Raw genomic sequence first — 72,089 nt, forward strand, 5'->3', positions numbered from 1 at the left:
AGTAGTAAAAGTGAGCGAAAACGGTATTGCAATGCTTGGAAACAAGGCCTAGGGTTCATACTTTCACTAGTGCAAGTTCTCTCAACAATGATAACATAATTGGATCATATAACAATCCCTCAACGTGCAATAAAGTATCACTCCAAAGTTTCTATCGAAGAACATAGGACGAAAACATGCATTAACCCCTATGCATAGATTACCCCAATAATGTCACCACGGGAATCCGCAAGTTGAGTGCCAAAACATACATCAAGTGAATCAATAGAACACCCCATTGTCACCACGGGTATCCCACGCAAGACATACATCAAGTGTTCTCAAATCTAATACTCAATCCAACATAACGGAACCTCAAAGATCAAGACTCAATTCATCACAAGAAGGTAGAGTGGGAGAAACACCATATGATCCAATTATAGTAATAAAGCTTGTCGTACATCAAGATCGTGCCAAATCAAGAACACGAGAGAGAGAGAGAGAGAGAGATCAAACACATAGCTATTGGTACATACCCTCAGCCCCGAGGGTGAACTACTCCCTCCTCGTCATGGAGAGCGCCGGGATGATGAAGATGGCCACCAGTGATGGTTTCCCCCTTCGGCAGGGTGTCGGAACGGGCTCCTGATTGGTTTTTCGTGGCTACACAGGCTTGCGGCGGCGGAACTCCTGATCTAGGTTTATTTCTGGGGGTTTCTATATTTATAGGAATTTTTGGCGTCGGGAACAAGTCAGGGGGTCCACGAGGCGACGACAAGGCAGGGGGCGCGCCCTAGGGGGCGCCCTCCACCCTTGTAGATGCCTCGTGGCTCCTCTAGTCCATCTCTGATACTCCGTGGGCTTATTTTGGTTCCTAAAAAATCATCATAAAGTTTCAGCTCGTTTGGACTCTGTTTGGTATTCCTTTTCTGTAGAACTCAAAAACAAGGAAAAAACAGAAACTCGCATTGGGCTCTAGGTTAATAGGTTAGTCCCAATAATAATATAAAATAGCATATAAATGCATATAAAACATCCAAGATGGATGATATAATAGCATGGAACAATCAAAAATTGTAGATACGTTGGAGACGTATCAAGCATCCCCAAGCTTAATTCCTGCTCATCCCCGAGTGGGTAAATGATAAAAACAGAATTTTTTATGTGGAATGCTACCTAACATATTTATCTTCTCTATTGTGGCAAGAATATTTAGATGCATAAGATTCAAAACAAAAGTTTAATATTGACATAAAAACAATAATACTTCAAGCATACTAATAAAGCAATCATGTCTTCTCAAAATAACATGGCCAAAGAAAGTTATCCCTACAAAATCATATAGTTTCCCTATGCTCCATCTTCATCACACAAAGTATTCAAATCATGCACAACCCTGATAACAAGCCAAGCAATTGTTTCATACTTTTGATGTTCTCAAACCTTTTCAACTTTCACGCAATACATGAGCATGAGCCATGGACATAGCACTATAGATGGAATAGAATATGGTGGTTGTGGAGAAGACAAAAAGAAGGAGATAGTCTCACATCAACTACGCATATCAACGGGCTATGCAGATGCCCATCAATAGATATCAATGTGAGAGAGTAGGGATTGCCATGCAACAGATGCACTAGAGCTATAAGTGTATGAAAGCTCAAAAAGAAACTAAGTGGGTGTGCATCCAACTTGCTTGCTCATGAAGACCCCTGGAAATTTGAGTAAGCCCATCATTGTAATATGCAAGACAAGTTCTATAACGAAAATTTCCCACTAGTATATGAAAGTGACAAAATAGGAGACTCTCTATCATGAAGATCATGGTGCTACTTTGAAGCACAAGTGTGTTAAAAGGATACTAGCATTGCCCCTTCTCTCTTTTTCTCTCATTTTTTTCTTTTTATTTTGGGCTCTTTGGGCTCTTTTTTCTCTTTTTTTCGTCTGGAGTCTCATCCCAACTTGTGGGGGAATCATAGTCTCCATCATCCTTTCCTCACATGGGACAATGCTCTAATAATGATGATCATCACACTTTTATTTACTTTACAACTCGATACTTAGAACAAAATATGACTCTATATGAATGCCTCCGGTGGGGTACCAGGATGTGCAATGATCAAGAGTGACATGTATAGAAATTATGAAAGGTGGCTTTGCCACAAATACGATGTCAAGTACATGATCATGCAAAGCAATATGACAATGATGAAGTGTGTCATAACAAACAGAACGATGGAAGTTGCATGGCAATATGTCTCAGAATGGCTATGGAAATACCATAATAGGTAGGTATGGTGATTATTTTGAGGAAGGTATATGGTGGGTGTAAGGTACCGGTGAAAGTTGCATGGTACTAGAGAGGCTAGCAATGGTTGAAGGGTGAGAGTGCGTATAATCCATGGACTCAACATTAGTCATAAAGAACTCACATACTTATTGCAAAAGTCTATTAGCTATCGAAACAAAGTACTACGCGCATGCTCCTAGGGGGATAGATTGGTAGGAAAAGACCATCGCTCGTCCCCGACCGCCACTCATAAGGAAGACAATCAATAAATAAATCATGCTCCGACTTCATCACATAATGGTTCACCATATGTGCATGCTACGAGAATCACAAACTTTAACACAAGTATTTCTACAACCCATAATTACTCACTAGCATGACTCTAATATCACCATCCTCATATCTCAAAACAATCATAAGGAATCAAACTTCTCATAGTATTCAATGCACTTAATATGAAAGTTTTTATTATATACCTCTTGGATGCCCATCATATTATGACTAAATTCATAACCTAAGCAAATTACCATGCTGTTTAAGACTCTCAAAATAATTTAAGTGAAGCATGAGAGTTCATTAATTTCTTCAAAATAAAACCACCGATGTGCTCTAAAAAGATATAAGTGAAGCACTAGAGCAAATGACAAACTACTCCAAAAGATATAAGTGAAGATCAATGAGTAGTGAAGCACTAGAGCAAATGACAAACTCTCTAACATTAAGAATTTCAGATCTTAATATTTTATTCAAACAGTAAGCAAAATAACATGAAATGACACTGCAAGGATAGCACATATCATGTGAAGAAGCAAAAACTTAGGCTCAACCAAAACTGACCGATAGTTCTTGAAGAAGAAAGGTGGGATGCCAACCGGGGCATCCCCATGCTTAGATGCTTGAGACTTCTTGGAATATTAACTAGGGATGCCTTGTGCATCCCCAAGCTTGAGCTTTTGTGTCTCCTTAATTCCTTTCATATCGCGGTTTCGCTAAATCTTAAAAACTTCACCCACACAAAACTCAACAAGAACTCGTGACATAAGTTAGTATAAATCCATGCTAAACCTTATCATTCTCTACTGTAGAAAAATCACTAAAATTGTAATTTGACATTGCATTATTAATGCCTCTGCATATTTAATACTCCCATTCTCAAATAGAATCATTAAACAAGCAAACATATGCAAACAATGCAATCATAACAGCAATCTGTCTAGACAGGACAGTCTGTAAAGAATGCAAGAGGAATCATACTTATTTAAGTCCATTCTGAAAAAATCACCACACTATAGATAATTTGTTTTTACTCATTGTGTAAAAATTTCAAGATTTTACCATGTCCTGACTATTCACCAATATTCAAAACATAACAGCAAACTTTCTGTTTTCAAACAACAACATATAGACTTGCAAAATAAGCATGGTAAATGCTACACTTGACCTTTTTATTGAACTAAAAGATGAAAAACATTACTCTAAATAACATCAAGCAAATCCTAATAAAAGAAAATGATGCTCCAAGCAAAACACATATCATGTGGTGAATAAAAATATAGCCTCAAGTAAATTTACCGATGAACGAAGATGAAAGAGGGGATGCCATCCTGGGCATCCCCAAGCTTAGTTGCTTGGGTATTCCTTGAATATTACCTTGGGTGCCTTGGGCATCCCCAAGGTTAGGCCATTTCACTCCTTATTCCGTAGTACATCAAAACTTCACCCAAAACTTGAAAACTTCACAACACAAAACTTAACAGAAAACTCGTAAGCTTCGTTAATAAAGCAAATCACCACTTAGGTACTATTGTGGACTCATTCTAATTTTATAGTTGTGTTATATCTACTGTATTCAAACTTCTCCATGGTTCATACCCTCCGATACTACCCACAGATTCATCAAAATAAGCAAACAACACAATGAAAATAGAATCTGTCAAAAACAGAACAATATGTAGTAATCTGGAAACTTCGTATAGTTCTGTAACTCCAAAAATTCCAAAAATTAGGACAACCTGGGAAATTTGTATATTAATCTTCTGTAAAAAGAATCAGTATTTTATCACGCTTCTGTTAAAAATGAGAATTGTTTTCCTGAGTGCATAAGTTTTTGTTTTTCAGCAAGATCAAATCAACTATCACCATAGATCATCCCAAAGGTCTTACTTGGCACATTATTGAAACAAAAGCTATAAACATGATTACTACGGTAGCGTAATCATGTGAACACACAAAAATAGTAGGGATAAATGTTGGGTTGTCTCCCAACGAGTGCTTTTCTTTAATGCATTTTTAGCTAGAGAAAAATCCACATTTCAACCTTGAACTAACCACACGGTTTGATTTACAACCTTGGACTCCGTAACCGGCCGAAATACACCCTCAACATACCATGAGGTTCAAAAATCAACCCTAGTCTTGGTTTTGACCAAGTCAAGCAGTTTTGCCCATAGTCAAAGCTGACTACGCATGCCTACTCAGCTTCCATGCCACGGCAGGCAGGCATATCGACCTATCCCTCTCTGTCTCAATTGAGTTCCCAACCCGAGCCCCCCCCCCCCCCGATCACACTCCCGCCGCCGCCACCTGGGTCAACCCCGATCCGCCGCTGTCTGGGATGCCTCCACCCCGACAACGACATGCCTCCTAGGATGCCTCCACCCCTACCTCTCCCCTCCCCCTCTCTCTCTCTGGTGAGGTAGATCGCACTCCCAACTTCTCCCCATCCACGACCACCATCGTTCTTCGTTCAGCGCGACCAACGGCCATTCTAAGCCATGCCAAGTTGCCATGTCGCCTCGCCTCATCATTTGGACTTTTCTCATGTAAGTAATCGGCCCGAAGCGGCCGGAATCGTCGCCCCGATCAACGTCCTCGGCGGATCCGATGAAGGTTGACGCCGACTCGATCTCCACCCCCGGTGAAGCTCTAGTGCCCCTTCTGGCCTAGTCGCCCCTGTGGCTTCCTCATGTAGCTCATGGCGCCTCTCTGCCAAGTTGCTCTACCTCGAGCACCCTCCTCGCGTCCCCATGCTCCGATGGCCGCCGCCATGCCCCGTGCCCTCGCCTCCAAGCTCGCATGCTTCCCCGACCATGCCTACATGCTCAAGTTGAACCAGCTGTCATACAACGCTGTTGCCCTCACTCCTCCTCTTCCTCTAGCCTGGTTTCATAGTTGTCGGCCTACTGATACTCGTCATTGGCGCCGCTTCGGTGACCGTAGGGTCCCGTGCCCCTCACCTGCGTGCGGCCTTCCCCTCTAGCTCGCGCACGCACACCTCCTCTGGTCCACTCCCACGAGCTGTCGTGCTTCCGCCACCATGCATCCGAGCCCCCGCCACCATGCATCCACTCCCGCTGGCGTTCAAACCTGCTGGTGGGAGGTAGTTCGTTAGGGCTAATCACCCATTAGGCCTAACCCCCCTACTAATCAGCCGCTGACCATTAGCCCATTTTGTTATTTAAGCACAGTCAAATGTTTTAGAAAATACCTTGACTATGACATGTGGCCCCTTCCGCTAACAAGTCAAATAATTTGACTAGTCTAATGCTGACATGGCATTGCCCAATCAGAAGTCAAAACCAGTCAACATGGAAAAAACCACTTGACTTGGTCAATACCGGGGCTAGGGTTGATTTTTAAACCTCATGGTTAGTTGAGGGTGTATTTTTGACTGGTTTCGGTGTTGAGGGTTGTAAATCAAACCGTGTGGTTAGTTTGAGGTTGAAATGTGGACTTTTCTCTTTTAGCTAGGCATGATGATTTCAATGATGCTCACATAAAAGATAAGAATTGAAACATGGTGGGAGCATCATGAAGCATATGACTAGCACATTTAAGTCTAACCCACTTCCTATGCATAGGGATTTTGTGAGCAAACAATTTATGGGAGCAAGAATCAACTAGCATAGGAAGGTAAAGCAAGCAAAACTTCAAGATTTTCAACACATAGAGAGGAAATTTGATATTATTGCAATATGTAAAAGCATATATTCCTCCCTCATGATAATTTTCAGTAGCATCATGAATGAATTCAACAATATAGTTATCACACAAAGAATTCTTTTCATGATCCACAAGCATAGAAATTTTACTACTCTGAAAATTCTTCTCATTCATAATAGTGGGAGCAAGTTCAACAAAATAACTATCATGTGAGGCAGAATCCAATTGAAAATTAAAATCATGATGACAAGCTTCATGGTTATCATTATTCTTTATAGCATACATGTCATCACAATAATCATCATAGATAGAAACTTTGTTCTCATAATCATTTGGAACCTCTTCCAAAATAGTGGATTCATCACAAAATAAAGTCATGACCTCTCCAAATCCACTTTCATAAATATTATAAGATTCAACACCCTCCAAAATAGTGGGATCATTACCTAGAGTTGACACTCTTCCAAACCCACTTTCATCAACATAATCATCATAAATATGACGCATGCTACCATCATAATAAATTGGCTCATCAAAACTTGGGGGACAAAAAATATCATCTTCATCAAACATAGCATCCCCAAGCTTATGGATTTGCATATCATTAGCATCATGGATATTAAAAGAATTCATACTAACAACATTGCAATCATGCTCATCATTCAAATATTTAGTGCCAAACATTTTATTGACTTCTTCTTCTAACACTTGAGCACAATTTTCCTTTCCATCATTTTCACGAAAGACATTAAAAAAGATGAAGTATATGAGGCAACCTCAATTCCATTTTTTGTAGTTTTCTTTTATAGACTAAACTAGTGATAAAATAAGAAACTAAAAGATTCAATTGCAAGATCTAAAGATATACCTTCAAGCACTCACCTCCTCGGCAATGGCGCCAGAAAAGAGCTTGATGTCTACTATGCAATCTTCTTCTTGTAGACTCGTGTTGGGCCTCCAAGCTCAGAGTTTTATAGGACAGTAGCAAATTTTCCCTCAAGTGGACAATCTAAGGTTTATCAATCCGTGGGAGGTGTAGGTTGAAGATGGTCTCTCTCAAACAACCCTGCAACCAAATAACAAAGAGTCTCTTATGTCCCCAACACACCCAATACAATGGTAAATTGTATAGGTGCACTAGTTCGGCGAAGAGATGGTGATACATGTGCAATATGGATGGTAGATAAAGGTTTTTGTAATATGAAAATATAAAAACAGCAAGGTAACTAGTAGTAAAAGTGAGCGAAAACGGGATTGCAATGCTTGGAAACAAGGCCTAGGGTTCATACTTTCACTAGTGCAAGTTCTCTCAACAATGATAACATAATTGGATCATATAACAATCCCTCAACGTGCAACAAAGAATCACTCCAAAGTTTCTATTGGAGGACGTAGGACGAAAACGTGCATCAACCCCTATGCATAGATTACCCCAATGTCACCACCGGAATCCGCAAGTTGAGTGCCAAAACATACATCAAGTGAATCAATAGAACACACCATTGTCACCATGGGTATCCCACGCAAGACATACATCAAGTGTTCTCAAATCCAATACCCAATCCAACATAACGGAACCTCAAAGAGCAAGACTCAATTCATCACAAGAAGATAGAGGGGGAGAAACACCATATGATCTAACTATAGTAATAAAGCTCGCGGTACATCAAGATCGTGCCAAATCAAGAACACGAGAGAGAGAGAGAGAGAGATCAAACACGTAGCTACTGGTACATACCCTCAGCCCCGAGGGTGAACTACTCCCTCCTCATCATGGAGAGGGCCGGGATGATGAAGATGGCTATCGGTGATGGTTTCCCTCTCCGGCGGGGTGCCGGAAGGGGCTCCCGATTGGTTTTTCGTGGCTATAGAGGCTTGCGGCGGTGGAACTCCCGATCTAGGTTTATTTCTAGGGGTTTCTATATTTATAGGAATTTTTGGCGTCGGGAACAAGTCAGGGGGTCCATGAGGCGACGACAAGGCAGGGGCGTGCCCTAGGGGGGCCTCCACCCTTGTGGATGCCTCGTGGCTCCTCTGGTCCATCTCCGATACTCCGTGGGCTTCTTTTGGTCCATAAAAAGTCGTCGTAAAGTTTCAGCTCGTTTGGACTCCATTTGGTATTCTTTTTCTGTAAAACTCAAAAACAAGGAAAAAAAATAGAAACTAGCACTGGGCTCTAGGTTAATAGGTTAGTCCCAAAAATAATATAAAATAACATATAAATGCATATAAAACATCCAATATGGATAATATAATAGCATGGAACAATCAAAAATTAAAGATACGTTGGAGACGTATCATTTCCTAGCCAAATCATCGATCTTAAGCAATTTTTCTTCTACCATAGCATTGAAAATCTTTTGATAGGGAAATATTTAATATTATTCTCAAGATCAGTAGGTATTTTATTATAATTTCCATAAAAATTGTTGTAGGAATTACCATAATTATTAGAGGAATTACTAGGAAACGACCTAGGGTTGAAATTACCTCTATATGCGTTATTACCAAAATTATTCCTACCAACAAAATTCACATCCATAAATTCACATCCAAAATTATTGCTACCGACCTAGGATCAATAGGAGCACTCTTACTAGTAATCAATTTCATAAGTTCATCCATCTTTCCACTCAAAGTATTAATTTCTTCAATCACATGCACTTTTTTACTAGTAAAAGATCTTTCGGTATGTCATTGAGAGTAATTTGCCATAATATTATCTAGGAGTTTAGTAGCTTCTCCTAATGTGATTTCCATAAAAGTACCTCCCGCGGCGGATTCTAAAAGATTTCTAGATGCAAAATTCAATCTAGCATAAAAATTTTGTATGATCATCCATAAACTTAAACCATGAGTAGGGCAATTTCTTATCATCAATTTCATCCTGTACCACGATTGTGCAACATGTTCATGATCAAGTTGCTTAAAATTCATTATATCTTTCCTGAGGGAGATGATCTTAGCGGGAGGAAAATACATGGAAATAAAAGCATCTTTACACTTATTCTATGAATCAGTACTATTTTTAGGCAAAGATGAAAACCAAGTTTTAGCACGATCTCGTACTGAGAACGAAAATAGCTTCAAATTTAACAATATAATTATCCACATATTTTTTTCTTTTTCATATCACATAGCTCAACGGAAGTATTTAGATGGGATGCGACATCTTCATTAGGACTACCAGAAAATTGTTCTTTCATAACAAGATTGAACAAAGCGGCATTAATTTCATAAGGTTCCGCACTAGTGGCGGGAGCAATCGGAGTACTAATAAAATCATTATTATTAGTGTTGGAAAAGTCACACAACTTGGTACTTTCTTGAGACATCATGACAAAGCAAGCAATTTAGCACACAAGCAAACAAAAAGCAAACGAAAAGACGAAGGGAAAGAAGGCGAATAGAAAGGCAAATATTTTTGTGATTTTCTGAAAACATTTTAGAAGTGGGGGAGGAAAAGAGAGGCAGATGGCAAATAATGTAGGTGCAAGAGATGAAAGTTTATGATAGGTACTTGGTAGGCTTGATGTAGAACCTCCCCAACAATGGCGCCATAAATTCTTCCTGCTACTTCTTGAGCTTGCGTTGATTTTTCCCTTGAAGAGGAAAGGATGATGCAGCAAAGTAGAGATAAGTATTTCCCTCAGTTAAGAACCAAGGTATCAATCCAGTAGGAGGCACAAGCAAGCCCCCAATATATGCACCTGCACAAACTAACAAACACTTGCACACAACGCGAAAAGGGGTTGTCAATCCCTTCATGGTCACTTGCAAGAGTGATATCTAATAGAGATAGATTTAAAAGATAAGTAAAAAAGCAAAATAAAGTGAACACAAATAAATTGCAGCAAGGTATTTTTTGGTTTTTAGTTTTATAGATCTGAAAATATATGAAGGAAAATAGACCCGGGGCCATAGGTTTCACTAGAGGCTTCTCTCTTGAAGAAAACATACAGTGGGTAAACAAATTACTATTGAGCAATTGATAGAAAACTACAAAGTTATGACGATATCTAAGGCAATGATCATGAATATAGGCATCACATCCATGAAAAGTAGACCGAAACGATTCTGCATCTACTACTATTACTCCGCACACCAACCGACTCTTGTCTGCATCTAGAGTATTAAGTTCATAAGAACAAAGTAACACCTTAATCAAGAAGACATGATGTAGAGGGATAAACTCAAGCAAGATGATATAAACCCCATCTTTTTATCCTTAATGGCAACAATACAATACGTGCCTCGCTACCCCTATTGTCACTGGGTGAGGACACCGCAAGATTGAACCCATCACAAAGCACCTCTCCCATTGCAAGGAAAACCAATCTAGTAGGCCAAACCAAATCAATAGATCGGAGAGAAATACTAAGGTATCTCAATCATGCATAAAAGAGTTCAGAGAAGACTCAAATAATACTCATAGATAATCTGATCATAAATCCATAATTCTTCTGATCTCAACAAACGCACCGCAAAAGAAGGTTACATCGAATAGATCTCCAAGAACATCGAGGAGAACATTATATTGAAGATCAAAGAGAGAGAATAAGCCATCTAGCTATGGATCCTTAGGTCCATGGTAAACTACTCACGCATCATCTGAAGGGTGGGAAGGTTGGTGTAGAGGCCCTCCGTGATCGAATCCCCCTCCGACGGAGTGCCGGGAAAGGACCCAAGATGGGATCTCAAGAGAACAGAAGCTTGCGGTGGCAAAAAAGTATTTTTGGTGTGCCCTCTGACGTAGGGGGAATATTTGAGAATTTATAGTGGTGGAGTTAGGGTTGTAAGGTCTCCCAGGGGCCCACAAGCCTAGGGGCGCGCCCCTGGGCTTGTGGCCTCTGCGTAGGTCTTCTGGCCTCCTCCCGAAGCTTCCTAGGTTTCTTCTGGTCCAAGAAAAATCATCGTAAAGTTTTATTCCGTTTGGACTCCGTTTGATATTGATTTTCTATTTAAGCCAAAAACAAGGAAAAACAGAAACTGGCGCTGGGCACTAGGTTAACAAGTTAGTATAAAACATCCAAAACAGATAATATAATAGCATGGAATAATAAAAAAATATAGATACATTGGAGACGTATCATGATTCCCTTAGTGGTGTCATGTGAACGTCGACTACATGGCACTTCACCATCTTTGGGTCTAAGGGAATGCATTGTGGAGTAGTTATTAGATGATGGATTGCTAGAGTGACAGAAGCTTAAACCCTAGTTTATGCGCTACTTCATAAGGGACCGATTTGGATCCATATGTTTAATGCTATGGTTAATTTTATCTTAATAATTTTCTCGTAGTTGTGGATGCTTGCAAGGGGGTTAATCATAAGTGGGAGGCTTGTTCAAGTAAGAATAGCACCCAAGCACCGGTCCACCCACATATCAAATTATCAAAGTAACGAACGCGAATCAAACCAACATGATGAAAGTGACTAGATGAAATTCCCGTGTGCCCTCAAGAACGCTTTGCTTATTATAAGAAATTGTTTTGGCATGTCCTTTGCCACAAAAGGATTGGGCTACCTTGCTGCACTTTATTTATCGTTACCATTATCGTTACTTGTCCGTTACAAATTATCTTGTTATCAAACTACTTGCTACCGACAATTTCAATGCTTGCATAAATTATCTTTCTGAAAACCACTTCTCATTTCCTTCTGCTCCTCGTTGGGTTTGACACTCTTACTTATCGAAAGGACTATGATTGATCCCCTATACTTGTGGGTCATCACCATCCAACCGACATATTTAAAATGGATCTCTATACGAACCGTACCTGACACGGTGCTCGCGCGGCTGGTGGGCCGGCCCATGGAGTTTTGGCCCTGGTGCTAGGAAGACTACTGGCGAGAGGAAAGAGGATCCTGATATACAACGACCTAGGAGGTCAGATACATGAGCCTGCCGGAGGTCTCGCGACCCTCGCTGCGACCTTTGCCCCGCTCGGGGCTACTAACGGGGTGATGGACCTGAGGTGCCTAACGTAAAGGAGCCCGGTCTCGTCCTTGACTAGGGCCCACCAGGCCTAAAGGGAACCACAGAACCCTAGGAAGGAAAAGGAGGTGAACGTGTTCCCCAAGAAAGAGGGTGGTGGCCGGATTAATCTGATCTCCCATTTGTAAACCTTAGGCCTCTCCTATCTATATAAAGAGATGTCTAGGACCTTATTAGCGATCCAATCTGGAACTCAACTCTCGGTAGACATCTCAAACACCATTGTAATCCTCTGCACGAGGTATCCCCTCACCATGAATACCAAGACAAAGCGGGACGCAGGGTATTACTCTTTGGAGGCCCGAACTTGGGTAAATTGTGTGTGCATACTCCGTTCCCGTACCTCCGATTTCGTCATGAACCCTACCGAGGGATCGGACGGGAATTCACTCCGTCACAGGGGTTGTTTTCTATATTTGAAATCTGCCTCCCTTCACCATATTTTTAATTCACGAAGATCCTTAACTTTGGAAAAAAACTGAAAAATATAGGGCGGCTTTGGGGGCAAGTTTGCGACCAAAGGAGGGCTCAAGAAGGTTCCTAGATTGCCCACACACCTGGCCTAGGTGCCCCTTCTAAGTAGGGCACCTACAGGGGGCACGGAGAGCCCCTAGGCGCTCCTTGGTGCAAAACCTATCATCATATTTTTCTGGATTTTTTCCTAGGGTTACATACCAATTTTCTCTGTAATTCAAAAACACCGTAAAAAAGGAAATCACACTACACACTTAATTAATAGGCTAGTGCAAATGTGCAATGATAAAAAAAATGTGCCCAAAGAATGTATAAATGATACTATAATGGTGTGGAATATACAAAATCATAGCTATGTTAAAGACATACCAATTACCCCATCACCAATCCTTCCTCAACTATGAACTCTTTAAGATGATCATACCAAGCACATGGAGCTTGCTTGAGACGGTACAATGCCTTGTGTATTTTATAGACGTGGCCCTTGTGGCGAGGACCTTTGAAACTGGGTAGTTGTGCAACATATACTTCATCATATATAGGACCATTAAGAATAAACTTTTCACATCCATTTGATATAAAGTGAATCCATTGAATGCGACATATGCAAACATCATACGAATGGATTCAAGATGGGCAACAGGGGCAAATGTTTCATCAAAATCCAAGCCTTAAACTTGCGAGAAACCTGTGAACTGGTCATAGCTTAGATGGTTAGGTTCCTTGTGGTGGAACCAACCCACCAGGGTTCAAGTTCTAGACTTGACACTCGTGCTCTCATTTTCCTGGATTTATTTCAGACTTACCGACGATGTTTATTCAGTGGGAGGAGACATTCCGGTCGACTACGAAGGCACTGTGGTGACTTCATCAATCTCAACATGTAGGGCATGCGTGTGTGTGTGTGTTCATAGAGGGTGAGTGTATGTGTGTTTATGTGAGCATATGTGCTTGTAGTGTGTTAAAAAACTTGGGATAATGACCACCCCATGCTCATCTTGCTTGTTCTTGAAGTCTCATTTGATTCATGTGATGCTATGACCCTCTCTAGTTGGCCTCTTCACAAGAGACCGTAGTTTGTTGTGGGTGAAGTGCTTCTACTCTTCTTACATGGCAACAACTCAATCCGATCCCATCAAAGCTTTATGGACAATAAGTGGTTCAAAACTAAAAATAAACAAGAAGCGTGCACAAAAGTTAGCCGATTGTTTACAAGTGACTACCCCTTGTGACAATTCACTTAGGAGACAGAGTACTTAGCACGGGTGCTAGCGAGAGATATGTTTTTATATCCCGCATTGAAAATCCTATTCCTCGGTGATCAAAGCCCAAAGATCTATGAACCACCTCATGTTTGACTAACCAATTAGATAACCAACCTACTACATTGTCTTCATCTCTCCCTCTTTGTATAAATATTTCACATTTCAGATGCAAGTTTGAAAGATTGCCCTGCTTTTTATTTTTTCTACACAAAAGAGCCCCCCTCCCAATTCACTAATTTGTCAACTTGAACTCGGGCAGCCGCTAAAGGCATGGAGGAATGTGGAAACTTGAAGATATTCATCATCATTTTGTTCTTCATCTCATCTCATTTATCCACTGTTGGAGCTTATGATTAAACACTTGATGTACTTGCTCCATCTTGAGCTTGATCGTTTTGTTTGCTCTTGTGTTTGATCTTAATCATGGACTTGTTCTTGGTGTTGCGCAATGACTTGGTCTTCCTGATGATTTAAATATCTAAATGCCTTAGTGCAGCTAAAATCGCTTGCAAGGTTAAGCCAAATCTCATGTCACATTTCAAAGTTTTGTGCAAAACGACATAACTTGCAAATTAATGATATGTTCAATGCTAAACGCTTAGGAAAAAATAATAAACATCATAATAGTAGGAAAACATCAGAGCACCCTCTATTACAACAGCAGACGCTAATCACATGTGCTAACAAAACCAATCGACCGTTGCACATAACGTCTTATCTCATGCGAACAAAAAAGCCCAAGTGCTCGACATATTTCCTTTTGCGCCATCCCTAACTGCACGATTCAATGGCCCAACCGCCCATCGACCAGAAAATCAACCCTAACGCACTATACTAGTGCCTCGAGCCGGGCATGCCCTAACAAGTGTTTGCATCCAACTTATATACATCTCTCCCTAATAATAATAAAGCAGCTATTGTTTCTGCCTGCTCACCGCCGCGGTGTCTTTGTAAAAGGCCCCCCTATGTTTTTTAGTAATTAATCCACAGTCCAATAAATAAGTGGAAAAAACGTTTTGTAAAACCATCTGTATTTCTGTGTCCTCCACGCCGCCTGGGCCATCTGCTAATGGGCTTTCTCATTGCCTTCGTAGGATAATGCCGGGGCAACGACGTCCTGCGCTCAGTAGCAAACGAGAAGAGAGAGAGAGAGAGAGAGAGAGAGATGTTATGGGAAGGAGAAGGAACTAGAGGGGAAAAAGGAACGAGGAGAGGGACGCAGCGAGGCCGACGGGGATGGGGAACTCCTCGGGGGGCGGACTCGGTGATGAGCATGGGGGATGGAGGAGGCGCTCGGGGGCGAGGGAGACATGTGGGCACCGGACCAAGATGTGGGAATCGGTCTCTCACTCGCTCTAGGGTTAACGGAGGTAGGTGGGTCGACTGGCGTGGAAAGTTTAGGCTGGGTCGGATGGTGTTGGGCTGGTTGGACTCCCTCTCTCCTTTTTTTTTCTTTTTTAATTAAACACAAACTTGAACAAAATAAAGATAGAGAAGGGATTTAGACCAACATAGTTCTCTGGGATCAGAGAAATATACGGAATTTAAATATAGTTGTAATCTTGTTTTTTCCGCAACTAACACTGTGCACATTTGTCATGGTTGGAATTTGTTTAATATTGAAAACCTAAGATTACAACTGTATACCTGGAATCATGGTTAGAAGTTGAATGATAAGGGATGAAATAATTGATTTTGGGTCATAAATCAAATTAAATGTTATGTTTTTTCTTTCGTTGCAACGCATGAGCCCTTTTGCTAGTAAAAAATTAAATATTTTGGCTAAAACAAACCAGATATGGCCTGAACAAGGTTAACCAAAAAAAAATCGTTTATGTGCGAGAAAAAAGAAAGAGCAAACAAAGGAGTACCATTTCGCTCCCAAACATTGAACAAACTCCTCTTCAAAACCATAGGCGGCAGCAACACGTTCCACGACACTTCGAGCTCAGAAGCGAAAAATCTCGCTGATGAAGCTCAAAACCATAGTACTGTAGTAGACACCTTCCGGGCCCACCGCGCAAACCACGTTATCCATGACTCCCCGAGGCTAATCCTGTCCCTTAAATCCAGCCGGAGCACGCATGCGTGGGCACTCGGCCTCTGCCTCCCACCCAAGCGACTGACTGACAGAGGGAACACATTTGGAACGAGAAAAAAAAACACGCAAAACGCGAAGGCTTCAAAAAGCCAAAGCCTCCTCCTCTCCCTTCCAGTCCAGACAGCCACAGCGGCGTGCGTGTATGTGTGTGCGCCTCTGCGGGGCACCAAACACCAAACTTCCCCCCCCCCCCCCCCCCCCCCCCTCCCCGCCGCCTCCTCCTCTTCGCCGCCGCCGCCGCCGCACGGTCTCCACCCCCAAGGTGAGCGCCGGGTCCCGCACTCCGTACCTTCCCGTCCCCGCCTTCTCCCCCTCGCCCCGATCGCCGGGTGCCGCGCGCGTCGCCGATTGCCTCCCGGGTCGGCGGCGGCGGCTGCGGGCGCGGGCGATCGCCTCCTGGTAGACCGATCTTCCGGCCCGTCGCGTCCGATCGCGAGGCGGTCGTTCCGGCGCCCGCCGATCTCCCCGTCTCGTTGGCGCAAATTTGGGTTACTGCGCGTGTTCCTGTGGCGGCGGCTGGCTTGGGCTACGGGTTTTCGGGGACGATCGGGTTCGTCCCGATGACGCGGCGACGCGTGTGTGGGTGTTGGGTCCAGGTTTTGATCGGTTCTGGTGAGAGAAATCTGTGTCGAGGAGATCGGGATAGGATTTGGGGATGAGGACTGTTTGGGGAACCTCAGTTGCCGAATCCTAGATTTGTGGCCGTAGAAGAACAAGGGCCGTGACCTTGTGCAGGTGTTCTGGATGGTTATGGAGTAGTAGAAAGGAGAACTGCTTTTCTGCGGGCTAGATAAATATATTTTTTATCCTGGATGTGGGATTTCATGTTTTGAGCAGTAATTTATGTTTGATTGCTCGCTGGTAGAATGTAGTATGTTTGTGCTAACCCATGCTCTTGTTGATTTCGTGTGGCAGATTAGTATGTGGTAGGAAGTGCATGGGGAGAAAGGATGCCAGAGTTGCGTAGTGGAGTCCGACAATCCCGGTTGAAGTCGAGGAAGGTTGAGGATCTCGACGTACAGGACCCAGCAGAGAACTTGCCAGTGGCAGCGCCTACGGTGGCAGGAAGGCGTGGCAGAGGAAGGGGTGGGAGAGGTGGAGGGCGAGGAAGGGGAAGGGCAGGAGGAAGAGGGAGAGGTGTTCCTGTGATTGACTTGGATCCAGACCAGCCTTTTGAGGTTCTTCCTGGAGCTGGTGTTGGTGGAGGTGCTGTGGGTGGTCCACAGCGCATTGAGGAATTTGCTGATAAGGCTGTCAAGATGGATGGCGTGAGTCCTGACAAGATTGGTGGTGGTGAAGATGATGCATCTCCAGTCCCAGAGAAGGTATTTGTTCGAATGCACTATGGCTCATACTATTTTGTGTGTTTTGATTTGCTGCTCTCCTTGTGGTGTCAGGGTTTAGAAGATAACAACAAATCTTATACTTTGTCGTGGTTTGACGTGGCCTATCCTATCATAATACAGCTTTATCAGTTATGTCTATAAATGGTTCCCAAAAAAAAGAGTTATGTCTGTAATGGTAATTCATATGGAGCTATTTGTGTTGGAATTTTGGACTAAAATATGTAGAATAACTAGCTAATGCACTTGCTTTGCTACCTAAAAAATTATATAATTGCCCGCCTCAGACTTTACCTACGCCCGCCACACTCTATGCTGGCATACACCTCCGTGCTCCGTGTCATGCTTCACGGTGTTTCATTTATTTAGCTTAGAGATTTTTAAAGTAAGGTGTGGAAAGGGAGATGGGATGCGTGGACGAACTGTGCCTTGCCCACTCCCATTTATAAGGTAGTGAAGACCGTAAAACAAGATGTAATTGGAAAAAAATCAATGACATTTTCCTTGTCCTCGCACTTATTTTGGCATTACTTGTAATTTTTCTATTGCTCCATGAGAACCAGCCAATTGTATGCTGATATTGATACTTGCATTTCTTAGCTCTGGTTATATCTGTTTCTAAATTGCAACGAAAGCGTGCTGATCCATGTGGAGGAAGAGAAAATCACGGATGAGTTATTATTTTCGTTGTGAACACCATTAGAAATGACGGGTATCTTTTTTCATGTGAGAAGAGTTCTCTACCTTAATATCAGGTACCTGAATAGTAGGAAATAGTAGTAGTTAATTGGATCCATCGGGGACGCATGTTCTGCTCCCTCCATCCGTTTATTTAGGACCAACTTTTCAAGTCTTGCATACCAGTGTATAGCAAGAAAGTTGGAGCAATTATATAGGGATTATAATTTGGCCAACTGATTCCCTCAATTCCCCTCGGCAGCCTTGTTTTGGGTACTATGAAAACCTCATGCGAAGCATCTGATTAATGCGCTAAGCTGCTTGCCTCCCACTGTGTTAATTCTTTGCGCTAACACCGTGGTGCATGTTGGGCATGCCTTGCATGAGATTTTCCTCTCCTTCCTTTTCTACCCTGCATGCCCAATCAAAATCAAGGATTGCTAAAGTCTGTATGCTAACATTAATTACACATTCCATATGAAGAGGGGATGGGAGGGAATGTGCGCCATGAAAGATGGAGCAGTAATAGTGCTTGGGAAATTAGACCTAAAAAATCCAGAAAATGAAATTTGGGGTTGGGCCCTAAATAAACGGATGGTGGGAGTAATTAATTGTGGCAACTAAGTGCCCTGCTGTCAGGGCAGGTTCATCAGCCTGCAATTATGTTCTGTCTGGGTTTTCTTTTGAATGATATATCAGATTGAATTTCTCAGTAGATAACCCAAGATGCTTACATGGAGGTGACATTTTCCTCAACTATCACCTAGTATGTCAGTACAACAACTAGCTGCTTCGAACTTCAACATTGGCTTTATATCATGCAAGCTGCTCTTTCTTTAACACCGTAGGTTCACATGCATTGAAGTAAAACAGTACTAATTTGAACCCAGGCATAGTTTAATATAACCCAGGTTTTGTTTAGATGCAAGTGAATCTGCTATTTTAAAGCGTTGGCCCAACTGGGCGAATGTAACTAAAGGAAAAAATTTAGGTGGACTGCTTGTAACAGGACAAAACTTATTTGGTTGGATGCATTAATAGGACAGATCCAGCGAGATATTTCATATCCAAATTCATGAGATCTATCAAAAGCTAAGAGCTGAATCAATATAGAGAAGTGCTTAAGGTTTTCCATACAGAGGGGGCCTTTTCTTCTCTTCTCCATACAGTTCGGCTTTGTCTTCTGAGGCCATCTACAATGCAGGCGCTAACAGCGGACGCCAGGATTGAGATCCTGCTAGTTTCTCCTGTTTCCCACCTGATGCTGGGAAATCTTCTCGCGCCAACTCAAAATTAGCCATCGGGCGCACCACCTTTTTTTGCATGAGCTAATTAATCAGAGGCGGGCACTAGCAGCGACGCTAACAATATCCTTTAAAATCTGCTTTGCCTTAACTTGCTCAGATTTTAATGGAGGGGCAGGGGCTACCGTTACCATGTAGCACTTATAATTTGCGATCAGCGTTGGAATTCAAGACTCCACGATCGACGCTAACATAATTTTGTGGGGAAAAATCCCTCTAGCGTCCAAACAAGCGCCTGTGCGTTGGAAATGGCCTGAGGGGCTCGAGAAGCTGCAACCTCTTCTGGGAAGCTTAAGGTTCCAGAGGCTTGCTGGCCTGAGCTGGAAACTCCCTCAAATGTCGTAAATATAAAGGATAGGCAACCCATATCCATCATCCACTTCTAGAGCACTCTAAAACTTGAGTATCACCTTTTTTTGCATCTAGTAATAAATTATGACATGCACATTCAAGCTTATCCTTGTTTTTAAAATCTCTGTCTAATGTATATACCTTGCATTCTGGCAGACAGGCAGGCATTTACATTTTTCTGAAATCACACTGTACCTGAACCATGTTTCATTTATAACAAGATAATCTTATCATTTGGATGCCAACATTGGCAAGCAAAACGAACTAGAGTTGCCAAGGGCTTTCCAAATTCCCTCTATGACAACTCCAGTTCATTTTGCTTGCCAATGTTGGCCAAGTCATGGGCAAGGAAAAGTTTGACGAAAATTCTGGCTAGCCAAGTATGTGGTAGGGCAAACTTGGGCTAAACAAACATACCCTAAAGCTTGTCTGAAGTTTTCTTTGTGTATTACAAGTTCGCAATTTAAATGAACCAAAAATTCTTATGGGTAATGGCAAATTTGAAATGCAAGTCACCCAGTAAAATATGTTTTCTTTTTACCATTTACAGGTTCAAGTAGGCCATTCTCCACAATACAAGGTAGAGAGGAAATTGGGCAAGGGTGGTTTTGGGCAGGTTTATGTTGGCAGAAGAGTGTCTGGTGGAACAGAGCGCACTGGACCAGATGCTTATGAGGTTTATCTTTACTGCTTTTCCTTTTGTCTTCAAAATTGCTATTTGAATATAATGATGGTAAGAGCGTTGTCTTCTCATTGCAGGTTGCTTTGAAATTTGAGCACCGCAACAGTAAGGGGTGCAATTATGGCCCTCCATATGAGTGGCAGGTTTATAGGTAATTACATTATAATAAGCTAAGCGCGTCTATCTTCTTACAAAAGAATATTGGAAATCATGAGAGTTATACATAACTGTACCATGAAACATTTTTTCTCTTTTGCGTATTATAAGATCCTCAGTTATCTTTTGGATCCAAGATTTTCTTTTGTCATCACGTAATTGCACTAAATTTTGTATATAACCCAGGGCACCAAAGAGTGAATGCTTATTAGTACACTGCTAACTTGTCATTTGTAGTTTTAAAAATTGATTTGGCAGTATTCTAATCTATTGAAATATAAAGAAGGCTTTCTTATCGTCGCTGCTCACCGCTTAGAAGAACCAATCTTATTATTTGCCCCACCAAACTACTTCCCTACTAATTCTGATGTTTTTGTGTGCATTTTTTAAGCTCTCTGAACGGATGTTATGGTATACCGTGGGTTCACTACAAAGGCCGTCAAGGGGACTATTATGTGCTGGTTAGTTATATAAATGCCATCTAATTCGTTTGAGAAAGTTCTATTGTTACCACAACTGAATTATATTGCTGTTTCAGGTAATGGATATACTAGGCCCTAGCCTTTGGGATGTTTGGAATTCTCTAGGGCAAACGTAAGATGGATACACTTATTTGATTTGTGTTCCTGTCATATCTGTTTTTAAATTAGAACAGCTGAGTGATAACTAATGTTTGGATCAGGATGACTCCAAGTATGGTTGCTTGCATCGCTGTAGAGGCTATATCTATCCTGGAAAAACTTCATGCAAAGGGGTAACCAGTGTCCTACTGAATTGGCTTTGAGATGCAGCTTTCCAGATTTATATATTTTCTATTGAAATATTTTGCAGGTTTGTTCATGGAGACGTTAAGCCAGAGAATTTTCTACTCGGACAACCTGGATCACCTGATGAGAAGAAGCTTTTTTTGATTGACCTTGGGTTAGGTATGTCATAGCAAATTTCTTGTGATAGATAATTCATTATTCTTTGCCAGTAGTTGAGTAAATTTTCACACACAACAGATAAGGATTCTGCATAGCATTCTCCGCCTTAACTGTATACTATTACCTAATATAAGCAAGTACTGACTCCTACCATTTGAACTGCCAGCATCGAGATGGAAGGAAACATCATCTGGACAACATGTTGACTACGATCAGAGGCCTGATATTTTTAGGTTTGTTTTTATCTAAGGATCGATCATTTTTTATTTCCAATCAGTTTTGTGATTGACCAGTTGTTACCTTCTTTTGGACAGGGGCACAATAAGATATGCTAGTGTGCATGCTCATTTGGGCCGTACTGGTAGCAGAAGGGATGATCTGGAATCACTAGCATATACATTGATATTTCTACTCAGAGGAAGATTACCTTGGCAAGGCTATCAGGTTTTTTTCTTTTTCTTTGGATAAATGAGTTTGGATCGTACCTCCTGGACTATGTATTCTGCCCACTTACATGCATGTTGGGTGAAGCGAAATTAATTTGTTATTACCTACTCCCTCCGTTCCGAAATAATTGAAGTTCTAGGATTGTCCAAAGTCAAACATTTTTAAGTTTGACCAAGTCTGAAAAAATGTGCTAAGATCTACTCCCTCCGTCCGAAAATACTTGTCGGAGAAATGGATAAAAATGTATGTATCCAAAACTAAAATACATCTAGATACATCCATTTCTCTGACATGTATTTCCGGACGGTGGGAGTACAATATCACTAATATATATATATATATATAATTTATATAACGAATCTAATGATGCAAATTTGATGTTGTAGATGTTGATATATTTTTCTATAAACTTCATCAAACGTAATGAAGTTTGACTCAGGACAAACCCAAAACTTCAATTATTTGAAACGGAGGGACTAATTAAGATTGTGGATGGCATACACACCCATTCATTATGACTCTCCCTCCCTCTCTCTCTCTCTCTCTCTGTAATGTGAACATATGTATTTGACCTCTGCTAAATGATGTGCAGGGGGAGAACAAGAGCTTTCTTGTTTGCAAGAAGAAAATGTCTATCTCTCCAGATCTGATGTGCTGTTACTGCGCACCTCCTTTTAAACTTTTTCTGGAAACCGTGACAAACATGAAATTTGATGAAGAACCAAACTACCCAAAGCTGATTTCCCTCTTTGATGAATTGATTGAGCCCCAGCATTTGAGGCCTATTAGAATTGATGGTGCTCTAAAGGTTTGTTTTTATAGATCTGATTTCATACCCGTCCTACAATCTTAGTTGATGCATTACTCATTGAAGGAGCTTGTTTAGTTTGACCTTTGGTTACTTTTCATATGTAGGCTGGACAAAAACGAGGAAGAGGAAGTCATGAAGAAGATGAACAACCGAGGAAGAAAGTTCGACTGGGAAGCCCAGCAAATCAGTGGATTTCAGTATATAATGCTAAGAGGCCCATGAAACAGAGGTAACACAGTATATCATGGCTTTATAGGTTGCACATGTTATGAGTCTTCACTCGCCAGTTGCCACAATCTGTTCTACTTTTTAGCATTTTGTGTGTGATGGATAACCTGAAATTTGTTTGTAAATAGTTCCAACTTCAGAGTAGCCACGTGATGCACATGATTATACTCAACTTGGCAAGCTTGTACTTATTTCAGACAAGATTTTTTGCGAGTTTTTATGATCTTCATGTCAAGGTTTGGTGGATAATACATTTGCACAATTGCGCTACTAAGAAATAGCAGTCAAGCACATTATATTGTTTCCAGCTACTTATCTAGTCATAAGCCATGGTTTTCAAAGTGTCCCCTTCCAGTAACGTCCTTGTTATTCTCCCTCTCAGATACCATTACAATGTAGCAGAAGCCCGACTTCATCAACACATAGAGAAAGGGAATGAAGATGGATTGTTTATTAGTTCGGTAGCATCTTCAGCAAATCTGTGGGCCCTTATTATGGACGCTGGAACTGGGTTCACATCCCAAGTTTACGAACTTTCGCCAATATTCCTTCATAAGGTATATTAATGACTCTTGAGCATTCTGCTTTCTTATTTCGGGTTCCTAAGTTGCCAATTTGATGTACTCCAGGACTGGATTATGGAGCAGTGGGAAAATAACTACTACATCAGTGCCATAGCAGGAGCAACAAACGGAAGTTCCTTGGTGGTCATGTCAAAAGGTTTGTTGAATTTATTGTTTTGCCAAATGGTTATCATTTATTATATTTATTTGGAAAGGTCAATCCATATTCAAGTATTTGTCCTGCATCTGCTTCCTAAAATTTTGCTAGTGTTTCCATTCAATGGTAGAGAGCTGACTGTTTTGTCAATATATTGAATGCCCTGTTTTCCAGTTCAAGTGTTCCTTGTTGTTGATATTAGCTATTAGTGGGGTTAATCGAGACTGGTCATTTACTCTTTCTAGGAACCCCTTACACTCAACAGTCTTACAAAGTCAGTGAATCGTTCCCCTTCAAGTGGATCAACAAGAAATGGAAAGAAGGATTTCATGTTACATCAATGACTACAGCAGGGACCCGCTGGGGTGTAGTTATGTCAAGGAATTCTGGATATTCTGAACAGGTAATTAGCAATTGATTAAAAATTGTCCATTAGTTAAATGTGAATTATACAATCCCGTTGTTCAAAATAATATTATTGCCACTTCATTCCTCTGATATGTAATGCAGGTGGTAGAATTGGATTTTCTTTATCCTAGTGAAGGTATTCACCGGCGATGGGAGAATGGATATAGAATAACTTCTACAGCAGCCACTGGTGATCAAGCTGCTTTTATATTGAGCATTCCCAAAAGAAAATTGACGGACGAGACACAAGAAACTCTTAGAACATCCACTTTCCCAAGCAACCATGTGAAGGTAGGACCATATCATTTGTTCTTTAGTGCATTTTCATAAGTAATATGATAAGTTCTTAACTAAGAAGTTAATAGCTGTCATCTGGTTCTGTTTTGATCTGCATTTGCAATTGCATGTTTGAGGACAGGGTAGTATTTTCAGCCAGGATTTATTATTCCGTACTGTTACTGCAGAGCTATTTTTCTCGCTCAAACACCAACTCAGTCACGGGTCTAATATAGTCATATGGTTGTCCTTTTGTAGGAGAAATGGGCCAAGAATCTTTACATTGCCTCTATATGCTATGGACGGACAGTGTCGTGAGACTTGCAGTCACACCAACTCAGTCAGGGCTGAGCATATTAAAATGAGTTGACGTCGAAAAACCCAGCAAATTTAGTTGCTGCTGTGTTACTCTGTATGTGTAGGTAAATTGCGTAGATGAACCTTACATCATGGCCAGAGCAGGGGCGCTCCAGAAAGAACTGGGATGAAGGTGGACCACAGCTAGCCAATAAGAAGATGGAAGAGGATGCGTGATCCGGTTGGTGGTGGTGCAGTATGCTTTTGCCTCGGTCCAGTTGCTGCTTTACAGAGTATGAATGACGGCCTCCTCCTCTTTGGAGGCCTATAACCTGTGAGAGCCCGTTGTGTATATAGCTCTATCATGTCCTTCATTTTGTAAGTGGAAACAAGTTCCATATTCTCAGATAGACTGGAAGTGTCTAAATTATTATGTGAGGTGAACTCATGAATTCGGTGTATCGATTCCATTATTCCGTGAGCTCATTGCATGATCACTTGTTGAATTCCATTAAGTGTGTGAAAAAAATTAGAATTTTTTGACACACTTAATTTGATTTTTTTAAGTGTGAGAATGGGAGCATGTTAGTGTTGGTATCACCTGATACGTCCCTTCATCACCCATCTCTGTTATGCAGCAGCCCAGCCCAGGAAGAAGGCCCAAGGCCTCATGACGCTCCCGGCTGCTGGACCGGGCCTGGAGGGCCGAGAAGGACAAGAGAGCAGAGCCTGAAGACAAAAGGGGGCTCGCTGGACCGGGCCTGGAGGGCCGAGAAGGCTCGCTGGACCGGGCCTGGAGGGCCGAGAAGGACAAGAGAGCAGAGACCGAAGACAATAGAGGGCTCGCTGGAACAGAGGAGGTCATCGATTAGCAGAAGCAACACACTTTTCCCCTTTCCTCCTCCCATCTCTGTGTACGCAGATCACCTTCCCCTTCTACTCTCTCTAGATCGAGTTCATGTATCCAGGAGCATAACAATTGGTATTAGGAGTCGTTCGATCCATCTCGGTGACGTGTGATCCATCAGTCCGTAGTGCGGTCGGCGACGGATTCGTTCCCTGCTGTAATTCCCATCGCTCGGCAGGAACCGCCGATTTGGTTGGCCGATCGGGTGTCCGATCTGGCACCGACGAAGCGTGGCCCTTTGGCGGTCGAGCAGCGGATATCAGTGGCGATGGGGACCGTGGAGCAGCAGAACACTGGGACAAATGCCAAGCTCGACGACATCGTTGAACAGCTGAAGGGCATGGCCGCGTGGATGAAGGCCATGGATTCCACGACGAAGAGCCTCTCCGAATCCGCGGCGCTTCTTCAGCTAGACGCTGAGGATGCATCAACGCGACTGGAGGCGTTCGAGTCACCGCCGATGCGCCCCCAAAGCCCAGCCAGCGCGACCATGACGCCTCCGACTGTGGTGGTGCACGCACACGGCGGGGAGCGGCCCAGTGGGCACAGCGGGCATCACCAGCAACGGGGGCTGATTTTGGGGGATCCCCGATCCCCATATCCGCCTCCGGCCAACGGTATGCCCTCCTTCGCCCTGTTCGCCGATCGGGAGTCCTTTAGTGAGGAGAGTCGAGTTTTGCATCCTCCCCCTCGGCCACACTTGGGCAGTACACCCAAAATGGATTTTCCTAAATTTGATGGGGAAGATTACCAAGTGTGGCTGGACAATTGTGAACTGTATTTCGAGATTTATGGGGTGTCTGAGTCAATGAAAGTAAAGTTTGCCGCTCTCAACTGTGTTGGGAACGCAGCGTTGTGGCTAAAAATGGCCCAGAAACGTCGGCAGTTTGTGCATTGGCACGACCTGCGCACTGCAGTTCAGGAGAAGTGGGGGAAGAACAAGCACACATTCCACATGCGCCAGTTGCTACTGCTTAATCAGACTAGCTCGGTAGATGAGTACACTTCTAAATTTGACACCCTGCGACACCAAATCCTTCTAGCAGATCCACACACTAGTGAGGTGTTCTTTGTTGAGAGATATATAGTAGGCCTTCGTCCTAAAATTCGTACTGCTGTTATATTGCATCAACCAAAGGATGTCGATACTGCTAGTTGTTTGGCCTTATTGCAGGAAGTGGAGCTCGACAACGACAAGGCGGGCAGCAACTCTAAGTCTAGCCAGCAATCGTTTGTCAAGCAATCAAATAATGGGGACAGAAACAAGCACCAATCGACACCAAAGGTGTGAAGCCCGGGTAATTAAGCTACACTAACCACACCCTAATATACCATGTCATCATGTTTTATTAAGCCAAATTGTCACTTGAGGAAATCGGAGTCAAATTCAAATTTCAAACAAGTCAAATTCTTATTTCTTCAAACTATAAAATAAAAATGTTCAATAGGTTGCAAATATTCACTAAGTAATTACCATGTAGGAACTAACATTAAATGGATATTTAAATTTCCCCTAGAAATAATTAAAGTGAACAAGCATCCCTTATTATGCCCATTAAAATATGAACTTAATTTCAAACATTTCCAAATAACTACAAACTTTTTGGACAACACCCAAAATATTAGGAGGTAATTATGTGAGGAGTTTGAACTTTAACTAAAATCATTTAGTACCTAAACTAAATACAAAACAGTAGATAAAAAAAGAAAAACAATAAACAAAAAGAAGTGAAAACATAATACCTAATCTACTGGGCACTTGGCCCATCTAGCAAAATGAGCAGGCCCAGCCCAACTCACCTCCCTCCTTCAACCTCCTGTTCACGGGAGGCTTGGTGGACGCCTGTGCGACGTCCGTGCCTCGGATCAGCCACACGCCGGCCATCCGCCGACTCCTCTCGCTGGTTAAGACCGTCCTCGACGCCCCCGGCAACCCTAGACGCCCCACTCTCCCCTCTCGCCCCAGATCCACCTTCCTGCACACTCCCGAACGCCCCCGTCGACATGGATCCGTTGTACGCATAGCCACCGTCGTCCTCACACCTAGCCGTTGTGTCCAGCCGCTCCGCAGTGCTCTACTACGCCCTCTACGCCAACGAATGCGACCCGGGAGCCATCACCACGTCGGGATCGAGTCGTTTTCCTCCTCTGCATCACCGTCGCCGGAACCCGCCGTCATCGAACCCTCCCCGGGCCCGCTGTGCACCTCTACAGGGCCCCGTGAGCTCCTCATTCCTTCCCGCCCCCCCATTTTCCCCATCGGGTCCACCGTCGTAGCATCGTCGTGTCGCCCTATGCATCGGCCGCCATGGACGGGAGCTCGGCTCCCTCACCGCGCGCCCCTGGCCGCGTCCCTACGCTGCCTGCTCGCGCACGCGCCGCGCCCTGGCCTCACTGTCGCGCACCCGCGCCGGCCACGCCCGCGCCTACGGCCGCGCTCGCCGGATGGTGCCCACGGCCGCCACGTCCTGCTGCTGCTCTGGCCGCCCCCGTTCGCCTAGCCTCGGGTCACCGCTCGCTGACGCTGCTCGTCCTGCCGCTGTCACCGCCGCCCTCTGATGCACTGCACGGCTGCCGCTCCTGCATACTGGTTGCTGCCCCTCACGCTGCCCGCATGCGCCGCGCGCACCCGCTGCTACCTGCTTGCTGTTGCTGCGGCTGCTCACCGCTGCTCCTGCCAAACTGCTGCTCTTGCTGTATCGCTGCTCCGAGCGTCGCTGCTTGCCGTAACGCTGCTGCTACTAGTGCAACGCTGCTACAGTAACATTTAGTTACTGTAGCGGCTAGCTAGCTTTTATAAATCTACAACGACTAACTCTCTAGACAGCCCCTAAATTGCAGTTAAACAACTGTTAACAAGGCTAACAAAAATATGATTAGAAAGTATATGTGACAAACACCATTTTATCTCACTGGACCAAATGCTTTCAATGCATGGTGTAAATACTACAAAATTCAGAAAATGCTATCTTGTGTTAAACAAACAACAGAATTGACTCCTAGCATTGTGTGTGTTGCGTGCTTTGTGTGGTGTGTGTGTGGCCGGCCCTTGTGTTAATTAGGACTAATTTAGTTTAGGATTAAAGTTAGTGCTAAGTTAGTCTAATAGCCGGTGACACGTGGATCTACAATTAGTTTAAATGAAATCAGCTTTATAGAAAAATGTCTAAGTCTATGACATATAGGACCCTCCTGCACTGTTCATTTTTGACCAAGTCAACATCAACTATGTTGACTTTGACTGACCCCACTTGTCATGCACCCTGGCTGGTTACACTCTGTGTACCCATAGCATTTTAATTTTTTATTTCGGAATAATATTAATTTCAGAAAATGATTAAAACTTTAGAAAAGCATAGAAAATTAACCGTAACTCGGATGAAATAACTTTGTACATGAAAGTTGCTCAGAACGACGAGACGAATCCAGATACGCAGCCCGTTCGTCCGCCACACATCCCTAGCATAGCAAACACGCAACTTTCCCCTTCCGGTTCATCTGTCCGAAAACACGAAACACCGGGAATACTTTCCCGGATGTTTTCCCCCTTCACCGGTACCACCTCGTACCGCGTAAGGGCACACCTAGCATCACGCTTTGTCATGTCATGCATCGTCATGCACTTGTTTGCATTATATTTATTGTTTCTTCCCCCTCTTCTCTCGCTAGACACCGAGACCGACGCCGCTGCTACCCAGTACGACTACGGTGTTGACGACCCCTCTCTCTTGCCAGAGCAACCAGGCAAGCCCCCCCTTTGATCACCAGATATCGCCTATTCTTCTCTCCACTGCTTGCATTAGAGTAGTGTAGCATGTTACTGCTTTTCGTTATCCTATCCTGATGCATAGCCTGTCCTTGCTACTACTGTTGTTACCTTTAGCTGCAATCCTAAATGCTTAGTATAGGATGCTAGTGTTCCATCAGTGACCCTACACTCTTGTCCGTCTACCATGCTATACTACTGGGCCGTGATCACTTCGGGAGGTGATCACGGGCATATGATATATACTTATACTGTTACATTACTTATGATAATGTTCGGAGATGGGGGCTGAAGGGCAGGTGGCTCCATCCAGGTAGTGATGGGCCTGAGTTCCCGACGGCCCCCGACTGTTACTTTGAGGCAGAGCGACAGGGCCGGTTGAGACCACCTAGGAGAGAGGTGGGCCTGGCCCTGGTCGGCATTCGCGGATACTTAACATGCTTAACGAGATCTTGGTATTTGATCTGAGTCTGGCTACTGGCCTATACGCACTAACCATCTACGCGGGGACAGTTATGGGCACTCGACATCGTGGTATCAGCCGAAGCCTTCGTGACGTCAGCGACTGAGTGGCGCGCGCCGGATTGGACCGTAAGCCTGCTCTTGTATTAAGGGGGCTAGTTCTGCTTCCGGCCGCGTTCGCAACGTGCAGGTGTGCAAAGGGCGATGGGCCCAGACCCCTGCGCCATAGGATTTAGACCGGCGTGCTGACCTCTCTGTTGTGCCTAGGTAGGGCTGTGACGTGTTGATCTTCCGAGGCCGGGCATGACCCAGAAAAGTGTGTCCGGCCAAATGGGATCGAGCGTGTTGGGTTATGTGGTGCACCCCTGCAGGGAAGTTAAACTATCCGAATAGCCGTGATCTTTGGTAACAGGACGACTTGGAGTTGTACCTTGACCTTATGACAACTAGAACCGGATACTTAATAAAACACACCCTTCCAAGTGCCAGATACAACCGGTGATCGCTCTCTCATAGGGCGACGAGGGGAGGATCATCGATTAGGTTTATGCTACACGATGCTACTTGGTGAACTTACCATCTACTCTCTTCTTCTGCTGCAAGATGGAGGTTATCAGAAGCGTAGTCTTCGATAGGATTAGTTATCCCCCTCTTATTCTGGCATTCTGCAGTTCAGTCCACTGATATGGCCCTTTACACATATACCCATGCATATGTAGTATAAATCCTTGCTTGCGAGTACTTTGGATGAGTACTCACGGTTGCTTTGCTCCCTCTTTTCCCCCTTTCTATACCCGATTGCTGCGACCAGACGTTGGAGCCCAGGTGCCAGACGCCACTGTCGATGATGACTACTACTACTACTACTCGGGAGGTGCCTACTACTACGTGCAGCCCGCTGACGACGACCAGGAGTAGTCTAGGAGGATCCCAGGCAGGAGGCATGTGCCTCTTTCGATCTGTATCCCAGTTTGTGCTAGCCTTCTTAAGGCAAACTTGTTTAACTTATGTCTGTACTCAGATATTGTTGCTTCCGCTGACTCTTGTGCCTTCGAGCATTTGTATTCGAGCCTTCGAGGCCCCTGGCTTGTAATATAAAGCTTGTATTATTTTAATTTGTGTCTAGAGTTGTGTTGTGATATCTTCCCGTGAGTTCCTGATCTTGGTCGTACATATTTACGTGCATGATTATTATACGGTCAAATCGGGGGCGTCACAAGTTGGTATCAGAGCCGACTGCCTGTAGGAATCCCCCTTCCACACTCCTTGGCCGAAGTTGAGTCTAGTCGATGAAAATTGTTTTACTAACTTGGCTGTGCGACCCTTGGGCCTACGTCGCCATCGGGTGTTATTAGGATCTTTTATTCCTCGATCTATACTCTGGGACTTTGATCTCTCTTCTATTCGGGTTAAATGATTTTGCTAAAACCTAACTCTAGGTTCTCGTTACCACTTCCTGCCGGAGAACCCTTTCATTACGGATGATTGACTGCTTCAACAGAAGATTCTGACAATACTCTCCGATATTTTCTCGATACCTTGTGCCTGTTGCTTTTGCAATTCCCTACCACCGAAAAATCCCTATGGATAAATACTTATACCTGTCGTTCTTACTTTTATTCCTAGTTGGTCTTGTTATTACAAGATACCCCAAAATACTCGTCATTGTTTCGATAATCCTTTGAGCTTACTACCTTGCTGTTCTTTGTCACCTGAATACCCCTACGGATAATTCTCGCACTTATCGAGTATCCGCTCATCCCCCAGTTGTTCATGTGTTTCACAATGGTCATCGAAATACTATTCGATCCTCCAAAAATCCTTAGTAGCTTATTGCTCTGCAATACTTGTCCGCTTGCATGATGGATGCTTTCCTTATGTCTGGCAATATTCGTTAGTATCCTTAGGCACCGTCATTTTGATCCCTTTGATTCAACATGAGTGCGAATGCACGCAATCATCAGTTGATCCTTTTAAATTATCTTTCCGGCTCAGACGTCATTTTAAACATGAGCTGGTTCTCAACAAATCCAATTGCCGTCGATTGTACCCCTAAGGTTATTCAACTTATCCATCCCTAATCAAAACATTGCTTCTGATCCCTTGATTTGAAAATCATAATTCCTTTGCATTTGAGCTCTGGATTAGTCAGTTGTTTCCATAATCCAATGCCTTTGCATTGTTACTTCCTCTGGTTGTGTGCCGATGCTCACGTCAGCTCTGTTATGGACCGGCAGATCCTTTAATGGATTTTATCCGACATCGTCCTTCATATTCAATAACCTTGTGAGCCTTCCCTCGGATACATAATGCCTTTGGTAAATTGTATCATCTACTTTCTCAACCTTGCTCTACTTTCGAGCTTGTGATATTTACTCTTGAAACTTGCGGTATATGTTTCTAAGAAGCCCCTATGGGATTGAACATATGCCTTCTCTAAACTGTGTGAACTCGAAAGTTTTCATGAGTCATACACTTCTGGTAATTTTCCAGATAAAATTTCAACACTACAACTTCTTCGAAAGTGAGAAGTGAATGAAAGGTTATGCATGGGAGAAGTGGGAGTCGACCTTGAACTTTGTGTTCATGCCCATGGACACGATGTAGATCTTATCATTAAAGCTTCTCTTAACTTAAATTATTCCTTTGGTATAGGTTCATCTTATATCCGGATCTGGCCTTTTGCAATCGTGGTTCCGACCATGTTCTCCTTTAAATACCATTTCGCGTGCAAGTTTAAGCGCTTGTATTCTGTAGAGCAATACCCTAGTCCAACCTCTACTTTGATCTGCCATCGAGTATTACCCCCTCTGGTATCTCGAGATTATCACGGAACTGCATAATTTCTTATGAGTTCTTCTTCAAGTATTATTTGACTTTCGCTGCATCATCATTTGACTTGATGTCATCGCCGACCGATTACATCTTCATGAAATTTCTCGACAAATGTGTCATGGTCATTAGCAACATCCTGAGCTCTTCCAAGATATATATCGAATTCTTGATGAGAAATAGCATCCTCGCCCCTCAATGGTTTGTGTTATCACCGATCACTTTATTGCCTTCCGTTCAACACAAACTTATTCGTGTTTTGTGTTATACCTTGAGATCCTTGCTATCCAGCATTTGTTCTTCTTTACCTTGCAATGTTACCACCCTTTATGTCAAGAATGTCGTGGTAATTTTACCACCTCTTGAGAATTCTTGATACAGTAATATCTCCCGCCTTTTGCGTTCATTACTTGGTTTCCGTGTTGTTTCTAACCGGAATACCGACAAATGGTCTATGATGTGTAAATTCTAAACTTCTAGCAACCCTATTGCTTGGAAGTTATTGGTCTACAGTTTCATTCTAAGTCTATTGCTTATTGAATCATCATTCGAACATTGATCGTGCTACCTAGTCCAGATTCCTGGGTGCACCCTTCTATCATTGTTCAGTTGTGTATGTTTCCCTCGAGCATACATCATTATATCATTTGATCCGACAAATGATATTTCCTTGTTCACATAATTGTGGAAATCAATCCTTTGGAAATCTCGATGATTTGTTGCTGAGCGTATCAGCCACCTCCTCATCCTCTCCTTGGTTTACTGATGAACTCTTGTTTCAAAGCTCACTTCCATAGATCATTTCTGAGAATCTCACAATGTCATCTCGTCAAATTGTGTTGCACCTTTTCTTCTCACGCATCCTGAGTCTGAGGTAGTTTGACACCAATCAGATCTGAATCTCGGTCAGATGTGATGGTTGGGACATATTTCCAAGAGTTATAACATTGGTCTTTACACGAACCGGTAAGGTGGTGTCATGCCTAGCACACCTGGCCGGAGGACCTATTGCTATAGCTTCCTTTTTAGTAAGGATAACCATTCTTCCATGAGGAAATTGTAAAACTTATTCTACAAGTTGTTCCTGATGGATCTAAGCAGTAATGTTCTTCCGCTTATGTAAACGCCTTGGTGTACAACCGTGTCACTAAGACCCTGTTGCTTTTGTTGATAGCATTCCGGTAACCACCGATGGACGAGAACTTTGCCTATTGGTCCGCCTCGTTCAACGAGCAGGAAAATGGTTCTCTTCGTCCCTCGCCCTTGGTACCGATGTTGTTGCCAACATAACCAACAGACTATCCTCTGACATGCCTTGCTTACATGATCATGCAAGATGTCACCACCCTTCCTACTTTTAACCCACATGGTGGGCCCATAACCCACAGTTCCACAGGATCGAAACCTGACTCACCTGTACACCCTGTTGTCAAAGTTATTCCTCGCGCTTGACTTCATATGTAATTCACGGGCCACCTGCCAAGTGAACTATTCTGGTATCACACGCAATACTTATTCTCGTTGCTCTAGACCCCTTTCACACTTTGTTTCAGGCATCGAACGATTGCCTACCCGCTTGAAACTTCTCATGGTACCTACTTACCTTGCTCTTGATATTGTCTTAAGTTTCCATTCGAGAGTTACTTTCTACCACATTCCTTGAGTTATAAACCAAGATAGCCACCTTGTAGAGTTCCGTTATTCCAAAGCTACCCCTTATCCTTTTCGTAAGTACGATGGAGTTCCCGAAGAATGGATGCCGACTTCATCATGATGACCTGAAGTAGAGTAATGAAGACATCCACGTAATGGATCGACCTCTTCGAGAAGAGCAACCAAGATCGAGAAGATTCGTTAGAATTTCGTAACCAGATCTTTCCCCCTTACTCCCCCTCTTAAATCTCAGGACGAGATTTCTTGTAGTGGAGGAGAATTGTGACGCCCGGGTAATTAAGCTACACTAACCACACCCTAATATACCATGTCATCATGTTTTATAAAGCCAAATTGCCACTTGAGGAAATCGGAGTCAAATTCAAATTTCAAACAAGTCAAATTCTTATTTCTTCAAACTATAAAATAAAAATGTTTGATGGGTTGAAAATATTCACTAAGTAATTACCATGTAGGAACTAACATTAAATGGATATTTAAATTTCCCCTAGAAATAATTAAAGTGAACAAGCATCCCTTATTATGCCCATTAAAATATGAACTTAATTTCAAACATTTCCAAATAACTACAAACTTTTTGGACAACACCCAAAATATTAGGAGGTAATTATGTGAGGAGTTTGAACTTTAACTAAAATCATTTAGTACCTAAACTAAATACAAAACAGTAGATAAAAAAAGAAAAACAATAAACAAAAAGAAGTGAAAACATAATACCTAATCTACTGGGCACTTGGCCCATCTAGCAAAATGAGCAGGCCCAGCCCAACTCACCTCCCTCCTTCAACCTCCTGTTCACGGGAGGCTTGGTGGACGCCTGTGCGACGTCCGTGCCTCGGATCAGCCACACGCCGGCCATCCGCCGACTCCTCTCGCTGGTTAAGACCGTCCTCGACGCCCCCGGCAACCCTAGACGCCCCACTCTCCCCTCTCGCCCCAGATCCACCTTCCTGCACACTCCCGAACGCCCCCGTCGACATGGATCCGTTGTACGCATAGCCACCGTCGTCCTCACACCTAGCCGTTGTGTCCAGCCGCTCCGCAGTGCTCTACTACGCCCTCTACGCCAACGAATGCGACCCGGGAGCCATCACCACGTCGGGATCGAGTCGTTTTCCTCCTCTGCATCACCGTCACCGTCGCCGGAACCCGCCGTCATCGAGCCCTCCCCGGGCCCGCTGTGCACCTCTACAGGGCCCCGTGAGCTCCTCATTCCTTCCCGCCCCCCCCATTTTACCCATCGGGTCCACCGTCGTAGCATCGTCGTGTCGCCCTATGCATCGGCCGCCATGGACGGGAGCTCGGCTCCCTCACCGCGCGCCCCTGGCCGCGTCCCTACGCTGCCTGCTCGCGCACGCGCCGTGCCCTGGCCTCACTGTCACGCACCCGCGCCGGCCACGCCCGCGCCTACGGTCGTGCTCGCCGGATGGTGCCCACGGCCGCCACGTCCTGCTGCTGCTCTGGCCGCCCCCGTTCGCCTAGCCTCGGGTCACCGCTCGCTGACGCTGCTCGTCCTGCCGCTGTCACCGCCGCCCTCTGATGCACTGCACGGCTGCCGCTCCTGCATACTGGTTGCTGCCCCTCACGCTGCCCGCATGCGCCGCGCGCACCCGCTGCTACCTGCTTGCTGTTGCTGCGGCTGCTCACCGCTGCTCCTGCCAAACTGCTGCTCTTGCTGTATCGCTGCTCCGAGCGTCGCTGCTTGCCGTAACGCTGCTGCTACTAGTGCAACGCTGCTACAGTAACATTCAGTTACTGTAGCGGCTAGCTAGCTTTTATAAATCTACAACGACTAACTCTCTAGACAGCCCCTAAACTGCAGTTAAGCAACTGTTAACAAGGCTAACAAAAATATGATTAGAAAGTATATGTGACAAACACCATTTTATCTCACTGGACCAAATGCTTTCAATGCATGGTGTAAATACTACAAAATTCAGAAAATGCTATCTTGTGTTAAACAAACAACAGAATTGACTCCTAGCATTGTGTGTGTTGCGTGCTTTGTGTGGTGTGTGTGTGGCCGGCCCTTGTGTTAATTAGGACTAATTTAGTTTAGGATTAAAGTTAATGCTAAGTTAGTCTAATAGCCGGTGACACGTGGATCTACAATTAGTTTAAATAAAATCAGCTTTATAGAAAAATGTCTAAGTCTATGACATATAGGACCCTCCTGCACTGTTCATTTTTGACCAAGTCAACATCAACTATGTTGACTTTGACTGACCCCACTTGTCATGCACCCTGGCTGGTTACACTCTGTGTACCCATAGCATTTTATTTTTTTATTTCAGAATAATATTAATTTCAGAAAATGATTAAAACTTTAGAAAAGCATAGAAAATTAACCGTAACTCGGATGAAATAACTTTGTACATGAAAGTTGCTCAGAACGACGAGACGAATCCAGATACGCAGCCCGTTCGTCCGCCACACATCCCTAGCGTAGCAAACATGCAACTTTCCCCTTCCGGTTCATCTGTCCGAAAACACGAAACACCGGGAATACTTTCCCGGATGTTTTCCCCCTTCACCGGTACCACCTCGTACCGCGTAAGGGCACACCTAGCATCACGCTTTGTCATGTCATGCATCGTCATGCACTTGTTTGCATTATATTTATTGTTTCTTCCCCCTCTTCTCTCGCTAGACACCGAGACCAACGCCGCTGCTACCCAGTACGACTACGGTGTTGACGACCCCTCTCTCTTGCCAGAGCAACCAGGCAAGCCCCCCCTTTGATCACCAGATATCGCCTATTCTTCTCTCTACTGCTTGCATTAGAGTAGTGTAGCATGTTACTGCTTTTCGTTATCCTATCCTGATGCATAGCCTGTCCTTGCTACTACTGTTGTTACCTTTAGCTGCAATCCTAAATGCTTAGTATAGGATGCTAGTGTTCCATCAGTGACCCTACACTCTTGTCCGTCTGCCATGCTATACTACTGGGCCGTGATCACTTCGGGAGGTGATCACGGGCATATGATATATACTTATACTGTTACATTACTTATGATAATGTTCGGAGATGGGGGCTGAAGGGCAGGTGGCTCCATCCAGGTAGTGATGGGCCCGAGTTCCCGACGGCCCCCGACTGTTACTTTGAGGCGGAGCGACAGGGCCGGTTGAGACCACCTAGGAGAGAGGTGGGCCTGGCCCTGGTCGGCATTAGCGGATACTTAACATGCTTAACGAGATCTTGGTATTTGATCTGAGTCTGGCTACTGGCCTATACGCACTAACCATCTACGCGGGGACAGTTATGGGCACTCGACGTCGTGGTATCAGCCGAAGCCTTCGTGACGTCAGCGACTGAGTGGCGCGCGTCGGATTGGACCGTAAGCCTGCTCTTGTATTAAGGGGGCTAGTTCTGCTTCCGGCCGCGTTCGCAACGTGCAGGTGTGCAAAGGGCGATGGGCCCAGACCCCTGCGCCATAGGATTTAGACCGGCGTGCTGACCTCTCTGTTGTGCCTAGGTAGGGCTGCGACATGTTGATCTTCCGAGGCCGGGCATGACCCAGAAAAGTGTGTCCGGCCAAATGGGATCGAGCGTGTTGGGTTATGTGGTGCACCCCTGCAGGGAAGTTAAACTATTCGAATAGCCGTGATCTTCGGTAACAGGACGACTTGGAGTTGTACCTTGACCTTATGACAACTAAAACCGGATACTTAATAAAACACACCCTTCCAAGTGCCAGATACAACCGGTGATCGCTCTCTCACAGGGCGACGAGGGGAGGATCATCGGTTAGGTTTATGCTACACGATGCTACTTGGTGAACTTACCATCTACTCTCTTCTTCTGCTGCAAGATGGAGGTTATCAGAAGCATAGTCTTCGATAGGATTAGTTATCCCCCTCTTATTCTGGCATTCTACAGTTCAGTCCACTGATATGGCCCTTTACACATATACCCATGCATATGTAGTATAAATCCTTGCTTGCGAGTACTTTGGATGAGTACTCACGGTTGCTTTGCTCCCTCTTTTCCCCCTTTCTATACCCGATTGCTGCGACCAGACGTTGGAGCCCAGGTGCCAGACGCCACTGTCGATGATGACTACTACTACTACTACTACTACTCGGGAGGTGCGTACTACTACGTGCAGCCCGCTGACGACGACCAGGAGTAGTCTAGGAGGATCCCAGGCAGGAGGCCTGTGCCTCTTTCGATCTATATCCCAGTTTGTGCTAGCCTTCTTAAGGCAAACTTGTTTAACTTATGTCTGTACTCAGATATTGTTGCTTCCGCTAACTCTTGTGCCTTCGAGCATTTGTATTCGAGCCTTCGAGGCCCCCGGCTTGTAATATAAAGCTTATATTATTTTAATTTGTGTCTAGAGTTGTGTTGTGATATCTTCCCGTGAGTTCCTGATCTTGGTCGTACACATTTACGTGCATGATTATTATACGGTCAAATCGGGGGCGTCACAAAAGGAACCGCGGAAGGTGCCGAGAAGTTGGAGGCACTACGGGCTTACCGCAAGGCCAAGAACTTGGGTTTCAAGTGTGGTGATCCATGGGCAAGAGGATCAACTATAACAACGCCGGCAAAATCGCAAACGAGTTGATGATCTGCCTAGATTCACCATGAAGCAAAAGTAGAGCTCGATTGACTCAAGCTAGGGTGCTCCATAATTGCAAGTAAAGACATGGCTGGATAGAGCATAACATGATTAACAAAACTCCTTTACCGATCATCCTCAAAAGAGGCACGGATCACTAGGAAACAAGCTGAACATATGGCATCATGAACTAAATAATCCCAGACTTAGTGAAAACAACTAAGTCTCTCAAAACAGATTTCCCGGGTGCCTCTCTTTGCAAGCTTGCACAAGTCACCACACACATCCTAAAAATGCATGGGTTGCACCTCTGGAAAGGAGACAAAATCCTTAACAAAACATATGAAGGACTCACAGGCATAGCATGCACACAATAATCATGGCAAAAATGACAAAAGTCTAAGATGAATAACTCACGAAGCCTCCTTCTAACAGCATTTTGGGCAACAAGATGAACTCAAATGAAAATGATGCAGTGGAATGAAATGATGTACTCGTCGAGACGAACATTTTGGTATACTATATGTCCAAATCGGAGCTACGGATGCGGAGATATCACTGGTCAAAGTATGCTCAAAAATTAGGGTTCGGGAGAGAAAAGTCAACCGAAAATATCTCCAGATCTAGATCTGCATGGGTTACGAGGATCGCCGGGGTGCACTGTTCGCCGGAGTTCTTCGGAGATGGCCGGCCGGAGTGGAAGACGAGGCGGCCGAAGAGAGGGAGGCCGGACTTGGCGCGGTTCCCGAGGGGCAGCGAGGCGGCGGGGGACCCGATCCGGCGCCGGGGCGAGGGCGCGGCTACCGGAGTTCGTCGCCGGCGATGCCGCATGGCGGCCGGAGCTTGAGAGGAGGCAGCGGGGCGAGCGAGGCTCCCAGGCGGCGCGGGCGAGGGAGGCAGGCGGCGTGGAGGCGGTGTGGGGCGCGACCCGCAGTGGCGGTGTCGGGGGCCGGAATTGGGCCTTCGGGCCCGGCGGCGGTGGAAGGTGGCGGCACCACGTGGCGGGACCCGGTTGGACGAAGGCGGCGGCGGACGCTGTCTGGCCGGGGGCGGACGTGTCCGTCGGTGGCGGGGATCTGTTTTTTTTAAGCTAGGGTTTCGTGGGGAAGAGAGATCCGAAAACGAAGGGGGTCTATTTATAGGCATAAGTGGAGCTAGGAGAGTCCAAATGAGGTGCGATTTTCGGCCACGCGATTGTGATCGAACGCTCTAGAACATGGAGCAGAGTTTGGTGGGTTTTGGGCCAAATTGGAGGGGTGTTGGGCTTCAACACACACGAGGCCTTTTCGGTCCCTCGGTTAACCGTTGGGGTATCAAACGAAGTCCAAATGATACGAAACTTGACAGGCGGTCTACCAGCAGTAAACCAAGGCCGCATGACAAGTCTCGGTCCAATCCGGAAATGTTTAATCCCCACACACGAAAGAAAGCTAGAAGTGGCCACCGGAGGAGAACGAAGCGCCGGAATGCAAAACAGACAACGGGGAAAATGCTTGAATGCATGAGATGAACACGGATGCAAATGCAATGCACATGATGACATGATATGAGATGCATGACAAAGACAACAACACACGGAGACAAAGACCCGAACCCAAGGAAATAAATATAACTTAACGCTGGAAACGGCAAGAGTTGGAGTACAAATTGGGAAAGTTACATCCGGGGTGTTACAACACTCCACCACTACGAAAAGATCTCGTCCCGAGATCTAGGACTGAAAGAACTCCGGGTACTCAGAACGGAGGTGATCCTCGCGTTCCCAGGTAGCTTCACGGTCGGAATGGTGCGACCACTTGACTTTTAGAAATTTGATTGACTTGTTGCGAGTCTTGCGTTCAGTCTCTTCAAGAATAGCAACTGGGTGCTCACGATAGGAGAGATCTTCTTGGAGCTCAATGTCCTCGAAGTTGACGGTGCGGTCAGGAGTCTTGAAGCACTTTCGAAGCTGAGAGACATGGAACACGTCATGAACATTTGCAAAGGTTGAAGGAAGCTCGAGTTGATAGGCGAGGTCGCCTCTCTTGCTGACAATCTTGAAAGGTCCCACGTATCTAGGGGCAAGCTTCCCTTTGATACCGAAGCGACGAGTACCTTTCATAGGAGAGACACGGAGGTAAACATGATCTCCGATCTCGAAAGCCAAATCACGGTGCTTACTATCATAGTAGCTCTTCTGGCGGGATTGGGCTGCTTTGAGGTTATCTCGAATGACTTTGCACATTTCCTCTGCCTCTGTGATTAAGTCATTACCCAAAAGCTGACATTCACCGGTTTCAGACCAGTTGAGAGGGGTACGACACTTCCTGCCATACAGAATTTCAAATGGGGCCTTGCCCGAACTTGCTTGAAAACTGTTGTTGTAGGAGAATTCAGCATAAGGAAGACAATCCTCCCACTTCATGCCGAAGGAGATCACACAAGCCCTGAGCATATCTTCAAGAATCTGATTGACACGCTCGACTTGACCGCTAGTTTGAGGATGGAAAGCTGTGCTGAAGCGGATGTTGGTGCCCATGGCCTTCTAAAAAGAATCCCAAAACTCGGAGGTAAAGATGCTGCCACGGTCTGAAGAAATCACTTGAGGAATACCGTGCAGAGAGACAATTTGAGAGGTATAGAGTTCCGCCAATTGAGCTGCAGTGATCGACTCTTTGATAGGCAGAAAGTGAGCCACTTTGGTGAGCTTGTCGATGACAACAAACATAGCATCATTGCCACGCTTGGACTTTGGAAACCCAGTCACGAAGTCCATTTCAATGTGGTCAAACTTCCATTCTGGAATGGCAAGAGGTTGGAGGAGACCAGCTGGCCTTTGGTGTTCTGCCTTCACTCTTCTGCAGACATCACATTCATTCACGAATTGAGCGATCTCGCGCTTCATTCGAGTCCACCAATAAGCTTGCTTAAGGTCCTGATACATCTTCGTGCTCCCAGGGTGGATGGAGAGGAGAGAATTGTGAGCCTCGTTCATGATCACTTTACGAAGTTCACCTTTGGGCACAACAATACGATCCTCGAAGAAGAGAGTGTCCTTGTCATCAAGGCAGTAGCACTTGTACTTGGACTGACTCTTGGCAATCCCAATCTTCACCTTTTTCACCATAGCATCAAGAAGCTGGGCTTGGCGAATCTGGTCTTCTAAGGTAGGAGAGACTTGAAGGTTGGCGAGGAATCCTTGAGGAACAACTTGCAGATTAAGTTTGCGGAAAGCTTCACAAAGCTCGGGTTGATAAGGCTTGAGAATCAGACTGTTGCAATACGCTTTCCTGCTCAAAGCATCAGCAATCACATTAGCCTTGCCTGGAGTGTACTCGATACTCGGATTATACTCTTGAATCATTTCGACCCATCGGGTTTGCCTAAGGTTGAGATTAGGCTGAGTGAAGATGTACTTGAGACTCTTGTGATCAGTGAAAATGTCCACTTTTCTTCCCAATAGAAGATGTCTCCAAGTCAAAAGAGCATGCACAACTGCCGCCAACTTGAGATCATGAGTGGGGTAGTTCTTCTCATTAGGCTTCAACTGGCGAGATGTATAAGCAACAACTTTCTTCTCTTGCATTAAAACTGCGCCAAGACCTTGGAGAGAGGCATCACAAAAGACCTCGTACGGCTTGGATTCATCAGGCGGAGTCAGAACTGGAGCAGTGATCAATTTCTCTTTCAAAGTGTTGAAAGCAATATCACACTCCGGAGACCAAACGTACTTGACGTGCTTCTGAAGAAGATTAGAGAGAGGCTTCGCGATCTTGGAAAAGTTTTCAACGAATCTTCGGCAATAGCTTGCGACACCGAGAAACCTGCGGAGTTGCTTCACGTTCTGAGGAGGTTCCCAATTCACAATTGCAGACACATTCTCAGGATTCACGGCAATGCCCTTGGCAGAGATGATATGACCAAGATAAAGAACCTCATCGAGCCAAAATTCACACTTGGAGAACTTGGCGTAGAACTGATGTTCCCTGAGCTTATCAAGAACCAAACGCAAGTGCTTGGCATGATCTTCCTTGTTCTTGGAGAAAACCAGAATGTCGTCGAGATAGACCAAAACGAAGTCATTGGTGCAGGCGTTGAAGATGAAGTTCATCATGCGAGAGAATGTCGGAGGAGCGTTGGCGAGGCCAAAATACATGACAGTGTATTCATAAGAACCAAAGCTTGTTCTGAATGCTGTCTTGGGAATATCTTCTTCACGAATGCGAATCTGGTGATAACCCATACGGAGATCAAGCTTGGAGAATACTTGGGCACCTTTGAGTTGTTCGAACAGCTCATTGATGTTGCGAAGTGGGTATTTGTTCTTGATGGTCTTCTTGTTCACTGGACGGTAATCAACACAAAGTCGGTCCGTTCCATCCTTCTTCTTCACAAAAAGAACACCACAACCCCACGGAGAAGAACTAGGCTAGATGAGACCCATTTTCTCTTGCATATCGAGTTGCTTCTTCAGCTCCTTCAACTCTTCAGGTCCGAGCTTGTAAGGACGCTTGCACACAGGTTCCGTGCCAGGCTCAAGTTCAATAACGAATTCCACTGGCCGGTGCGGAGGCATTCCTGGGAGCTCTTCTGGAAAGACGTCTTGATATTCGCAAACGACTGGAATTTGCGAGATGGCATCCAATTCACCCTTCTCATTGAGAGAAAACAGACGAATGGTATTATCCCGAGCGGCAAAGACAATTACATCCTCAGACGAATGAGTCAATTGAATCTGCCTGGCTGCACAATCAAGCTGAGCCTTGTGCTTAGAAAGCCAATCCATCTCGAGAATAAGATCAATATCCGAGTCACCGAGAACCATTGGAGAAGATAGAAACTTGTAGTCACCCAAAGTGATAGAAACATCCGGAACTATGGAGTTAGCCTGCATGCGCTTACCGGGAGAGACAACTGCTAAAGGACTATGCAAAATTTGCAAAGGCAAACCATGCTTAGATGAAAACGGTCTCGAGATGAAACAATGCGATGCACCCGTGTCAAAAACAACTTTTGCAGGAACATCGTTAACAGGAAGGTTACCCATGATCACATCTGACGAGTCCTCTGCCTGAGCTGCATTCATCAAATTGACCTTGGCATGCTTGGGGTTATGCTTGACCACAGCTGTACTTGCCGATCTGACAGGAGGAGGAGGAAGATGCCTCTGGTTGAGACACTTGTTGGCATAGTGACCCTTCTGTTGGCACTTGTTGCACGTGACCTCTGAAAGCGGACGGTGATACGGAGCACTCGATCTTGGAGCTTGAGACGAAACCTTGTTCTGAAAGCCAGGGTTGGGTGGGTGGGAAGAACCACTGCCACCTTTGCTCTTCTGCTGATACGGCTGACGGAACGGAGGAGGAGGAAGCCAAAACTTCTGCTGCTTGGCCACTTGAGTAGAGGAAGAAGGAGTAACATCTCTGACTCGCTTCCTGAAAGCATCACACCTCAACTGAGCAACCTCTTGCTTCAGTGCCATGTTGTAGCACTCATCGTATCTCAAGGGCTCAAAGAGGACAAGAGCGAGCTGAATATATTCTCTGAGACCACCCCTGAACTGGTATATCATGCTCTTCTCATCAGGAACATCCTGCTTGGCAAAGCGGGCGAGCTTCTGGAACAACTTGTTGTAGTCATAGACAGACAAAGAGCCTTGCTTCAGATTGCAGAATTCCTCACGCTTGCTTTCAACCACGCTCTGCGGAATATGATGAGCTCGGAAATCTCGACGGAAATCATCCCAAGTGATAACACGTCCACCTCTGGAATCCTTGTACTGCTGGAACCATTTTGCAGCTTGATCTTTGAGTTGGAAGGAAGCGAACTTGACAAAGTCCTCAGGCCTGACGTTACTGCACTCGAAATGCTTACACAGATCCACAAGCCAATCGTCAGCATCGGTTGCCTCAACACAATTGCTGAAAGTCTTTGGCCCATTAGCAAGGAACTGGTTGAGTGTAGCAAAGTGACTCTGATTGCTGCCTTGATTCCCTTGACTGCCTTGATTGCGCTCTTGGAGAATTTGCATGATCAGCTGTGTGTTTGCATTGGTTGCGGCCATCACAGCTTGCCATGCCTCTGGAGGAGGTGGAGGCGGTGGCGGATCAGGATTCGGAGTCGTGCGCGTTGGAGGAGCCATCCTGAAGAGGTTGACCACCATTAGCACATTGATAGATAAATATTGAAGCTGAATCCAACGGAATGAAAATTACAACATATAGTCTTCACATCCGAACAAAATGAACGAATGCATTCCTCTTCAAATGGTCACATATCCATAAATTGAGAAGCCACGTAGAGTTAAGGTAGAGAAATAAATCAACAAGGTACGGATCAAGAACGAATAATCGGTAAGAAATCCCAATCTCAAACCAATATTCGTGGAAGAAAAACTAGAGCTACTAGAATTCCCACCTATGAAACTCCCGAACCTTTCCGGTTATGCAATCAGGTGTTGGGGATACAGGGGAAGCATAATATCTCACCCAAACTAGCAAATCCTACATCCAGCTGTATCCATCCTTCAACACATAACCAAGAAAGCTTCGGAAACCATCTACCTCAACCTTCGAAAAGCATCCGTTATACAAGTTATGGCGATACTCCCGAACTCCCGCCCCAGTACTGGGTGGCATCGAGGTTATCTCACCAACGAACTGCATAAAAGAGATTTTCGATGTCGGCGAACATATCTCAAGTATTCCAGAATTGCAACAATAAAATTATGATGACAACACCTCAGAGCTCAACTCCCCGGGACACTTCCACTAAACCCCTGACGGGAGGCACCAAGACAATGTTCTCATCATAAGCCATCGGAACGATTCCAAGATACTCGCGTGATCCTAATTTTTTTTAGTGAAATTTGAGAAGAGAAGAGTCAAAACTCTACGTCAGGATGCCTTACCAGAGCGATGAAGATTTGATGACACCCTCGATGCGACTATAGCTCCCACGTGTCGAGGCACGACTTAGAGACATAATCACATTGAAGGCATATGTTGCAAGTTAGGCAATCTTCACAACATCCCATGTAATATGAATAATAAAGGGGAGAACATAGTTGGCTTACACTCGCCACGTCAACCAAGTACATAAATAACATTACATCATCCAAAACACTCATGGCCCGACTACGGCGCCAAAATAGAAGAAAACCCAACATGCGACAACGGTCCCAATCACCCCCAACTGGGCACCACTACTGATCATCGGGAAAGGAAACGTAGTAACGCCGAGAGTCCTCGTCGAACTCCCACTTGAGCTCGTACTCGTCACCTGGAGCGGAATCACCTGGACCTGCATCTGGTGTAATAGTAATCTGTGAGCCACAGGGACTCAGCAATCTCGCACCCCCGCGATCAAGACTATTTAAGCTTATGGGAAGGAAAAGGCAAATATATGTGGAGCTGCAGCAAGCGACTAGCATATATGGTGGCTATCTTATTCGCAAAAGAGAGCGAGAAGAGGAGGCAAAGAGCGAGTGAGAATCTAGAAGAACAACCTGCGCAAGCATTACTCCAACACCGTGTCCACTTCCCGGACTCCGCCGAGAAGAGGCCATCACGGTAACACACTCAGTTGAATCATTTTAATTAATTAAGGTTCAAGTTATCTACAACCGGACATTAACAAATTCCCATCCGCCCATAACCGCGGGCACGGCTTTCGAAAGTTCAATCCCTGCAGGGGAGTCCCAACTTAGCCCATGACAAGCTCTCACGGTCAACGAAGGAATAGACCTCCTCCCAAGACGTTCCGATCAGACTCGGTATCTCGGTAACTCAAGACACTTCGACAGGTTAAAACAAGACCAGCAACACCGCCCGAATGTGCCGACAAATCCCGATAGGAGCTGCACATATCTCTTTCTCAGGGCACACTCAGATTGTCTTAGGTACGGGTAGGCCAGCCCAGAGTTGCCCCTGGTGGCCACCGGCAGCTGACAGGTGGACCAACACTCAGAGGAGCACTGGCCCGGGGGGGGGGGGTAAAATAAGATGACCCTTGAGTCTGCAGAACCCAAGGGAAAGAAAAGGCTAGGTGGCAAATGGTAAAACCAAGGTTGGGCATTGCTGGACAAGCTTTAATCAAGGCGAAATATCAAGGGGTTCCCATTATAACCCAACCGCGTAAGGAACGCAAAATCCGGGAACATAACACCGATATGACGGAAACTAGGGCGGCAAGAGTGGAACAAAACACTAGGCGAGAGGCCGAGCCTTCCACCCTTTACCAAGTATATAGATGTATTAAGATAACATGGCAATATAATGATATCCCAACAAGTAAATAAATGATGTTCCAACAAGGAACGGCCTCCAATCTTCACCTGCAACTAGCAACGCTATAAGAGGGGCTGAGCAAAGCGGTAACATAGCCAATCAACGGTTTGCTAGGACATGGTGGGTTAGAGTTTCAACATGGCAATTGGGAGGCTGACAAGCAAAAGGTAGGCATCGTAGCATTGGCATAGCAAGAGCAAGCAAACTAGCATAGCAAAGATAGTAGTGATTTCGAGGGTATGATCATCTTGCCTGCACAGTTGTCAGAGTTGACTGGATCCTCAAAAGCAAACCCAACGGGCCCCTCGGTAGAGAACTCGTCTCCCAGCTCTACCCAAACAAGCCAAACAAGCAACAAGGATACAATCAACCACGTGCAAACTCAATCAACACGATGCAAAGATGATATGCTATGCGGGATGCGATGCGGGATGCAAAATGCAAGATATGACAGGAAATGCACGAACCTGGCCTCATCTTGGAATTCCAAGGGTGCCACTGGAAAGATGAGATGAAATCTCTTGAAAACGATATAAAGAACGCCGGAATCGGAGTTACGGTTTGGAAATGGCAAGCGATTCAAAATTGACTCCGGTCTGCGATTTACAGCAAGTAGGCATCTAAATGCAACGAGATGAACATGCTACAGCCACCAAACATGACAACAAAATACATGGCAGGGATTCACACAAGATTCTTAACAAAAGAATAGCACTGAGCCATGGCCAATTCACCTATTACGAGGTTCAAACAAGTATGGCAAAAACGCAAATGCAAAACAGATTCCAGACTTAGTGAAATTAACACTTGTCTGAAATTTCAGATCACGAAGCCCTCTTCGGAGCAGCAAAACAACATGATAAATGAGCTGATTATGACAAAGAAGAGCATGGTATGGAGCTACTCAACAAGCTTAACAAAAGTCCCTAAGTGACCTTGAGCCAAAAGGGATCACAGAATATACTAACAAGCACACGAACATAGCAAAAACATAATCAGTTTTCAGTCTTGTTGAAAACTGAGACATGCTGAAATATAACTCACGAAGGCATGTAAACAAGCTCGATGCACTCACCACGGTGCAATTCATGGCAAGGCAAGCATACATACATTAAGAAGGCACAAAATGCTAGCTATAAATGGCAAGAACAATGGCATACCATGCACGGATCAACTATAACAACGCCGGCAAAATCGCAAACGAGTTGACGATCTGCCCAGATTCACCATGAAGCAAAAGTAGAGCTCGATTGACTCAAGCTATGGTGCTCCATAATTGCAAGTAAAGACATGGCTGGATAGAGCATAACATTATTAACAAAACTCCTTTACCGATCATCCTCAAAAGAGGCACGGATCACTAGGAAACAAGCTGAACATATGGCATCATGAACTAAATAATCCCAGACTTAGTGAAAACAACTAAGTCTCTGAAAACAGATTTCCTGGGTGCCTCTCTTTGCAAGCTTGCAAAAGTCACCACACACATCCTAAAAATGCATGGGTTGTACCTCTGGAAAGAAGACAAAATCCTTAACAAAACATATGAAGGACTCACAGGCATAGCATGCACACAATAATCATGGCAAAAATGACAAAAGTCTAAGATGAACTACCAGATCTGACAAATAACTCACGAAGCCTCCTTCTAACAGCATTTTGGGCAACAAGATGAACTCAAATGAATATGATGCAGTGGAATAAAATGATGTACTCATCGAGACGAACATTTTGGTATACTATATGTCCAAATCGAATCTACGAATGCGGAGATATCACTGGTCAAAGTATGCTCGAAAATTAGGGTTCGGGAGAGAAAAGTCAACCGAAAATATCTCCAGATCTAGATCTGCATGGGTTACGAGGATCGCCGGGGTGCACTGTTCGCCGGAGTTCTTCGGAGATGGCCGGCCAGAGTGGAAGACGAGGCGGCCGGAGAGAGGGAGGCCGGACTTGGCGCGGTTCCCGAGGGGCGGCGAGGCGGCGGGGGACCCGATCCGGCGCCGGGGCGAGGGCGCGGCTATCGGAGATCGTCGCCGGCGATGCCGCATGGCGGCCGGAGCTTGAGAGGAGGCAGCGGGGCGAGCGAGGCTCCCAGGCGGCGCGGGCGAGGGAGGCAGGCGGCGTGGAGGCGGCGTGGGGCGCGGCCCGCAGTGGCGGCGTCGGGGGCCAGAATTGGGCCTTCGGGCCCGGCGGCGGTGGAAGGTGGCGGCGCCACATGGCGGGACCCGGTTGGACGAAGGCGGCGGCGGACGCTGTCCGGCCGGGGGCGGACGTGTCCGTCGGTGGCGGGGATCTGTTTTTTAAGCTAGGGTTTCGTGGGGAAGAGAGATCCAAAAACGAAGGGGGTCTATTTATAGGCATAAGTGGAGCTAGGAGAGTCCAAATGAGGTGCGGTTTTCGGCCACGCGATCGTGATCGAACACTCTAGAACATGGAGCAGAGTTTGGTGGGTTTTGGGCCAAATTGGAGGGGTGTTGGGCTGCAACACACACGAGGCCTTTTCGGTCCCTCGGTTAACCGTTGGGGTATCAAACGAAGTCCAAATGATACGAAACTTGACAGGCGGTCTACCAGCAGTAAACCAAGGCCGCATGACAAGTCTCGGTCCAATCCGGAAATGTTTAATCCCCACACACGAAAGAAAGCTAGAAGTGGCCACCGGAGGAGAACGAAGCGCCGGAATGCAAAACGGACAACGGGGAAAATGCTCGAATGCATGAGATGAACACGTATGCAAATGCAATGCACATGATGACATGATATGAGATGCATGACAAAGACAACAACACACGGAGACAAAGACCCGAACCCGAGGAAATAAATATAACTTAACGCCGGAAACGGCAAGAGTTGGAGTACAAATTGGGAAAGTTACATCCGGGGTGTTACATTTACCCAGCTTCGGAGCTCTCCGGAGAGATAATACTCCTACTGCTGCATGTCTGAGTGTATCTATCTGGGGTGTACATCGGGCAGTACAAAGTGCTCCTGGAGCTGTATCTGGGATCAGTGCCCAGTGCATCTGATCTGGTATATGCCTATTCGAGGCATGCTAGTGGCCGGCCATGTATGGCCATGGCTTGTGGCCGTGAGTGTGTGTGAGAATGGGGGAGTGGATGGATGGATGGCTAGCTATATATATAGTGGGAGCTAGCTTACTACCTAAGCTAGGTAGTGGCGTGGGGGACAACTGGGGATGGGACACCATGCCCATGAGAGATGTGTATGTGACGTGCATGCCTCCTTGTCCCTGGGGCACTTTATAAAACAGTGCCCAGGGACAGATACACTGTAGATGACGTCACGGTATGACCGTCTCGTCGATGTCTTGTCGGTGTCAGGTCGGGCTGCAGTCGGCAGCCGGCTGGTTGGCATAGTCGGCAGCCGGCCGGGTAGAGCAGTCGGACGGGGAGCCAGCAGGAGCGGCCGGACAGTCAGACTGAGGGGCTTTGCTAGCCCCGATGTCTTGAAATATCGTCTTGCCATCCTCGGGGTACCCGTGGTCGATTACTCCGACAGTAGCCCCCAAGCCTCCGGGCAACTTGGCAAAGTTGGGCGGAGGTTTTTTGGCGAGTGTTCATGGAAATTGTCAAGAAAAAAGACAAAGTTAGTCCATGCAGATATATCAAATGTTTGTTTTTAGCATTGCAAGTTTTATGTGGAGGGTGCCGACTCGGTTTCGTCCGAGCCCCCTTAATCTTTTTCGTGTTCCCTCCGCTTTTTGGCTTGTGCTCTTGCTTGCCGAACAGCTGCTCTGCGGTCTGTGGTTAAGAGTGGGCCGCGAAGTGGAGTGTACAGTACTCAGAGTCTAGGAGCAGATTCAACCGAGTAGATACTTGTATTGGAAAACGGCCGGGTCGCCCGAACGTTTTTCTTCCTGGGCGTTTTTCACGTGGGTGGCCTCCAGCGTTCCCTCTTGCTAGTCGGACAGCCGCTCTGCGGTCTGTGACTAAGAGTGGGCCTTTGGTACCGCGCACGGTACTAAGCCATCTGCGGGAACTAACGTCTCAGGCCAAGCGGCCAGCCCCCGGGCCAACTCTGGCTGGCGCCGGGGTGAACAGTGATGCTACTGTCATAAAAAATGCGGGGATAGCACCCGAGCATCGCTCGGGGTTATCCGTGCTTGCGTGATGCAAAAATATGCGGGCGATGAGCTCACATTGATTTTTGTGTAGTCACGGTCGTCGAAAACAGCCGGCGCGACTCGGCGCTCGCGGAGCGCGTCGGCGCACCCGCTGGGTGCAGCCTTCGAGCCCCCAGATGCTCGAAGGGGGGTTCCCGGCCGGTCAGGCTCGACCGGCCAGGCGGCGAGGCGTCTTGCAGCACCTATCTTCTTCTTTTTCTCTTCTGCCGGCTGTTCGGAGCCGGACAAAATTCTTCTCTTATTTGCAATCTTCCGTGGGGGCGCGCCAGCGCACCCACTGGATGTAGCCCCCGAGATTCGGGCCGACTGCTGAGCAGTCGGGCCGGATCTTCCGGCAACTACTTTGTCTTCTCTTTCTTCGCGGGGGCGCGTCAGCGCACCCGCTGGGTGTAGCCCCCGAGATTCGGGCCGACTGCTGAGCAGTCGGGCCGGATCTTCTGGCAACTACCTTGTCTTCTTTCTCGCGGGGGCGCGTCAGCGCACCCGCTGGGTGTAGCCCCCGAGATTCGGGCCGACTGCTGAGCAGTCGGGCCGGATCTTCCGGCAACTACTTTGTCTTCTCTTTTTCTTCTTCAGGCGGCTGGGCGGGCGGACCCCGACATAGTAGTCGGATTCTTTGCAGCCGGCCAGGCAGTCAGCGGTCGGACGCACATCTGGCAGTCGAACATATACTCTTTTTTTTCGCCAGCCGGCTGTGGGGAGTTGGCCCTTGGCTTTTTAGCCGGATCACGGGCAGCCAGCCCTTTCTTTTCTCCCAGCCGGCCTTGAGCAATTGGACACAGCTCTTCATCTCTTTTTTTCTTTTTCTTTTCGCCAGCCGGCTGTGGGGAGTCGGCCCTTGGCTTTTTAGCCAGATCACGGGCAGCCAGCCCTTTCTTTTTCTCCTAGCCGGCCTTGAGCAGTTGGACACAGCTCTTCATCTCTCTTTTTTTTAAACAGCAAGCCAGCCTCTGACTTTTCTTTCTCTGTCTTTTCGCCGCTGCTTCCAGCACGCAGCAGAACGAGAGGGCGCAGGGGCCGGCCTAGAGCAGCGGCCACCAGGAGCCGGCCGGGCCGGGGCGGCTCGTCGGAGCGGAGCTGGCGAGCGGGTGGCTCAGGAGGCGGAGGCGAGGGAGTCGGCCACGGGGCGGGGCGGGCGCGGCGACCCGGCGGGCCTGGGGAGCTGGCAGGGTGCGTCGAGCCGGCGCGCGCGGAGCGGGGAGCTGAGGCCGGACCGCGTGGGCGTAGCGGCAGCGGACAGCCGGAGCGGCGAGCCGGCCTCCTAGGGGCAGAGCCCGCGCGGGGGCGGACCCGGCGGCCGGGTCGGAGGTGGAGCCGGCATGGGACGGCGAGCCGGCCAGAGGGCGCGCAGGAGCCGGCTGGCGGACGCGGCGACCCGGCGGTACGGAGCGGCAGCCGCGGAGGCGGTGCGGGGGAGTCGGAGGCAGGGGCGAGGCGGCCGCGGACCCGGCGAGACAGCCGGGTGCATCGGCGAGGCCGAGCCGGCTCGAGGCCGGGTTGGCGGGGAAGCCGGCCGCGGGCCAAGTCGGCGAGCGTAGCAGGCCAAAACCAGCAGGCGGACGGGCCGGGACGGGGAGCCGGCAGGCGGCTGGGTAGCGGGCAGAGTCGGCGGGGGTCGCCGGAGGAGCCGGACCGGCGTGGTAGGCGGAGCCGGACGGAGGCGCGGGCAGGCCGAGGACGGGGCGGAGCAGGCACAGCCGGAGCCGGCTCGGTGCGAGGGGCCGGACGGAGGCGCAGAGCCAGCCGAGGCCGGGGCGGAGCGGGCGCGGCCGGAGCCGGCGTGGCCGGGACGCGGAGGCAGCCGAGGCCGAGGCAGAAGCCGGCCGCGGGCGAAGCAGGGACGAGGCACGGCTCGAAGGCAACCGGCATAGGCTGCGAGCCGGCAGGCGGGGCAGAGGAAACCAGCATGCATGGACGCGGGGCAGCCAGCACGGGGTGGATCCGGCCGCGGAGCAGCCAGCGACGAGCGGGCCAGGCGCGCGCTGAGAGGGACGGTCGGGCCGGCACCGCGGCTCTGTTAAAGGCCGAGCGAGGGCCACGCGCGGAGGAGGGAGGCGACGCAGCGGTGCGGGCGTCACGCTGGCCAGGCACGGGAGGAGCGAGGCAGGCGTGGGCGCGCATGCGCGGCACTGGCGCTACTGTTTTGCCACGGCCGCGGTGGCTTCAGGCGGAACACGCGGAGCAGAGCGAGCAGCGTGGAGATAGCAGCAGCAAACCAATTCACTGTTTGGGTATGGTCAGTGTTGCATGGGTAGTGTATAGGCAATATCTGGCTAATGGTTTGACCATTGTTTTGACTTGCTCTAGCTAGCTTGTATGGACGAAATGTGGAGGAGCGAAAGCGCATTCCGGCCAGAGTAAGGCGCAGTGCGGAGAGGAGCAGACGCAAGCCACGCGTGGATGGTCATGGCCGACCGAAACGAGGCCCCGCGCGCGGCGCGCGCGCGGACGGACGGCCGGCGTTGCGATGGTGGTGACGAAGAGGCTGATGGCGAGGACGCGCCACCCCTCGCGGCCGCTCCGGGGGCGGGTCGATGTCGAGCCCCGAGCGCTACCGGAGAGACGGCACGACACCGCGGCGGAGGCGATGAAGAAAAAAGGGTCCCGCCCGGACAACGAAACCAGCAGCAGCGCGGTAGCATAGTACCGCACCACGGTGGGCGCCAACTATCGTGGTATTTCTCACGGGGGGCTTGCGAGTCGACAGATGCCACAAGGGCTTAGTGTGAGGGTAAGACTGCTGCTGATAGGACCGGGAGCGGGTATGCGAGTAGCACGCGGTGGTTTACCCAGCTTCGGAGCTCTCCGGAGAGATAATACTCCTACTGCTGCATGTCTGAGTGTATCTATCTGGGGTGTACATCAGGCAGTACAAAGTGCTCCTGGAGCTGTATCTGGGATCAGTGCCCAGTGCATCTGATCTGGTATATGCCTATTCGAGGCATGCTAGTGGCCGGCCATGTATGGCCATGGCTTGTGGCCGTGAGTGTGTGTGAGAATGGGGGAGTGGATGGATGGATGGCTAGCTATATATATAGTGGGAGCTAGCTTACTACCTAAGCTAGGTAGTGGCGTGGGGGACAAGTGGGCATGGGACACCATGCCCATGAGAGATGTGTATGTGACGTGCATGCCTCCTTGTCCCTGGGGCACTTTATAAAACAGTGCCCAGGGACAGATACACTGTAGATGACGTCGCGGTATGACCGTCTCGTCGATGTCTTGTCGGTGTTAGGTCGGGCTGCAGTCGGCAGCCGGCTGGTTGGTGCAGTCGGCAGCCGGCTGGTTGGCGTAGTCGGCAGCCGGCCGGGCAGAGCAGTCGGACGGGGATCCGGCAGGAGCGGCCGGACAGTCAGACCGAGGGGCTTTGCTAGCCCCGATGTCTTGAAATATCGTCTTGCCGTCCTCGGGGTACTCGTGGTCGATTACTCCGACAATGTGGGCCGGTCCGTCTCATGTGTTCTACTCTTTCTTGTCAGAGACCGCACCTTCACTTCATCGAGCTTATTGCCAGTGCCCATGGGGACGGCAGAAGGAGGACGACACGGATTTGGACTGGGCGCCTGAAAGTGCACGTAGTCCCCATGTGTGGTTTTGGTAATTGATGACAATCCTAATGGACTAATGTTTGCATTGAGTTATACTCCCTCTGTCTCAAAATAAGTGTCTCAACTTTGTACTAACTCTAGTACAAAGTTGTACTAAGCTTAAGATAGTTATTTTGGGACAGAGGGAGTACATTTGAAGGAAAGTCCCATTGGCAATGCATGAAGAATATTGGATGAATTGAAGGATGTAATCCATCAATACAAACATATGCATTGAGACTTGATCCATGGGTAATGCAACATGATGAATGACAATCCCTATAAAGAAACAAATGCATCAAGAGACATACGAAAGTTTGTTCCATGGGTAATGTAATAAGAAGATTGAATGAATTAGAAATGAATGCCATCTACATTCATCGAGATTGAGATTAATGACTGAATCATGATGGATCAAGTACTCGAGGGAATGATTAAAGAGAAGAATTACCATATGGCTTGAAGATTAGAAGCATGATGCTCTGATATGTTGAGTCGTGTATAATTATGTCTTGAAGCAAGAATTCAAGTGAAGAATTCATTGTACCTCTTAAGAGTTTAATATGGCCTTCGAGACATCAAGATTAATCATGGAGCAAAGATAAATGTGACCTAGATGAAGATCGAAGATTGAATTCAAATATGGTCAACATACAAGCATAAATAATGTACAACATGGGTTTTTGTGGTATGGTATGTAATGGTCAATTACATTATGTGTACTAACGCATACTATGTGTTTTCTATATCTATGTGGGTTAGGTGACTCTCATGGGCTTGCATCAATATGAAGATTCCTATTATCCATGAGAGGATGAAAACAAGTAATGGCGATCATGCTTAACAAGGGTAAGTTCAAGATAAGCATCTTGAAGTATTACATGCTTGAAGCTTGTGGATGATCACATGATGGACATATGAAGATGGGATATAATGAAGTTCTCCCACATGGCTTATGGGGGAGCTATTTGAAGTCTTCATCAAATGATCTGATCAAGCTTATGCTTCCATATTGAGCCAAGAATAAATGTCAACATTAAGCTCAAGTGGAATGCTCTAGTCAAAGGTATTAGTTCCTTTGGTTGTAGTTGCATGGATCAACGACCATCACAAAAGGTATATGCCCAAGAATGCATTTAAAGGAGCTATCTAGTGTAGCCCTTTTATTTTTCTTGAGGTATAAGGATCCCACACTATTAAGAGGGCATCAAAGGGGTTCGTGATGGATTTGCTCAAGTCAACATCTTCTATACACAATTCCACTACTATCATACATTCCAAAGTAAAATCCCAAGCCAAAAAGGGTTCCACAAATTCTATGCTCAAACCTTTGCATTGACTCCACCATCCATTTTGTTTGATATTGGTTAGTTCTCTATGTGAGGATCTGAAGCTTTTCAATAGCTACAAAACGAGCCCAAAATCATCAAAATCGGAGTCCGTATGAAAAAGTTATGCATGTTTTACTTTCAGTATGCTCGCGATTTTCCGTGTGGACAGAAGTTCCGGGGGCCGGAAGTTTCAGGAAATTTCCGAGAAGAGTTCTGGGCTAAACCGAAAGTTTCCATACATCTGGCCGACGGGAGCCCGGAAGTTCCGGGCCTTCCGGAGGTTCCGGCGGCCAGAAGTTCCGGGCGTTCCCAGAAGTTCCGGGCTGCGTTGTTCTGAGCATAATAGGCAGATTTGGTGGGGCACTATATAAGGTACCCTTCTTCCCCAACAAGGCAGAGCTTTTGGATCTGATATTTCCCCATTCTTTTGAGTTCTATCCTCCTCCCCCAAGCCCCGGAACTTCTGGCCGCCGGAACCTCCAGAAGGCCCGGAACTTCCGGCCTCCCTTCGGCCAGATGTATGGAAACTTTTGGTTTAGCCCGGAACTCTTCTCGGAACTTGCCCAAAACTTTCGGCCCCCGGAACTTCCGTCCCCACAGAAAATTGCGAGCATACTAAAAGTAAAACATGCATAACTTTTTCATACGGACTCTGATTTTGATGATTTTGGGCTCATTTTGTAGCTATTGAAAAGCTTCAGATCCTCACATAGAGAACTAACTAATATCAAACAAAATGGATGGTTTGTGGTACTACTGCTGCAGGGTGCGTACTACCGCTGCAGGGTGAGGTACTACCGCTTGCACGATAGTGACCAGATGAGGGCCTGTTGCACAGGGTAACGAGCGGTACTACCGCACGCCCCTACGGTGCTACCGTAAGGTAGGGCTCAACTGGTGTTGGAAATGCATGGAAGTAATAAATTACTTCGTGACTACTTCTGCTGAGGTTGGAGCTGTGCAAAAATCCAGCACGGTACTACCTCTCACAGGGAGCAGTACTACCGCGTAGGGACGGATGTAAAAAATTACATCCACGCCTACTTCTGCATGCATCAATGTCAAGGCTGGAGACAGCGGTACTACCGCTGGACCCTGCGGTACTACCGCTCCCTAGAGCAGTACTACCGCACGCCACAGAAGCTTTAGCATTTGGCAGCCTACATATTGTAGAGTCATGGATAGCCGGATGGTGCTCCATCGAAGTGAAGGAAAGGTGGTGCAAAGGAACAGATGTGTATGTGTTGATTGCACCCTAACCTTTCCGAAGCGGACCCTCCTCTTAATAGTATGGCTTTCCTACGACTCAAATCCACCGAAAAGAAATGTAGAGAACCACCATCTTCGATAGGCTCCGAGGGGCACCGAATCGACTTGTGCCTAGACATGAGATATCTGAAATGCTCAATGCACACGATTAGTCCACAAATGCATTGTCATCAATAACCAAAACCACTTAGGGAGAAATATGCCCTTACAATCTCCCCCTTTTTGGTGGATTGATGATAATACGGGATTTGCACATAGAGATATATGATGAGCATAAGCAAACCCAAAATCTATAAAATATAGACAAGATCCCCCTAGATGTGTGCATTCTATAGACATGCTTTGGACTGCAAAGCACACATACTAGGATCAACACTCCCCCTATATTTTATAGACAAGGCAATCCTTGCAACAAGATAAGTGACACTAAGCATGGAAGCAAGGTATAGCAAGAGAGCAAGAAGATAAGGGCACAAGACAAAGTAAACTCATAAGACACTAATCATACTTGACAATAAAAGGATAAGAGTGAAGGCATATGTCTCACACCATATGATAGAATAAGTCTCCTGGTCTCACATGCAAATAACACAAACCAAAGCAACGAAGGTTTAACGAAAGCAAGGAGACAAATACTCGCAAATCCTACACTCTCTCCCCCTTTGGCATCGAGACACCAAAAAGGCAGAGAGGACACCTAAGACACATGTGGTAGCTCCCACTGAAGTGATCATCCAACAATCTCCTCCTCTGAAGCAACAGGAATGGACTCCTCATCTGACTCAACCCACTGATAGCCCTTCTTCTTCATCCACGCAGCCTCGGGAGTGATGTTCTTCTCAGACCCACTCGATAAGTGCTCGCCAAGCTTCCTCAAAATCCGCTTGTCGCGCTGGCGACTCTCCTTTTGAGTAACGTGAGTCTGATACTGCCCCTTGGCCTGCATGCAGAATAGAGTCTTCACCTTGTCCTTGAGCTTCGAAGCCCAATATGGCTCAGCAGAGGGAGGTGCATACTCCTCAGAACTGTCCTCCTCCTCCGCAATCTCATCTTCATCAACATCCATGTAGGCAGCCTCTGCTTCAGCCCAGGTAGTGGTGTTAGCCCACTTGTTCTTCTGGCGCAGCCTAATGGGCTCATGGCGAATCCAGTTGGGAGCATGAAACACTTCACCCAGAAAGAGCTTCTCCCAAGTCTTCTGAATCAAGATGTGCAAATAGGGTCCATAGATGGGAACCTTATGATGGAACACATCAGACTGAAGCTCACACCACATGATGTGAGAGACATTAAGTGGTCCAAGTTACTGAAGGCGCGCATCCTCACAAATAAGCATCATGTCCACAAGATAGGTATGCACCTTGTCCTTGTTGCCCATGCGAGGAAAAAGAGAGTTGCGAAAGATCCAGTGCATGATGTCAAGAAATGGGTTCAGCACATAAGACTTCTTGCCATTGGGTAAACTCTTCTCAACCAGGAATGGTTGAAGCTTGTTCTTGGAAGCAGACTCTAGGTTGGCGTTGATACGTCCATTTTACATCATGTTTTCCTACTGTTATTTATGATGTTTTTATACATAATAATGCTTTTTGGAGTAATTCTAATGCCTTTTCTCTCATAATTTGCAAGGTACATACAAAGAGGGAGAATTCTGGCAGTTGGAAATCTGGACCTGGAAAAGCTACGTCAGGCTACCTATTCTGCACAACTCCAAACAAGCTGAAACTTAACAGAGAATTTTATGGAATATATGAGGAATATTGGAGCCAATAAGTACTAGAGGGGGCCCACCAGGTGGGCACAACCCACCTGGGCGTGCCAGGGAGCCCAGGCGCGCCCTGGTGGGTTGTGCTCTCCTCGGCCCACCTCCAGTGCCCATCTACTGGTATATAAGTCATTTTGACCTAGAAAAAAATAAGGAGATGACTTTCGGGATGGAGCGCCACCGTCTTGAGGCGGAACTTGGGCAGGAGCACTTTTGCCCTCTGGCCGAGCGATTCCGCCGGGGGAACTTCCCTCCCGAAGGGGGAAATCACCGTCATTATCATCACCAACAACTCTCCCATCTTGGGGAGGGCAATCTCCATCAACATCTTCAACAACACCATCTCCTCTCAAACCCTAGTTCATCTCTTGTGTTCAATCTTTGTACTGGAACTATAGATTGGTGCTTGTGGGTGACTAGTAGTGTTGATTACATCTTGTAGTTGATTACTATATGGTTTATGTGGTGGAAGATTATATGTTCAGATCCAATATGCTATTTAATACCCCTCTAATCTTGAGCATGATTATCATTTGTGAGTAGTTACTTTTGTTCTTGAGGTCACGGGAGAAATCATGTTGCAAGTAATCATGTGAACTTGATATGTGTTCGATATTTTGATAGTATGTATGTTGTGATTACCTCAGTGGTGTCATGTGAACGTCGACTACATGTCACTTCACTATATTTGGGCCTAAGGGAATGCATTTTGGAGTAGTTATTAGATGATGGGCTGCGAGAGTGACAGAAGCTTAAACCCTAGTTTATGCGTTATTCCGTAAGGGACCGATTGGATCCAAAAGTTTAATGCTATGGTTAGAATTTATTCTTAATACTTTTCTCGTAGTTGCGGATGCTTGCGAGGGGGTTAATCACAAGTAGGAGGTTTGTTCAAGTAAGAACAACACCTAAGCACCGGTCCACCCACATATCAAATTATCAAAGTAGCAAACACGAATCGAATCAACATGATGAAAGTGACTAGATGAAATTCCCGTGTACCCTCAAGAACGCTTTGCCTACTATAAGAGACCATTTTGGCCTGTCCTTCGCCTCAAAAGGATTGTGCTATCTTGCTGCACTTTTTTTACTACTATCATTGCTCGTTACAAATTATCTTGCTATCAGACTACTCTGTTACTTACAATTTCAGCACTTGCAGACATTACCTTGCTAAAAACCACTTGTCATTTCCTTCTGCTCCTCATTGGGTTCGACACTCTTACTTATCGAAAAGAGCTATAATTGGTCCCATATACTTGTGGGTCATTAAGGCTATTTTCTGGCGCCGTTGCCGGGGATTGAAACGCCTTTGGTAAGTGGAATTTGGTAAGGAAACATTTATATAGTGTCCTTTGAGGGGTTTGTTCGGGGTATCTTCACCTCGACCAGAACCACAATTAGTTACCCCTCAATCTACTTCACCTACTAAAAATATTGAATATGAAATTCCTTCAGGTATGAAAGAACAACTACTAGCTAATCCTTATGCAGGAGATGGAATAGAACATCCTGATATGCACTTGATATATGTGGAAGAAATTTGTGGATTGTTTAAGCTTGCAGGTTTACCCAGAGATGAAGTTAATAATAAGGTTTTCCCTTTATCTTTGAAGGGAAAATCATTGGCATGGTATAGGCTATGTGATGATATTGAATCTTGGAAGTGGAATCGATTGAAATTGGAGTTTCACCAAAAAAATTATCATATGCATCTAGTTCATCGTGATCTGAATTACATATATAATTTTTGCCCTTGCAAAGGAGAAAGTATCGCTCTAGCTTGGGGGAGGCTTAAGTCAATGTTATATTCATGCCCCAATCATGAGCTCTCAGGAGAAATTATTATCCAGAATTTTTATGCTCGACTTTCTCATAATGATCGATCCATGCTTGATACTTCTTGTGCTAGTTCTTTTATGAAGAAGACTATTGAATTCTGGTGGGATCTTCTGGAAAGAATTAAATGCAACTCTAAAGATTGGGAACTCGACGAAGGTAAAGAGTCAGGTATTAAGCTTGAGTATGATTGTGTTAAATCTTTTATGAATACCGATGCTTTGCAAAAGTTTAGCACTAAATTTGGACTTGATTCTGAGATAGTAGCCTCCTTTTGTGAATAATTTGCTACTCATGTTGATCTTCCTAAAGAGAAGTGGTTTAAGTATCACCCACCTATTAAAGAAGAGATTAAAGAACAAGTACTAGCTAAAGAGGAAACTATTATTTATAATGTTGATCCAGTTGTTCCTACTGCTTACATTGAGAAACCACCTTTCCCTGTTAGGACAAAGGAACATGCTAAAGTTTCAAATGTGGTTAACAAAAGTTATATTAGAACACCTATACCCAATGAACAAATTAAAGTAGAACCTGGTTAAGGATCTCCTGGAAGAAAATGTAGATGGGCATGTTATTTACTTCTGTAATGAAGCTACTAGAATTGTCAAACGTGATAAAACAGATAATCATAGGCCCGTTGTTGGCATGCCCGTTGTCTCGGTTAAAATAGGAGACCACTGTTATCATGGTTTATGCGACATAGGTGTTAGCGTGAGTGCTATTCCTTTTACCTTATATCAAGAAATTATGAATGACATAGCACCCGCAGAGATAGAAGAAATAGATGTTACTATTAAACTTGCTAATAGAGATACTATTTCACCAATTGGGATTGTTAGATATGTTGAAGTCTTGTGTGGGAAAATAAAATACGCTACTGATTTTTTTTGTTCTTGGTTCCCCACAAGATGTCTTTTGTCCCATTATCTTTGGTAGACCTTTCTTGAACACCATTAATGCTAAAATAGATTGTAAGAAACAAATTGCCGGTGTCAGCTTTGGTGATGAGCCTCATGAGTTTAATTTTTCCAAGTTTAGTAGAAAACCTCATAAAAAAGAATTGCCTAGTAAGGCTGAAATAATTGGTCTTGCTTCTATTGCTGTGCCTCCTACTGATCCTTTAGAACAATATCTACTAGACCATGAAAATGACTTACATATGCATGAAAGAAATGAGATATACGAGATTTTATTTGAACAACGTCCTTTGCTTAAACATAATTTGCCTATTGAAACTTTGGGAGGTCCCCCTCCACCTGAAGGTGATCCTGTGTTTGAATTAAAACAATTGCCAGAGACCTTGAAATATGCTTATCTTGATGAAAATAAGATATATCCTGTTATTATTAGTGCTAACCTTTCAGAACATGAAGAAGAAAGATTATTGAAAGTTCTAAGGCAGCACCGAGCTGCTATTGGATATACTCTTGATGATTTAAAGGGCATTAGTCCCACTCTATGTCAGCACAAGATTAATATGGAACCTGATGTTAAACTCGTTGTTGATCACCAACTCGGTTAAATCCGAAGATGAAGGAAGTGGTAAGAACGGAAATATTAGAACTTCTAGAAGTAGGTATAATCTATCCTATAGCTGATAGTAGATGGGTAACTCCTATTCATTGTGTCCCTAAGAAGGGAGGAATCACTGTTGTTCCTAATGATAAGAATGAACTTATTCCACAAAGAATTGTTACAGGATATGGAATGGTAAATGATTTTAGAAAAGTAAACAAAGCAACTAGAAAAGATCATTACCCTTTGCCTTTTATTGATCAAATGCTAGAAAGTTGTCAAAGTGCACACATTTTTGCTTCCTTGATGGATACTCTGGTTTTTCACAAATACCTGTTTCTCAACCTGATCAAGAAAAGACCACTTTCACTTGTCCCTTTGGAACTTATGCTTATAGATGTATGCTTTTCGGTTTATGCAATGCACCTACTACCTTTCAAAGATGTATGATTGCTATATTCTCTGACTTTTGTGAAAAGATTGTTGAGGTTTTCTTGGATGACTTTTTTATTTATGGGAAGTCTTTTGATGATTTTTTAGGCAATCTTGATCGAGTTTTGCAGAGATGTGAGCAAACAAATCTTGTCTTGAATTGGGAGAAGTGCCATTTTATGGTTAATGAAGGTGTTGTTTTGGGCCATAAAATTTCTGAAAGAGGTATTGAGGCGGACAAAGATAAGGTTGGTGAATTGAGAAAATGCCATGTCCTAAAGATATCAAAGCTATTCGTAGTTTCTTAGGTCATGCTGGTTTATATAGGAGATTTATCAAAGACTTTTCTAAAATTTCTAGGCCTCTCACAAATCTTTTGCAAAAGGATGTTCCTTTTGTTTTTGATGATGATTGTTTAGAAGCCTTTGAAACACTCAAGGAAGCCTTAATTTCTGCACCTATTGTTCAACCACCTGACTGGAACTTGCCTTTTGAAATTATGTGTGATGCTAGTGATTATGTTGTTGGTGCTGTTCTAGGACAAAGAGTTGATAAGAAACTGAATGTTATTCATTATGCTAGTAAAACTCTAGATAGTGCTCAACGAAATTACGCTACTACTGAAATAGAATTCCTAGCAGTGGTGTTCGCTTGTGATAAATTTAGATCTTACATTGTTGACTCAAAAGTAATTGTTCACATTGATCATGCTGCTATAAAATATCTTATGGAAAAGAAAGATGCTAAACCTAGACTTATTCGATGGGTTCTCTTGCTAAAAGAATTTGATTTACATATCACTAATAGAAAAGGAGCTGAGAACCCCATAGCTGATAACTTGTCTAGGCTTGATAATGTGCTTGATGACCCACTACCTATTGATGATAGTTTTCCTGATGAGTAGTTAGCTGCAATAAATGTTTATCATAGCACTCCTTGGTATGCTGACTATGCTAATTACATTGTGGCTAAATATTTACCACCTATCTTTACATGCCAGCAAAACAAAAAATTCTTCTATGATTTAAGACACTACTTTTGGGATGACTCACATCTTTATAAAGAAGGAGTAGATGGTATTATTAGACGTTGTGTACCTGAGCATGAACAGGGACAAATCCTATGGAAATGTCACTCTGAAGCTTATGGATGACATCATGCTGGAGACAGAACTGCTCACAAGGTATTGCGGTCTGGATTTTATTGGCCTACTCTCTTCAAGGATGCCCATAAGTTCGATTTATCTTGTGATGAATGTCAAACAATAGGTAATATCGGTAATTGTCAAGAAATGCCTATGAATTATTCACTTGCTGTTGAACCATTTGATGTTTGTGGATTTTATTAGACGGGACCTTTTCCTTCCTCTAATGGGTATACACATATTTTTGTTGCTGTTGATTATGTAACTAAATGGGTAGAAGCTATTCCAACCAGTAGTGCTGATCACTGATACGTCCATTTTGCATCATGATTTTTTATCCATATTTATTACATTATGGGCTGTTATTACACATTATGTCACAATACTTATGCCTTTTCTCTCTTAATTTACAAGGTTTACATGAAGAGGGAGAATGCCGGTAGATGGAATTCTGGGCTGGAAAAGGAGCAAATATTAGAGACCTATTCTGTACAACTCCAAAAGTCCTGAAACTCCACGAAAGTCAGTTTTGGAATATATTAAAAATATTGGGCGAAGAAAGCACTAGAGGGGGGCCACCCACCGTCCACGAGGGTGGAGGGCACGCCCTACCCCCTGGGCGCGCCCCCTGCCTCGTGGGCCACCTGGAAGCTCCCCGATGCCCATCTTCTGGTATAAGGTGTATTTTGCCCTGGAAAAAATCATAAGGAAGCTTTCGGGACGAAGCGCCGCCGTCTCGAGGAGGAACCTTGGCGGAACTAATCTAGAGCTCCGGCGGAGCTGTTCTGCCGAGGAAACATCCCTCCAGGAGGGGGAAATTGTCACCATCGTCATCACCATCGATCCTCTCATCGGGAGGGGGTCAATCTCCATCAACATCTTCACTAGCACCATCTCGTCTCAAACCCTAGTTCATCTCTTGTATCCGATCTTTGTCTCAAAACCTTAGATTGGTACCTGTGGGTTGCTAATAGTGTTGATTACTCCTTGTAGTTGATGCTAGTTGGTTTATTCGATGGAAGATTATATGTTCAGATCCTTTATGTATATTAATACCTCACTGATTATGAACATGAATATGATTTGTGAGTAGTTACGTTTGTTCCTGAGGACATGGGAGAAGTCTTGCTATAAGTAGTCATGTGAATTTGGTATTCATTTGATATTTTGATGAGATGTATGTTGTCTTTCCTCTGGTGGTGTTATGTGAACGTCGACTACATAACACTTCACCATTGTTTGGGCCTAGGGGAAGGCATTGGGAAGTAATAAGTATATGATGGGTTGCTAGAGTGACAAAAGCTTAAACCCTAGTTTATCCGTTGCTTCGTAAGGGGCTGATTTGGATCCATATGTTTCATGCTATGGTTAGGTTTACCTTAATTCTTCTTTCGTAGTTGCAGATGCTTGCGAGGGGGGTTAATAATAAGTGGGATGCTTGTTCACGAAAGGACAGTACCCAAGCACCGGTCCACCCACATATCAAATTATCAAAGTAACGAACACGAATCATATGAGCATGATGAAAACTAGCTTGACGATAATTCCCATGTGTCCTCGGGAGCGCTTTCCTTTATATAAGAGTTTGTCCAGGCTTGTCATTTGCTACAAAAAGGATTGGGCCACCTTACTACACCTTGTTTACTTTTTTAACTTGTTACCTGTTACGAATTACCTTATCACAAAACTATCTGTTACCGATAACTTCAGTGCTTGCAGAGAATACCTTACTGGAAACCGCTTGTCATTTTCTTCTGCTCCTCGTTGGGTTCGACACTCTGACTTATCTAAAGGACTATGATAGATCCCCTATACTTGTGGGTCATCAAGACTCTTTTCTGGCGCCGTTGCTGGGGAGTGAAACGCCTTTGGTAAGTGGAATTTGGTAAGGAAAAATTTATATAGTGTGCTGAAATCTACCGTCACTTGTTACTATGGAAAATAATCCTTTGAGGGGCTTGTTCGGGGTATCTTCACCCCGAACAGTAGAGCAAAGAGTTTCTCCTCAACCTACTGAATCTACTGAAAATGTTCACTTTGAAATTCCGATATGATAGAGAAACTGCTAGCTAATCCTTTTACAGGAGATGGAACATTACATCCCGATATGCACCTAATCTATGTGGATGAAGTTTGTGGATTATTTAAGCTTGCAGGTATGCCCGAGGATGTTATTAAGAAGAAGGTCTTCCCTTTATCTTTGAAGGGAAAGGCATTGACATGGTTTAGGCTATGTGATGATATTGGATCATGGAACTACAACTGATTGAAATTGGAATTTCATCAGAAGTTTTATCCTATGCATCTGGTTCATCGTGATCGTAATTATATATATAATTTTTGGCCTCGCGAAGGAGAAAGTATCGCTCAAGCTTGGGGGAGGCTTAAGTCAATGCTATATTCATGCCCCAATCATGAGCTCTTAAGAGAAATTATTATTCAAAAAATTTATGCTCGACTTTCTCTCAATAATCGCTCCATGCTCGATACTTCTTGTACTGGTTCTTTTATGATGAAGACTATTGAATTCAAATGGGATTTATTGGAAATAATTAAACGCAACACTGAAGATTGGAACTCGATGAAGGTAAGGAGTCAGGTATAAAACGTAAGTTTGATTGTGTTAAATCTTTTATGGATACCGATGCTTTTCGTGAATTTAGCACTAAATATGGACTTGACTCTGAGATAGTAGCTTCTTTTTGTGAATCATTTGCTACTCATGTTGATCTCCCTAAGGAGAAGTGGTTTAAATATCATCCTCCCATTGAAGTAAAATTAGTTGAACCTATTAAAGTTGAAGAAAAGACCATCACTTATAATGTTGATCCTATTGTTCCTACCGCTTATATTGAGAAACCACCTTTCCCTATGAGAATAAAGGATCATGCTAAAGCTTCAACTGTGGTTCATAAGAGTAATGCTAGAACACCTACACCCCCTGAGAAAATTAAAGTTGAACCTAGTATTGCTATGGTTAAAGATCTCTTGGTCGATAATATTGATGGGCATGTTATTTACTTTTGTGATGAAGCTGCTAGAATTGCTAGACCTGATACTAAAGATAAACATAGACCTTTTGTAGGCATGCATGTTGTTTCTGTTAAAATAGGAGATCATTGCTATCATGGCTTATGTGACATGGGTTCTAGTGTGAGTGCAATACCTCATTCCTTATACAAAGAAATTATGCATGATATTGCACCTGCTAAGATAGAAGATATTGATGTTACAATTAAGCTTGCCAATAGAGATACTATTTCACCAGTTGGGATTGTTAGAGATGTTGAAGTCTTGTGTGGGAAAGTTAAATATCCTACTGATTTTCTTGTTCTTGGTTCCCCACAAGATGACTTTTGTCCCATTATATTTGGTAGACCCTTCTTGAATATTGTTAATGCTAAGATAGACTGCAAAAATGATATTGTTATTGTTGGTTTACGGGGTATGTCTCACGATTTTAATTTTGCTAAATTTCGTAGACAACCCCATGATAAAGAATTGCCTAGTAAAGATGAAATTATTGGTCTTGCTTCTATTTCCGTGCCTCCTAATGATCCTTTAGAACAATATTTGCTAGACCATGAAAATGATATATTTATGAATGAAAGAAGGGAAATAGATGAAGTATTCTTTAAACATGGACCTATTTTGAAACACCACTTTCTTGTTGAAATTCTAGGGGATCCTCCTCCACCCAAGGGTGATCTCGCGTTTGAGATTAAACCATAACCTGATACTCTTAAATATGCTTATCTTGATGAAAAGAAGACATATCCTGTTATTATTAGTGCTAACCTTTCAGAGAAGGAAGAAGAGAAATTATTGAAAACTCTAAACAAGCACCGTGCTGCTATTGGATATACTCTTGATGGTCTTAAGGGCATTAGTCCCACTCTATGCCAGCACAAAATAAAATTGGAGAAAGACGCTAAACCGGTTATTGATCACCAAAGACAGTTAAATCCTAAGATGAAAGAAGTGGTAAGAAATGAAATACTAAAGCTTATGGAGGCAGGTATAATTTATCCCGTTGCTGATAGTCAGTGGGTAAGTCCTGTCCATTGTGTCCCTAAGAAGGGAGGTATTACCGTGGTTCCTAATGATAAAGATGAATTGATCCCACAAAAAATTGTTACAGGTTATAAAATGGTAACTAATTTCCGCAAATTAAATAAGGCTACTAGAAATGATCATTACCCTTTATCTTTTATTGATCAAATGCTAGAAAGATTGTCCAAACATACACATTTTTGATTTATAGACGGTTATTCTGGTTTCTCTCAAATACCCGTGTCGAAAGAGGATCAGGAAAAGACCACTTTTACTTTCCCTTTCAGTACCTTTTATTATATACATATGCCTTTTGGTTTATGTAATGCACCTGCTACCTTACAGAGATGTATGACTACTATATTCTCTGACTTTTGTGAAAAGATTGTTGAGGTTTTCATGGATGATTTCTCCATGTATGGAACTTCTTTTGATGATTGCTTAAGCAATCTTGATCGAGTTTTGCAGAGATGTGAAGAAACTAATCTTGCCTTGAATTGGGAGAAGTGCCACTTTATGGTTAATGAAGGTATTGTCTTGGGGCATAAAATTTCTGAAAGAGGTATTGAAGTTGATAAAGCTAAAGTTGATGCTATTGAAAAGATGCCGTGTCCTAAGGACATTAAAGGTATAAGAAGTTTCCTTGGTCATGCCGGTTTTTATATGAGGTTCATTAAAGACTTCTCAAAAATTTCTAGGCCTCTAACTAATCTCTTACAAAAGGATGTTCCTTTTGTCTTTGATGATGATTGTGTAGAGGCATTTGAAATACTTAAGAAAGCCTTGATTTCTGCACCTATTGTTCAGCCACCCGATTGGAATTTACCCTTTGAAATTATGTGTGATGCTAGTGATTATGCTGTAGGTGCTGTTCTAGGACAAAGATCTGATAAGAAATTAAATGTTATCCAATATGCTAGTAAAACTCTAGACAGTGCCCAGAGAAATTATGCTACTACTAAAAAAGAATTTTTAGCAGTTGTATTTGCTTGTGATAAGTTCAGACCTTATATTGTTGATTCTAAAGTAACTGTCCACACTGATCATGCTGCTATTAAATACCTTATGGAAAAGAAAGATGCTAAACCTAGACTTATTAGATGGGTTCTCTTGCTATAAGAATTTGATTTGCATATTATTGATAGAAAGGGAGCTGAGAACCCCGTTGCAGACAACTTGTCTAGGTTAGAGAATGTTCTTGATGACCCACTATCTATAGATGATAGCTTTCCTGATGAACAATTAGCTATCATAAATGCTTCTCGTACTGCTCCATGGTATGCTGATTATGCTAATTACATTGTTGCCAAATTTATACCACCTAGTTTGACATACCAGCAAAAGAAAAAGTTTTTCTATGATTTAAGACATTACTTCTGGGATGACCCACACCTTTATAAAGAAGGAGTATATGGTGTTATTAGACGTTGTGTACCTAAGCATGAATAGGAGCAAATCCTACACAAGTGTCACTCCGAGGCTTATGGAGGATACCACGCTGGAGATAGAATGACACATAAGGTATTGCAATCCGGTTTTTATTGGTTTACTCTTTTCAAAGATGCCCGTAAGTTTGTCTTGTCTTGTGATGAATGTCAAACAATTGGTAATATTAGTAGACGTCAAGAAATGCCAATGAACTATTCACTTGTTATTGAACCATTTGATTTTTGGGGCTTTGATTATATAGGATTGTTTCCTTCCTCTAATGGGTATACACATATTTTAGTTGCTGTTGATTACGTTACTAAGTGGGTAGAAGCTATTCCAACTAGTAGTGCTGATCATAACTGTTGGGGAACGCGGTATTTCAAAACAATTCCTACGATCACGCAAGATCTATCTAGGAGATGCATAACAATGAGAGGGGAGAGTGTGTCCATGTACCCTCATAGATCGAAAGCGGAAGCGTTTAGTAACACGGTTGATGTAGTCGTATGTCTTAGCGATCCAACCGATCGAAGTACCGAACGCACGACACCTCCGCGATCTGCACACGTTCAGCTCGGTGACGTCCCTCGAACTCTTGATCCAGTTGAGGTCGACGGAGAGTTCCGTCAGCATGATGGCCTAGTGACGGTGATGATGAAGTTACCGATGCAGGGCTTCGCCTAAGCACTACAACGATATGACCAAGGTGTGTAACTGTGGAGGGGGGCACCGCACACGGCTAAGACAAATCTTGTGTATCTTTGGGGTGGCCCCGAGCCCATGTATATAAAGGAGGGGGGAAGAGGAGGCCGGCCTAGGAGGGGCGCACCTATAGGGGGAGTCCAACTAGGATTCCCAATCCTAGTTGGAGTCCCCTTCCTTTTCCAAGAGGGGAGAGAGGGAAGGAGTAGGAGAGGGAGAAGGAAAGAGAGGGGGCGCCGCCCCCTCCCTAGTCCAATCCGGACTTGCCATGGGGGGGAGGTGGCTACCCCTTGAGGCCCTTCTCTCCTTTCCCGTATGGCCCATTAACGCCCACTACTTCCCCCGGCGAATTCCCGTAACTCTCCGGCACTCCGAAAAATACCCGAATCATTCGGAACCTTTCCGATGTTCGAATATAGCCTTCCAATATATCGATATTTACGTATAGACCATTTCGAGATTCCTCGTAATATCCGTGATCTCATCTGTGACTCTGAACAACCTTCGGTACATCAAATCACATAACTCAAATACAAATCGTCATCGAACGTTAAACATGCAGACCCTACGGGTTCGAGAACTATGTAGACATGACCAAGACACATCTCCGGTCAATAACCAATAGCAGAACCTGGATGCTCATATTGGTGCCTACATATTCTAGGAAGATCTTTATCGGTCAAACCGCATAACAACATACGTTGTTCCCTTTGTCATCGGTATGTTACTTGCCCGTGATTCGATCATCGGTATCATCATACCTAGTTCAATATCGTCACCGGAAAGTCTCTTTACTCATTCTATAATGCATCATCGCGTAACTAACTCTTTAGTCACATTGCCTACAAGGCTTAAGTGATGAACATTACCGAGAGGGCCCGGAGATACCTCTCCGACAATCGGAGTGGCAAATTCTAATCTCGATCTATGCCAACTCAACAAACACCATCTGAAACACCTGTAGAGCATCTTTATAATCACCCAGTTATGTTGTGACGTTTGATAGCACACTAAGTGTTCCTTTGGTGTTCGGGAGTTGCATAATCTCATAGTCATAGGAACATGTATAAGTTATGGAGAAAGCAATAGCAATAAACTAAACGATCATAGTGCTAAGCTAATAGATGGGCCATGTCAATCACATCATTCTCAAATGATGTGATCCCGTTTATCAAATAACAACTCGTGTCTATGGTTTAGGAAACTTAACCATCTTTGATTAATGAGCTAGTCAAGTATAGGCATACTAGTGACACTCTGTTTGTCTATGTATTCACACATGTACTAAGTTTCTGGTTAATACAATTCTAGCATGAATAATAAACATTTATCATGATATAAGGAAATATAAATAAATACTTTATTATTGCCTCTAGGGCATATTTCCTCCAGTCTCCCACTTGCACTAGAGTCAATAATCTAGTTCACATCGCCATGTGATTTAACACCAATAATTCACATCTTTATGTGATTAGTTCACATCTCCATGTGACTAATACCCAAAGGGTTTACTAGAGTCAATAATCTAGTTCACATCGCTATGTGATTAACATCTAAAGAGTGATCATGTTTTGCTTGTGAGAGAAATTTAGTCAACATGTCTGCCACATTCAGAGCCGTATGTATATTGCAAATTTTCTATGTCTACAATGCTCTGCACGGAGCTACTCTAGCTAATTGATCCCACTTTCAATATGTATCTAGATCGAGACTTAGAGTCA

At 44.9% G+C, this 72,089-nt stretch overlaps 2 protein-coding genes across 12 annotated transcripts; both read left to right on the plus strand.

Annotated features, from left to right (window-relative positions):
* The first annotated feature begins 16,195 nt into the window (after window positions 1-16,195).
* LOC125545003 (casein kinase 1-like protein HD16) lies at window positions 16,196-25,163 on the plus strand. 2 transcript variants are annotated; one of them, XM_048708826.2, is made up of 17 exons: window positions 16,196-16,312; window positions 16,966-17,375; window positions 20,277-20,402; window positions 20,486-20,559; window positions 20,956-21,025; window positions 21,103-21,158; window positions 21,247-21,318; window positions 21,396-21,490; window positions 21,657-21,723; window positions 21,805-21,934; window positions 22,530-22,745; window positions 22,853-22,977; window positions 23,359-23,533; window positions 23,606-23,696; window positions 23,942-24,099; window positions 24,207-24,395; window positions 24,639-25,163. In XM_048708826.2, exons 2-17 carry the CDS (start codon window positions 17,001-17,003, stop codon window positions 24,696-24,698), a joined length of 2,079 nt encoding a protein of 692 aa, XP_048564783.1. In that variant the 5' UTR covers window positions 16,196-16,312; window positions 16,966-17,000; the 3' UTR covers window positions 24,699-25,163. The 2 variants fall into 2 exon arrangements, with proteins under 2 accessions (XP_048564783.1, XP_087403775.1); XM_087547649.1 differs by having other exon boundaries at window positions 24,803-25,163.
* Window positions 25,164-25,288: 125 nt separating this feature from the next.
* Window positions 25,289-38,648, plus strand: LOC147980434 (uncharacterized). Of its 10 annotated transcripts, none has more exons than XM_087547654.1 (4): window positions 25,289-26,869; window positions 29,254-29,328; window positions 30,624-30,779; window positions 30,835-30,931. In XM_087547654.1, the coding sequence occupies exons 1-4, from the start codon at window positions 25,853-25,855 to the stop codon at window positions 30,850-30,852; spliced, it is 1,266 nt and encodes a 421-aa protein (XP_087403780.1). In that variant the 5' UTR covers window positions 25,289-25,852; the 3' UTR covers window positions 30,853-30,931. The 10 variants fall into 10 exon arrangements, 8 of the variants coding, with proteins under 8 accessions (XP_087403780.1, XP_087403783.1, XP_087403776.1 ...); XM_087547657.1 differs by having other exon boundaries at window positions 25,289-26,201; XR_015619326.1 differs by lacking the exons at window positions 29,254-29,328; window positions 30,624-30,779; window positions 30,835-30,931 and adding exons at window positions 36,969-37,043; window positions 38,339-38,648 and having other exon boundaries at window positions 25,289-26,882.
* Window positions 38,649-72,089: the final 33,441 nt, after the last annotated feature.

This window comes from Triticum urartu, chromosome 3A (genome assembly GCF_056163025.1).
Source record: "Triticum urartu cultivar PI428250 chromosome 3A, HENAU_Tu73, whole genome shotgun sequence".
Taxonomy (NCBI): domain Eukaryota; kingdom Viridiplantae; phylum Streptophyta; class Magnoliopsida; order Poales; family Poaceae; genus Triticum; species Triticum urartu.

Excerpts from the sequence above, each read along its gene's own strand:
- LOC125545003 (XM_087547649.1), top strand. The coding sequence starts at position 17,001 with ATGCCAGAGTTGCGTAGTGGAGTCCGACAATCCCGGTTGAAGTCGAGG. Across the intron at positions 21,724-21,804 it reads CAGAGGCCTGATATTTTTAG|GGGCACAATAAGATATGCTA; the intron begins GTTTGTTTTTAT and ends TCTTTTGGACAG. Across the intron at positions 23,697-23,941 it reads CTTGGTGGTCATGTCAAAAG|GAACCCCTTACACTCAACAG; the intron begins GTTTGTTGAATT and ends TACTCTTTCTAG.
- LOC147980434 (XM_087547650.1), top strand. The coding sequence starts at position 25,853 with ATGGGGACCGTGGAGCAGCAGAACACTGGGACAAATGCCAAGCTCGAC. Across the intron at positions 26,870-36,968 it reads AGCACCAATCGACACCAAAG|ACACCGAGACCAACGCCGCT; the intron begins GTGTGAAGCCCG and ends TTCTCTCGCTAG. Across the intron at positions 37,044-38,338 it reads TCTCTTGCCAGAGCAACCAG|ACGTTGGAGCCCAGGTGCCA; the intron begins GCAAGCCCCCCC and ends TGCTGCGACCAG.